Here is a 71,610-nt window from a genome sequence, read left to right as displayed (position 1 = left end):
AAATTAAGAAAAATGAAAAAAGTTAATTAAGCTAGTGAGTGAGAAAAGGAATCCACAAGTTAGTGAGTGAAGAAAGAGACCCACAAATTATTATTAAAAATGGATTAGGACATCTTGTTATGAAAGAACCAAATTTTTCGTGGACGAAGGAAATATATTTTTCACGTGTGTGGTGTAGAGGCTCCGCCTGTGTACGACGTAATGGCTTATTTCATGAATATAATTAAATAAAAAAAAACATACCTACTCATTTTAAAAATGCAAAAACTTACTACAAGCGGGTGTACCGTACAACCGGATTGACCCGCACTCAGACCCTGACCCACATCCTGATCTGAACCTGCATCTAGACCTAAATCGTGTAAATGATACTATTCGGTTATACAAATGACATTGTCTATAATTAATATTATTCGCTTATATAAATGACACTGTAACATTTTAAAATATTGTAGTGTCATTTGCAATCATTTAAAATATTAAAGTGTCATTTACAATCTTATAGTGTCAACTACAGGAAGTGTCATTTGTATTTCTGAATAGTGTCAATCATACACAGTGTCAATTACAATGTTATAGTGTCATTTATACGCAGTATCATTTATATAACAGAATAGTGTCAATTACAGTCAGTGTCTTTTGTATAATTGAATAGTGTCATTTACACAATTTAGATTAAGATATGAATTCGAATTAAGATGTGGATCAATCCGATTATACCCAAGACCACTTTTTTTAAAATTATTTGTTTACATACTCTATATGCATATACATTTTGGGGCACACAAACTGCAATTTAATATGCAAAAAATGTGGGATGTTTTATTGTTTCGTGATATGTGCCCTAGATTTCGGTCAAAAGGACACTGCCGATTGTTCTTATATTGCGGAAGTGTACACTCCGCATAACGTGACAAAAGAATAAATTATAAGGTTATTACTATTATATATGTGTTGATTAGTATAAAATCAAAATAGAATATGGTTTAGGATCCTTTCAGTGAAAACAACCACTGTAATTTGGGAGCTTTGAGTGGTAAAACGCGAATTAGTCGGTGGTTTGTTAGTCGGTGGTTTGTGACCATAACCGTTGACTAAACATGTATTTATACATGTGTTAGATAGATTAAGTGATCAACTCAATTTACTATGTAATCTAATCACGCCAGATAAGCCATATGGGTGCGTTCACTTTAAGTATAAGAGAGGAATAAGCTACGTTTACCACCTTATACCTCGTTTGCTTTGATGTATGAAAAATTTGGACAAGTGATATCATTTTTTGAACATAATGAATAATTTTATACCTAAGAAATGATAGTATAATTTTATACCACATATAAAGAGATGGATAAATGTATTATCATTTAAACCAAACAAGATATAAAATATGTGGTCCCTACTTGAAGGGATAAAAATAAACACACCCTATATATATAGTCATCAAACAATCATGTAAGAATCACAATTTTATGTGAAAACATAGAAAAAACGGAGAACCACAGGCAAACGTATAAAATATACTATAAAGAAGAGATAATTATATTATAACAGTTAAATATAACAACTTTATAAAATTTGATCATCTCTTATCCATATATTTTGTGTATTGTAATTATTTACAATTTAATTATATATTATTTATTTATTTATTTGTTCATAATTATCAGTTTTCACGAATACTGACGAAGCTATGTAAGGGTTAGGGTGGGCTAGCTCATCCCCAACTTTAAAAAAAATATTTTTTTATTATTAATTTCAGCGCACCTCCAATTTAAAATATTATATTTTTATTAATTTCATTGCATTATTCTTGTGGACTATTCTATATTCTAATAATATTTTGTGATGCAAATTATGTCTATAATTAAAGGGTGGTTAAATAGAAGCTATGATAGTTAAGTTTGTATCAATTTTTCTATTTGTTGGTATTCTGTACATTTTATATAATTTTATAAATATAGATAATTGATTAATGAGTGGATAAATGACAGTTTGGTCGTGTATATTGAGAAAACATTGTAACATTTTCAATCAATGAATACACATTGAAGTTAATTATCATCACTTTGTCTAATGAAAACAACTAGTTGACCAAGTATTTAGTCTTAAGCTATTTATAATATATTGAAATGATATAATTTGTGAAAATGTTGTCTATTATTATTGTACTAATTTTTAAGAGCTGTAATTTATTCTTCGTAAATATCGAATTACTTAAACGTATATATCTTAATCATTAGAAGAAAAAAAATATTTTAATCAATAAATTTATTTGATCGACTAAACACTACTACTTACAATCAGATCCCCATTTTAACCCTAAATTGGGATCGACACCACACCTGATCGAATTCATCCTAAAAATATCCACTCTCGCCGCAAAACAGGACCGTCGGTGTCAAATTTCAAATGAAAATCTATATATATATGAAACACCAGTTTTTAACGTTAACTTTTTGCCGCCAAATTTTCTCTCTCCTTCTATCACTCATTTTATCACATTGCCAAATTTTCTCTCTCCTTCTATCACTCATTTTATCACATTTTCTCTCTCCTAACTCTCTCATCTCACACGTTCTCTCACCATCTTCATTATATGATTTTTACCAAATTTTATCTCACTTCTCTTTTTTCTTTTGATTATTTTCTAGAAATCATCAAATTTGATTCGTGAAAAATATTCAATATGGATGTTAAATTAAAGATCATGACAATATCTTTAATTTGATGTAAAAATTATATTTAAAAAAATTGACACAAAAAAGTTATAATAGTTTGAAATCATGAAATTAATTTATTCCTCTCTCCTCTCTCCTCCTTCCTCTTTCCTCTCTCCACTCTCCACTTTTTTTTTAACATTGAAGTCACGTTAGTAGTATTTTTTTAAAATCATATTAGCTCATTTCAAAGCTCTTCAATTTAAAAGTATTGTTTTTAAAGCAGAATTTAAATTAATTTAATATAAATTTATAGCTGAATAATAAATTATATCATCTTAAAAATTATATTTCAGATATGGTTTAAATTTATTAAATCTTTAATTATGTTTGTATTGTTTTTTATATTTATTTGTATTAACATATCTACTATTACTATTTTTAATTAAATATTATATTAGATTTACATTTACTATATATTAAGCATCAAAATGGCTCACTGAAAAATTATTAATTGGAGAATCAATATTGATACTATTTAAAAATTAAAAAAAAATTGAACTGCTTAATTTTATAGTAGCACGTCTATTTAAATTTAAAAAGATCATGTATATTATTTAAAAATGAATGACAATTATATCATGTTCAACCCCTGTTTTTCCACTAATCGATTGATAAAAAAAAAATGTCATATTTATTCAAATTACTTGGCACATATAAACTTACAACTCATCAATAACACCATTATTGAAATAATCTATATATAATACTCTCTCCGTCCCAACGAAAGCGGTGCTCTTCTTTTCGCCACGGGATTTAAGGAGAATAAGATTGTAGTGTAAAAATGTGTAAAGGTGTGTGGGGCCACATTGTTTATAGTGTAAAATTATTACCAAAAAAGAAAATGCACCACTTTCGTTGGGACGACTTAAAAAGGAATACGCACCGCTTTCATTGGGACAGAGGGAGTATAAAAGAGGAGTTTGTTTACCTCCAATTTTTCTCTCGCCTCATAAACTTTCCCTCCAAATTTTATATCTTTTTTTATTTCTTTTTAAAAAATCATTAATTTCTATTATAAAAATAATACAAATGGATGTTAAATTAAAGATTGTGAAAAGATCTTTAATTTGATATAAAAATTATAAAAAATAAATTTGAGATTATTAAGTTATGATCGATTAAAATATTAAAATTGATTTTTGTTCGCTCTCATTTATCTATAATGTTGAATATCGTACTCTATTTTCATTGTATTTTCGTTTATTGGTGACAAACATAAGCATATGTCATTTTTTTCCTTTTAAAAAAGTTTACATGATTTTTAAATATAATTATTTAAACTACAATAATTTTTAATGCAATTAAGGAGGAGGAAATTTGTATTAATTTTAATATGAATTTGTAAATAAAATATTAGTTATATATATCTTAAAATTAGAATTTAAAATATTATATATATTAATTTAATTATGTGTACAAATTATTTATTTATTTATATAACAATTTAAGAATATACGATTTGGACTTTTACGAGACAAAATTATTATATTAAATGACGACTATTAATTTAGTTATATTGATGCTTTAGTGTAATCGTAACCGAGAGTGTACTAGTTAATTAAAATACGGCAATATGTATATGTTTACAATGCTGCATATACACTTGTTTTTGTTGTCACGAGACCATAAGTGATGATTGTATTTTATTGGTAGACTAGTATTTTACCTTGTCTCCATGATTAATTAAGTTAGTTATACTTTGAATGTCCACTGTTAGAGAAAACGTTTATAATGATTGATTTTTTTTATTATTAGCAATAAATGATCGCTTTCACAATCAATTTATATATATATATATATATATATATATATATATATATTTTAATTTTTAGCAATCAAAATTTAACGATCGAAAATTCGATCTTTAACGGTAATTTTTTTTAAGATCAAATTTTGAACATTAATAGTATGAGTATATTTTTCGTAAAAAATATTTATTTTTTTATTTTTTTTAACGACTAAAAATTCAATCGTTTGTTTTCACGATCAAAAATTTAGTCGTTAATATTAAATTTATAATATTTTTTAAAATCAGTCAATAATATTAATTTTTTAAATAATTTTTTAATATCCATCTTTAATTTGATTGTTAATACTATTTTTTATAATTTATTCTTATTTTAAAATCGTTGAGATTTTCTTAAAATCAATCGTTATTTTTTAACAATAATGTTAATTTTTTAAAAAAAATAGCGATAATATTCATTTTTTATTATTTTAAAATTGATCATTGTTTTTATCATCACTCTTTCGTTGTCACTATGATGAAATTGAGGTTTAATATAAAAGAAAAAAGAAAAAATATCCCTTAAAAGCACAAGAACGCAGAATAAGGGCACGAAACTCGAAAAGAAATCGTTAAACAAAAATGCCTAAACAAAAGATACTAGCAATCCCAAATATCAGGATAATCATCCATTTCATCCGACCAACGTCTATGGACTATATTATTCATTGCACGCATACTAGTGTTACTGCTAAGATCAACCACAAACTCCTTCGGCTTGTAGCCCATTTCCCTCACATTCCTGAGGTGACCTTTTATGCTACCTTCCGGAGCTGCTTGCACAGGCTCCCTTCCCATGCCCTTTCCCGTGCCCATTGGGCGGCCACGTACTCGTTTGGTAGGCACTTCCGAGAGCAATGGCATCCCCTGACTGACCTGCTATTATAACCGACTAATACGACTAGCAATATCCTCCTCCAGGGCAGGAGTGGACGAATCCCCGTCGACACTCCCGCTATTGTCCATGTTCTGCGGAGTAACACCCACAGTTACAATGCCTGACCGAGTTGAAGAATCAATAGCCAACAGGTCTGCCACCGAGCCAGCGTATTGAGATTCCATCTTGATCACCTGATCATCAACGTCGTCGTCCTCATCAGCCTGCTGAATTTCCTTCTTCTCGTTGATCATATTTTTAGAATCCTTCCTGACCGGAACCAACACATCCTCAAGGCGATCTGGCCCGGATATTCCACCAGCAGCCGTAACAGCCTGAGCATCACGATCCAACCCATCGCCCTCGCCCTCACCCTCAGCATGAATGGCAAATTTAATAGTCTCCATGTGTTCAGCGCCATTTCCCACATTAGTGTTCTCATAAATTCTTCCTCCACCACGACTAACCACCTGCCACTGCTTATCATCGACTCCCCGTGCTGCCTCCTTAACCGGAGCTGTCGTCTGTCCACCCTTGCTAGCTTTCCCAGCTAAGTTTCCAATCACAGGCTCAACCAAATTTGTGGTGTTAATAGGCAGCTGTTGATCTTATCTTACGACATTGGTCTTGAGCATGTCCCGTAATCCGGCAACAGTTACAAAATAAAGGTAAATGTTCAAAAACAAACTCAACATAAAAGGAATAGTCTTCGTCATCAATTAACAAAGTTTCAAGAAAAGGATGAGACATATCTATTTCAACAAGAATCCGGGCGTAATGATCGAAGTCACGGTTAACAGAGGCTCTATCGATTTTCAACGGGTGTCCCAAAAAACATCCAATTTCGGATAAAATCTCCAAATGCCAGTAATCGATCGGAAGGTAGTGAATTTGAACCCATATGTTGGCAAGAGATGAGATTTCTTTGAATGGATCAAAACAACGAGTCCATTCCCTAAGCTGGAGGTGCCCTTTCGCAAGTTCCCAGATCAGTTTACTTTTCGCCGTCGCTTTGTCTGCCTCCGTGGTGAATCGCAACGTAAAATAACCTTTCCCAAGCGGAATCAACTGCCACTCCGACGAGATACTTCACAAATTCTGAAGTTCCAATTTAAACTCCATCGTTGAGCGCAGTTTCTCTCCCTTCTTCAACAGCAACCGCCCAATAAGAGCGTGATGGAACTCGTTAACTTCATGAAGGTATATATCCTTTGGAACTTTCAATGAAAATTGATCTCCTACCTTGGTTGGACGTATAGCATGAAATCGGTGAGCAGGCAGATCGAGACGTCTAACTAGCTTATTACTAGTGATATATGCATAAGTAGTGTGCGCTGGAGGCTTTGCAGACAACATTTGTGCCTCAGCCGCCTTGCCCGTGGAAGGGTTAAGACTTCCTAAAAGTTGTCGTGTAGGGTGACGACCAAAAGCAGCAAACCCATCCAAGTTAGGGTTCAAACCCATCGAACCAGAGGCAGCAATCCCAGCCGATGAACCAGAAATAGCAATCCATATACACACCGTTGATTACATGCAAGGCTACCGTCTTCAAATCGCACTTCTAACATGAAACTGCTAAAAACTCCTAGGATTAACTGCCCTCACAAATAACAATTCCCTTTAGAATTAAAATAGATGTGTTCTATGTTCTTAGTTCAGGTAATAATTATCATCTCTCGATATCAAATTAAAACCTATGATTATGCTAAATTGGTGATCAAGCAATAAAGCAAATAATAAAAACAAGAACATAAAAAGGAATAACAAACTCGATTGATTGAATCAAACAGTTAGAAATTCAAATCATGTTTACTCCCTAAACCCTGGGAAAAGGAATTCTAGCCACACATAGACATATGAACTAGAATCAAAGTCTCAATAAAACAGGGAAACATTCAACAATAAAACCGTAGTAAAATCGAGAATTGTCAGTTCTTGCTCTGGCTCCGTTCTCCGTCTCTCATAGCTCCAAAAGATAGAAAATATGACTAAAGGTCCAGAGAATAAGTTCTTGGAAAGTATTTATATGCCCTAGGTCTTGTAGAGCTCAAAATACCCCAAAATTGCGTATACTGATAAAATCCGGACTTTTGGGCGGAAACTCGGCGTCTCGCGCGGCCGCGTCGCTCGGCCGCATGCCTACACCGCGCGACGTCGCACAGCTGCACCTCCTGCCCGCATGAGGTACCAAAAATCATTGTATTGTCGCGCGGCTGGGCCATGCGGCCGCATGCTCGGACCGGGCGACGTCCGATGCACGCGTTCCGCAAGTTGTCGCGTGTCCTCCGACGCGTGAACTTCCCGATGCTTGTTCTCCCTCGTCCGGTGTCCGATTTGAGCTCCGTTTGCGCCTACAGACTCCTCTCTTTGAGAACCTTTCTCAAATATCATCAAAATCAGCCCAATTCGAGTCCAAAACCTATAAAAATAGCACGAACACAGACGAGTAGTCTATTCTACAAAAATATGCAATTTAAACAATAGACAACTCAACAACTCAATAAGAAACCCCCAAAACACTAAAGAATAACGCGACATATGAGTGGAAAATGCATGTAAATCACCAACCAAAATTGAAGATACTGCAAAGATGAGAGGGGACTCTCCCGTGGCAATTCCTTACTGCTCTGGATCCTTCGATACCCCTTACCTCAATGGCACCAACGATTCTCGTCCCTCTGTCTTCCGCTGCAAGGAAATGGATTTTGACTAACTCACAGAGCAATCCTGTGAGTAAGAGAATTCATTCCTCCAGCTCTGGCAGCCCTCTTCTTACTGCCCCCACCACTAGTCAGACCTCTGCTACCGATAAGGGGAAAAGTACCCTTATCGAGATTCCTGACAACTCATCCCCTGTTGAGTTGAAGTGGCTGAAAAGCCTATCAAAGATGACAGGGCACAAGTGTGGCGAGTTCCTCTCCCAGATTAGGACAGAAGAGGACAAGGATAAAATAGATGACAAGTCAGATCGAGTCATCATGGTGGAAACCTCCTAACACCTTGTTTTGGTAAGGTTATTTTTCCTCATGTTGCTAATTTTGTTTAAAAGAGATTTCAATAATTTTGCCTTCCCAAATTTGTAGACGGTATTCGAGTATGCGAATGTAATGAGTTGTCTCAAAACTCTGGGAGCACGACTCTTCAATAGCTCTGCTCTGCCCTCCTTCCAAAGGATAAGGAGGTGGTCAGCCTTACCAAGCATCTTAGCTCCACTGAGGAAGAGACTCGCAAGTGGGAAACGAATATGGCCCCTGTTGAGGCCTAAATTCTCTCCCTTCAGCAAGAGCTTGACAAAATAAGGGTGGAGCTAACTGCCCAGAAGTCCGTAGAGGTGGTCAAACTGACGAAGATCCGCAAGGCCGGATTCACCTCTGGAGGGTTGCACTACCACCGTCAATACTTCTTGTCCTCACTGGGACATAAATATTTGAAGATGATGAAGGACGAGCTTCTGGCGGCCTACGTTAGCTCTCCCGCTTACCCCAACAATTTGGCATGGGCATATGGGTTTTTGGCGGAGGACATCGAGAAGAACACGGTCTGGGCATTTGGAATCACCGAGGAGCAAATAAATCAGTTCAATTTTGATGATATGATTTCATAAATTAATGTCTAAGGGCTAAAAGAGGCTATAAGGCATCGATGCCTCACTTCTTGAGGACCACGCATGGTGGATGCCAGCCTTCAAGAAGGTTGTGACTCACTTCGTGCAGCCCCCGAGGATAAATTCTTGCTCGCATCTCTGCTTTCCCCTAGGAGGTTCTGCTACCACTTCAGGAGGAGAACATGCATAAAAGAGTCAGCTCCTCTGGCACCTCCAGCATTGGCAGTTTACCTTCTGAGCCTGAGTCATACACCACTCCCTCTCTTCATGATATACTTGAAGAAGTAGAGATGGAAGATATCACCAATGACCCGAGAGCTGAGAGTGTGGGTGAGGCAACCTCATCAATGAAACTTTCAAATTCTAGAAATAGACTAGATTTATCAAGCCTTCGTTCCAAATGTACAGTAATCTGTTGGCTAAGCCCTTGACGAGGAGTGGGATCTGAGGAGGAAAAATGGGTGCCGTGCACCAAGCTCAACTGATTGGTCTTAGCCGCGCTCCCTATTTTGTAATAGACTAGGTTTTCTTTTAACTTTACTTATTCTCATATAGGTTCAAATCCTGATTTCTCTTATTTACATTCATTTTGAAGTGCATATGATATCTTTTTTCTTTACCCAAAAATTCTAAGTGTTTTGTTCTGCCTTTCGCATATTTTGTGACAAGCCTATTTTTCATTCGAAGAATTCTAAGGGTAAAATAATTAATTCCATTCTTGAATTTCAGTAAGAAAAAGTGTTAACTCGGATCCGCGCGATGCTTGTTTATTTCTTTATGATGACTTTTTGTAGTGTGATATTTAGAGAACTTCTTGATGTAAATTCTATTTTATTTCATATCTCGAAGTATGAAAGTGGGCATTTATGCTCTGTTCATGAGCGTCCTCCTCTAGGGACGTATTTATCTGGTGTTGTAACACCCAAATATATTTAGATCTGTACTCACCATGTCATGCTTTACCCCTTGGTGCTCTGTTAAGAATGTCCTCTCTGCGAGGGATGGCTTTTCGGAGTTGAAGGTGGTCCAACCCCTTTCAAGTATTAGCCATAGCATAGTCCCTTTGAGGTTATTAGCTTGAGCGTATCTTCTGCAAGGAATAGCTTTTCAGAATAGAAGTTGGTCCAATCCCTCTCAAGTATTGGCTGTAGCATAGCCCCTTTGAGGTACTAGCTTGAGTGTATTCTCCTCTGTGAAGGATAGCTTTTCAGAGTATCAGGTGGTCCAACGCATTTTAGATGTTGTCCGTAGCATAGCCCCTTTGAGGCACTATCTTGAGCGTATTCTCCTCTATGAGGTATAGCTTTTCAAAGTAGAATATATAGAACAAAAACTGTTTAATTTAGAAAGATTGGGCCACACTTATTAATTTTTCCAAAAAAAAGTTGGTGTAAATTTATCCTTTTTTATTCCATAACATAAGGTACGGTGGGGTATACACCCCTACTCCCCCTGGTATATGTGATTGCTTGTTCACGAACAAATGTTATGTAGTTATTTAAATAAGCACCTATATCGCATCAGATAAGAGTTGATGTTCCTATAAACCCAAATATTCATTTTATTGAAGATAACCAGGCCCTCAGACCTCAATAAAACCTAGTGGGAAAAAGAGTGTCCGGTCTACAAGGAGGATTTTAGAATTGAACTATGCAAATAATGTAAAGCAACATAGCAGCGAAACAAGCATTTAAACATCCTCTAAAAAAAATATTTAAACATAGACCTTTCTAAGAGTGTTCACATTCCAGGGTCTGGTCAGAGGTCTTCCTTCCAGATCTACGAGGTGATAAGCACCACCTTTGAGTACTTATGTCACAATAAATGGACTTTCCCAATTAGCTTCTAACTTGTCCGTAGGTCTGACCGCATCGACTCTTTTCAGCACTAGGTCATCCTTCTCAAACCACCTAATGTTCACTTTTTTGTCGTAGCTTGCTTTTATCGGACTCTTATAGTTTGTCGCTCTGACGTTAGCCGTTACACTTTCCATATCGATAAGATCCAGATCCATCCTTCGTAATTCATTGTTCTTGATTTCATCATAATTTTCTACTATGTGCGATGATAGCCATACCTCTAATGGGACCACAATGTTGGCTCCATAAACTAGAGTAAATGGAGCTTCTCCCGTTGATGTCTTTGGGCTAGTTCTCAACGCCCAAAACACTATATCCAACCCTTCAACCCACTTTCGCATACACAGTTGTGTTCACCAACTCTACTTGATCGTTAGCTTGAGGATAGGTTACAGATACAAATCTTTGCGCCATCTCAAGCCTCTCGCAAAAGTCTTGAACCCTTGCACTTGTGAACTGAGTGTCATTATTAAAGACGAGTATCCTTAGAGCACCGTAGCGACAACATATATTTCACCAGATAAACTTCTCGACAACTACATCATCGATTTTAGGAACTGCCTCTGCTTCCACCCACCTCAAAATATAATATCAACAACTACAATTAGGTAGCACTTTCCTCCTAGGACCGTCGGTAATTTTTCAACGATATCGATTCTTATTCCTTCTCCGGGACATGTATTTTTGGTGCATTTCTCTGACTACTGGCACATTTTTTGCACGTATTCTTTTGCATTCTTCATCATCTCTGCCCAGTAGAAACCTGCTTTGATAACTTTCTTGGTTAAATCTTTATATCCTGAATGGTTACCGCGGTTTCCCTCATGGATTTTCTTCAAAGCATAAGTAGCCTCCTCTACTGACAGACACTTGATAAATGGATGGGTAAAAGATCTTTTATATAACTGGTCGTTCATGAGGCAAAACTTGGCATACATAGCTCTCTAAGACACGTTGCCATCCATGTGGGTTCCAGTTATGAGGAAATGGATGATAGTAGTTCTCCAATCGTCTTTCAGATCTAAGACCAGAACTGTTGGCTCTTGTCATGATCCTCTAGCGATCCTTAGTGATCATATGCACCTTCCATCGTGGGTCTTCAAGCAAAGAAGGCCCAGGCAGTGGCTGAGGTTCTCTAGCTCTGGGTTGTGGAGCTCCTTGATTTTGAACGAAATCCCTCAGGTGGCCAGATCGTACTAACCCTTCTAATTGGTTTCGAAGATGCTCGCATGCATTGATATGGTGCCCGTAAGTATTATAGAAATCACAATATTGTTTGGAGGGAGTTCCCTTTGGGGGACCTTGCTGATACGACATAAAGGCCTTAAACGAATGCTTTTTCTTAACAATGTGGAAGATGGATGCTTTTATCCGGTTCTAAGAAGTATACTCATTGTACCTGGTGAAAATGTTGGTTTCCGGTGTCGGGGGTCGATTTTGTGGAGAATGAGCATTTTCGACTCAGCGTGAAGGACCTCTGGGTGAAGGGACTCTGTTCATTACGCGATCTGTTTGTTGCGGGGAAGGATGACTGCCACTTTTTTAGGTTTATTTCGATCAACCTCAAGCTTTTGAGTTGCCTTCGCCTCTTCCAATTGCATGTATCTTGGCAACCTGCTCATCAAGTCCTCGAGAGATCGAGGTGTCTTGATTTATAATGAGTTGAAGAAAGTGTCGTGTTTCAATACCCGGATAAAAGCATAACTTCCAGTTGTCATGTTAAATTGCGTAGCATAATCTCGCAAGAACTCAACCTGCTATTGTTTTATATATATCAGAGACATAGCATTCTGCTCTACCTTGCGAGAGCTGGCAAACTAAGTCATGAAAAAATGGTATAAGTCTTCAAAGGAATGAACGAAATTCTGACCTAGTTTTTGGAACCATCTTTGCGCCAGACTTATCAGAGTGGTAGAAAAAATGTGGCATTTTACCCCATCTGTATATTGGTGTAACATCAAAATTCATTCAAAGCGAGCCATATGCATGTATGGGTCCTCATTTCCATCATAAACGAGGTTAATGGGCTTATAGTTGTGAGGTAAGACATCTGCCATGATATAAATAAGACATGCAAATAAAAGAAAGGGATAATTGCGTAAAAATACACAAACTTTGCCAAAAATCCATATTTGACGCGAAGTTAGGATTTTACATTTTAATACACCAACTTTCGTTGTTGTCCAAATTCGACACGACTTAATTCTTAAAAATTCAAAAAACAACCCCTTTTTGTAAATAATTATACAAATACCCACTTATGTTATTATTTGGGACATTTAAACCAAAACAAGACATTTCCTTATGATGTTTTCTTTTAATCTTTGATCCGCGCCTAAAATGGTTTAAAAGAAAACATCATAAGGAAATATCTTGTTTTGGTTTAAATGTCCCAAATTATAACATAAGTGGGTCTTTGTATAATTATTTACAAACATGAGTTGTTTTTTGAATTTTTAAAAATTAAGTCGTGTCAAATTTGGACAACAACGAAAGTTGGTGTATTAAAATGTAAAATCCTAACTTCGCGTCAAATATGGATTTTTGGCAAAGTTTGTGTATTTAGGTGCAATTTTCCCTAAAAGAAACTAAACTTACTATTAAGCGAAAAATGGGCTGAATGATTCACTGCCAAATTGGAACATAAAAAGATCCTCCTTCCCTAAATGGGACTTAGAACAACAAATGCAAAAAATAAAATGGATTATTAATTTTTGGTACACACCCCGACCCTTTTAGAATTCATGCACACTTGAAAATGAAATAAAACAAGCAATTTATAGGGCATTTTAGGGCGTGGGTCGCAGGCCAACACGCAGTTGAGCTTGAGAGTTCTCCTCTTTCTGGAGTGTCCAGGTTCATGCCTTGGACTAAGTCTTCGCGCTACAGGACTCTCTCTTGATCAGCTTGCCCGAGATCTATGCATATCATGAAGGGTTTGAATATGTGCGTGCAGTACTAAGGGGAAAAGAAATATTTCCCTTATGCCCTTCAATCTCGCACCGGATCTCCATGTCAGCATCATGCCCCCTGATGTCGATCAATCCCCACTAATTTCATATTCGCCTTCCGTTCATGCATCTTGCCCCAGTCTTGCCCTTGATACCCCTCGTGATGAAAGCTTGAATATGAGCGGTAGTCAGGCCGACATCTTAGTTGACGGCAATAGCCTTTGCTTCAATACGCTTTCCCAAAAATAAGCTTCATCTTGCCCTGGCAGCAATAGAACTCCTTCTCTGAGCGATATTATCCTCTTGATCAACATCGCGCGCAACAGATGGCAAAAGTAAATCTCGTAGTTTGAAGTTCATTCAATCCGTGAGCTTCGGTTTGACTTGATCATCAGGACTCATTCCCAGATCCCAGAGAATTCATTCCATTGTGCCCAATTTGGCCTCTTCACGAGCCTCTGCCTTGACAATTGTCATCCCAAACATAAAAACATTAAAAATAACTATATCTAGACCTAGACACGACACACAGAAGAGCACAAAAGTTGGGCTCGTCAATCTCTTAGCCTCCTTATTAGACTCTGACAATAGATTCATGTTTTGGTCGTTGTCCATTTCTTCTGTAGATAAAGGATCTGTATCAGGCGACAACCTATAATAGATCTGTAGATTTCTGACTTATGACCCCATACTCAATCAGTACGGAGATGATGATTAAGCATATCTCAGAAAATAATCCTCAATCCAAAATTTCCATAATAAGCCTAGATTAGGAGTCCTCTTCTTCGAATACTAAGCAGAATTGATTGGAATATATTATTTGTGAGCCATGATAAGGGAGAACCATTCTGTTCGAGCAAACAATGATCATAGGAAAAACATAACAAGCATATCATGATAGGGAGACCAACCAAAAATAAAATAATTCCATAGACATGATAACAACAAGAACATGATCCAACAAAAGTATACCACATAGACGAAAAGTGACAACTTAGAAATTTAAGAACAAAAATGCATCAACGCCTTAGACATCATATTTTCCCACATACAATGCCAGTTGGTGAAGGTGGTTCTGACCAACATAGATATTTATATGAAGAAAGAAATGTCTAACTTGTAGATGGAACACCGGTCATTCTTTAGCAGCTACTGACCGGAACCGAACGTAATATTTTGGAACGGATCCTCGATGTGTCTGACGATGAACTTTGAGATCATGTGTTTACGATATCAGATAAAAAGAACTTGGGTGTTTTTCATGATGGGGAGGGGAGATTTTATATATATGATGATAGAGTATTCAAGATGCGCAAACTAAGAGGTTTAGAGATTTCTAGAACTTGTATTAAAATGAGAGCTATTTGATTTCTAACATTAAACGTCTGTCCCTTACAAATAAGATTCTATCTCTATTTATAGACTATTACAATCAGTGGCATTTTGGTAAATTTAGATCTAGGTACATGGAGGGTAAATCTATCTTCTCAACTCTATTCCTCCTATGGGCAATGGACATTCTCGTCTCTTCGCCTTTATCTTATTCCACGTGGGCCGCCAAATAAATATTCCTCCATCTCCAAATTCGTAGAAAGCCTATAGGACTACCTTCAAAATGGTTACAGTACCATTTCTAGGTGTGCCCTTTTTCAGCTATAAAGGTCTTTTTGTCTTCTTCTTCATATATGTCGTCTCCAGGTGTCCTGTTCGAGAAGATCTATTCTTTCCAGGCTACGAAATCTTCCTCACCGTGCCAGCTCTGTAAGGTATTCCTCAGATTCATCGGCTCTGATATGCAGTTGTTTGGATATCCACGATATTGATTCATGTATTTTTCCCTATGTGGACCAGCTATGGGGGGATATTTTCTCCAGTTAGATCTGGCGCCTCTCTTCTCCGTCTCCTGCAGGTTAGTTTATAAATACTCCCTCCGTCCCGCCCAAGATGCTACATATTCTTTTTCGGGCCGTCCCAACGAAGATGCTACATTTCTATATTTGGCAAAAATAAGGAATTTTAAACATTTAATTAACACTAATTAAGTATTTCTTTATTACCTTCTCTCTCCTACTTTATAACTTTATTACCTTCTCTTTCTTACTTTATCACTTTATTATTTTCTCTCTCCTACTTTATCACTACACAATTAAAACATTAATCTACAACTCCTTAAATCCCATGCCGAAAAGCAAATGTAGCGTCTTGGCCGGGACGGAGGGAGTATTACTCTAGGGGCCCTTGGATCATGGGTTCCAGGTATTTGTGTTTAGTTTCCATCGCATTAAAAGGAGCCCAAATAACATCCTCGTCAATATGTTTTTGTGTGTTGTTACATTAAATTTAAGTTGATTTAAAATACTCCTTTCGTCCCAACTTTTAGATCCAATTGAGAGTGGCGCAATTTTTAAAAAAGTGGTTCGATGTATTGTGAGTAGAATAAGAGTCTCACCTTTTATGTGAGTATTAAAATAATTAAAGTGAAATAAGGATTTCACCTTCTTTTACTAAAAATATGAATGGATACAAATGTGAAACATCCAAAATGGAAATATGGATACTAAAAGTTAAGACAAGTGGAGTATTTGTTTAAAATTGTTTGTGACAATAATTTAATTTTTTTGTGTTGTAACCACATTCTTTAACTGTTGTTTGCTTAATACTCCCTTCATCCACGAAAAGATTACCTAATTTGTCATTTTGATTCGTCTACAAAAAAATGTCATAACCTATTTTTAGTAAGTTTTTTTTATTAATTATTACCCTTATAATTTTCACCTATTTATACATATTGCTATTAAAGGACCCACCACCTTTAATGTTAAACAAATTCATTAATCACCTAACCTATTGATTCTACAATAATTACGCTAATTATAATGACCATCTACCACCCTCTAAAATCCTCACTCTCACTATATCAAAAATAAATAAAAATAAAAATGACTCCAAAAATCTCTCGTGTTCTTCATTCCATCATTAGAAACCCTAGCCACTGCACCTCCTTTCTCTCGCGATTTGAGATTCAATGTCTCAATGGGATGATATCCCTTCGACGCCCCCTGTGTACCCCTTTTCATTTGATACATTGTCAGATTTCTTGCCAACCGAAAGTTCATCTTCTTTGAGTGAGTTTATACCTCAAACACTTATGCTGAACTCAGATACAATAGAACTCACCTCCGGAGGCACCTCTGTTGATGCTTTGACTTATGTGTTGGAGTTTGTGGCCGAATCTGAGCTCGACTCGAACATGGCAGATCTCATTGTCGGCGAAGCAGAAACACCAGTGAAAGTGGGGCGTCGGGCTTGGTCCTATGGGATGTTCCCAACCATCATAAAAATGTTTGAGATCTACTTCCTTAGCGTGCTTACGCTCCCCTAATCAGGTGTTGACTATCTATTTTTCATATTTGTGCCTCATCTTCTCTATGACAAAATTATCCCTGTGTGGATATGTGTGACTTTTGTGCTTAGATCCATATGCTGAAAGTTTTCTTGAGGGATCTTAGCGAAGCTACCACTAGGCTTTAGATCCCTAGTTCTTGGTGTGACACGCGAGGCAGAAATAAGGAGTGATCGTCGGTGCACAAGGCACGGACAAAGAGCGGCTCATATAAGTGCTTAGAAGCGGAGGGGTACATGAAGGAATCGAAACAAACCAGAAAAGGATGGATTCCGAGAATATGCAAGTATGTGATTGCATATTCGAGGAGAGCTTAAATGATTTGATTGGTGTTACTCATACTAACAAGATGCATCTTCGTTTCTGGGAAGATTCTTGGGGAGCGTGCGAGTGAGGACAAAACACGCTAGACAAGACTCGTGTTAGGCTATGGGGACAATCGTCAAGTCTGGATCCGGGTCATAACAGGAGGTATTAGAGCTGGACCTCTCGCAATATGGTGTGGTTTGAGGATGAACTAAGCGGAAGCTGGTGGGCACTCATACTAACAAGATGCATCTTCTTTTCTGGTGACCACATTGAATAAACTCCAAGGTTAAGCGTGTTTGGCTTGGAGCAATTTCAGGATAGGTGACCCCTGGGAAGTTTCTTGAGGAGTGTGCAGGTGAGGACAAAACACGTTAGAAAATATTTGTGTTGATCTGTGGGGACAACCATCAAGTCTGGAGCCGGGTTGTTACACTTAGAGGTTTTTGTGCTTTGTTGATTAACTTTCATGCTTGGATCCTGCTCTACTCAATTGTTTAACTTTTGTGCTTGGATCATCCTATGATCTATTGCTTGAGTTTTGTGATTCGATACTTATGATGAATTTTTTTTAGGGATCTTAGCAAAGACACCACTAGGCATTAAATCTCTAGTTCTTAGAGGCTTTTGTGCTCTGTTGCATGAGTTTCGTGGTTGGATCCTGCTGTGCTCTGTTGCTTGACTTTTGTGATTAGATCCCTATGTACTTTGTTGCTTGAGTTTTGTGCTTGGATCCTGCTGTGCTTTGTTGCTTGACTTTTGTAATTAGATCCTTATGATGAAATTATTGTTGAGGGATTTTAGTAAGCCACCACTAGAAATTAAATTTTTAGTTTCTAGAGGCTTTACCTCGAATGGAAATATGTCCTAATTAGCACAGAATGATACATGTGTTGTGTTGCTTGATTTTTGTGCTTATATCCCTATGATTAATAAAGCCACCAGTAGGAATAAAAATCTATAGTATTTGGAGGTTTGATACACAGTCGATGATGCAAATATTTTTGAAATAAAGGCTGAGACTTCATACAATATTTACATGACAATAACTTAAAAACGGTAAGTTATTTCTAGTGTAAACACAACAGAAAGAAGTAGCCACATGCCCTTTCATATGTTCCTAATAACGAAACTTATTCATAAGAACACCAATGTCATATCTTGATCCTGCATCCACTTCAAACTTCATCACATAATCCAAGCAACCCTTCACAAGCACTTCCTCAACTTCAATGCATTCTGGCAATGTCTCCAATCTGATTAGTCTTGACTTATTGAGGTGTGGAATTTTGTAATCACTGCTTCCTTTGACAGGCATAATCTGAGTAAACACCCTTGCAAAGTAAAAAATCCATTATTTAGTGTAACTAGTGAAAGTTCTTCAAATGATTCCATGAAATTCTTTAGTAGATCTTCAACATGCTTTGCGATCTTATTATCCTATAGTGATTGTATAGCCCTAAAAAATTAAGTCATTCACATATAAATCAGATGAATTGACTGGTTGGGAAATTAGTTCAATCTTGAACCCATATGAGTTTGCAACAATTATGAAATTTGTATCCTCTTTGTTGAAATGTGGTTTTGCATTGTCCTGTTAAATGATAATGTGCTTTCTCTGGTTTGAACTTGGCCACTTGGCTTTGATTGCTGGTATGACCTGTAAAATTGTCCTCAAAACTAAATGATGAACTAAAAATTGTCTGATAGTTCATAAGGCATAAATTAAAATGGGCAGCAGATTATAAAACCTGATTGATAATGCAATCTTTGATGACTTCTTTAGTGATTGATTGTATTGGATTCACTTATAAGACACCTTTTTCTCTATTTTTGGTGTTTCCTTTTGTTGGCTCTACAGTAGTGAATGGAAAGATGCCAATCTTTCCATCAAATAGAACATCTCCTTGTGCTTAAATGTGTGGCCTATTAACAGCACACATAAACATCACTTTTGTAATAAATCTCTTGGACTTACATGCTTTGTATCGGCCTGTTTCATCGGGAAGTAGGTAGTATCTGTCTGATGTCTTTGTCATATAGAACCATTTCTCATCAATTGTACGATGTTACGCATCCTTTGATACTTGAATTTTAAGATTGACACATCATACACAACCTGACTTAAACCGAACTTCAACTTTGCTAGTTTAAGTGCATCTTACAACAGAGGTTTGATAGCACTAGTATATGGTCTGATCTCCTTTTTTTTTTTAATCTAGACGCTTAGTAAACTTTTGCGAATTTCTAGTTTTGCAGCCATTTTTCTTATTGTATATTTTTTAAGTTTTGATAATGATTTAACCTGCTCCACATCTAGTTTTTTCTTATCCTTATGTATCGAACCTTTCTTATTTGATGTCAAAATCACAGGTTTACCAAAACTTATAAATTGTTTTTGTCTTGCTCCAGAATTTGAGTTGAAATACCAAAAGTGAAAGCTACCTCCTTTTGTGCTCCTTCATAATTGCTCCCTTGTTGCTGGTTGCAAGAAGTCAATGTGTCGTTGTATTTTGCTCATCTAGACTAAGAATTTTTTTTGAAGACATTTTGTTGATGTTGTAGTTCTCTGCAGAAATTCAGTTGCTATGAAGTTGTAATTGAACAACATTAATAGTTGTGTAGTGTATTTAAACAATTTTTGAATGTAATGAATGGATCTAATCAAAGCTAATGATGAGTTTTGTTTACAATTTCTATAATTAAATTTATTCCTAATTATTTTACCCAAAATCAACAGTTTTTGTGTTGTGCTCTATTAATGACTTAATTAGCTTAGTTATTTTTTTAAAAAAACTTTTCTTAACTGTGGACCTTTTTTTCACTCAATAAATAAACAACACATTTTTTTTCTTCTTAAAACTCATGCCACACGCCCTTGAGTCATCTTTTCGTGGCCGGAGAGAGTAGCTTGTTCACATGAATTTTTTTTACTTACGGTGTATCTTTGGTTGTAAATTTATAATGAAAAAATGAGGGATAAAAAAAATTCACCTTTTAAATCCCTTCTTTCCTTTTCATCATTTCCTACAAAATAGAATTTTACCCTTTTTTGTTCTTCCTTTTCACTTCAAAGAAGAGATAATATTACCCCTCCATTTATGGTATGATAATATTATCTCTTGTTGGAGCGAAAATAAAAAATTAACAAACTTAAAATTCTATTTTGTAGGAAATGAAAAAAAAAACTTAAAAAATATTTTTTTTTGTATCCCTTCTTTTTTCACGATGAATATTTACAATTAAAACGTTACACACCCTTATGTGCTATATTATCTTCGAATTATTTCCCTCATTTTCTTGCTTGATTCGTTTAATTATTTAATCTTCAAGTTAAGTATTATATATAATTTTTATATATTTTGCATGCATTAAAAAATTAGAGAATTTTTTTATTTTTATTTAAACCTTTATTTAAGACTTATTTTTATAGTTCCAAAAATATGACATAATAGAGGTGTTATGTAAATTACAATCCGTATGAAACCAAAACATTTTGTATCAAATTACGTTTTGTACGGTTTACGGAAATCATGGGATGGTTCTGGGTAACTTTAGTGTCGGTAGTGAATATGATGAAGTTTACAGTGGAAGTGGTGGCGACAATATTTTTTTTTTTTAGGTAAAGTGGTAACGACATGTTAATAATAATGTAATGCGTAGTTATAAAATATTTTTAATAGTTATAAAATAATAGAGCATAAAATGGTGCAAGTAAGGAAGTGACGTCATGGACGGAGAAGGAGACCAGCAGAGTCTTAGCTGGCTTCATTCATGCATAAAACATTAGTCCCTTCCTAATTATTTACCCCTAATTTAATCCCCGCCTTTTTCACCCTTTCTTCTTTACTGTGTGTATCCCTTCCCACCTCTCACACTCTCACTGACTCACCTTGTTCATGTAGCTCTCTCTCTCTCTCTTCTCTCTACTCTCTCTTCTCTATTCTCTGTCTGTCTCTCTCTCTCACACACACAGATAAGCAGAGCAACACGGTGTGTGTGCAATGTGACTGGATATTCTCACATTCCTCCACCCCCAAATCTGGCATTAACTCTCTATCTCTTTCTTAGAGAAACACACACAAAGACAACATCAATGCCCTCCTCCAGCATCCTCCTCCTCTTCTTGTTATCCTGGATGAGCAGCACCGCCGCCCTCCACCGCCGCCGTATTCTCCACCAGCCATTCTTCCCGCAGGATTCCTCCCCCCCTTCACAGCCCCCTACCCCGCCCCCACCGCCACCACCCATCCCCAAATACCCCTTTTCCACTTCTACCCCCAACAACACCCCATTCTTCCCATCCGATCCCTCTTCCCCACCGCCCCCCTCCCCGGCCTCCCTCGCCTCCTTCCCCGCTAACATCACCTCCCTCAACCTCCCCCACTCCAAATCCAAATCTGCCTCCGCCAAGCTCATCGCCGCCGCTGTTGCCGCCGTCATCGCCGCCGTCGTCATCCTCACCCTCGCCTTTTTCATCCACTTCCGCAACCGCAGGAGAACCGAGAGATCGTCCGCTCACGACCACGCTAAATCGCAGAGATCCGACAGCACCACCACCACTACCGCCACCACATTCCGCGGCCCTCCTGATAACCGCCACATTCCCAAGCTTCAGAGACCTTCGCAGACCAGCTCAGAGTTCCTGTACCTCGGCACTTTGGTCAATTCACATGCCGCCGCCGCCACTACGGGCGGCGGCATTATCTACAATGGAAGCAGTAGCGCCCCTGGCGACAACCGCACTTCAAATCCGAGGAAAATGGACTCCCCGGAGCTCCGGCCGTTGCCGCCGTTGAACGCACAGCAGAGTTCCAGGCGGAGTTATCGGAACAATGCTGACGTGGCGTCGAGCAGAGACGATGAAGACGAAGAGTTCTACTCTCCCAAGGGCTCGTTGAACGGCAGGGAGAGTTCGATTGGCGCCGGATCAGCTTCTAGAAGGGCGTTTGCCGCCATTGATGTGGAAAATTTTAATGGCTCAACTTCGAATTCTTCCTCAACCTACTCTTCTTCTGCTTCCGGATCGGCTACGGGCTCTCCGGCGAGGTCCATTTCGCTGAGTCTTTCTCCAGCAAACAGTTTGAGCCCTAGGAATTCGATTCCTAAATCGCCCGACCTAATTGAGATCCAGAATATCGCGCCGTTGCATCGGCAATTGACGTTGTCCCCTCGGCCGCCAGATTTCTTGCGTAAGGAATCCGCATCTCCATCGCCGCCAAGTTCATCATCACCGGAGAGATACTCCAGGAGAAGCGAAGAGTCATCGCCGCGGATTTCGAGTTTCTCTGATCAGAACACGGAATCCCCGGTGAGAATCAGCATTCCAAAACCGCATCCACCTCCACCGCCGCCTCTTGTTGTTCCCTCACGCTCACCAGCTTCTGTCCCCCCGCCACCACCTCCTCCGCCGGTAGCAGGTAAAGTGTGGGATAGTCCGAGAACTCCAGCTCCGCCGGCCAAAAAGCTCGTCACCGGACCACCCTCCCTGGCTACGCCGTTAAGACCGATGGCTGGCCCGACATTGATTTCTCCGATTGAATTGCCTAAAAATGGCTCAGAAAGCGTTGAGCAGAATGGTGAAACTGTACAGCGGAATGAGGAGACTACTCCCAAAACAAAGTTGAAGCCGTTGCATTGGGATAAAGTGAGGGCGAGCTCCGATCGTGAAATGGTGTGGGATCAGCTCAAATGTAGCTCTTTCAAGTACGATCATTCTTACTTCCTTTTAACAAGGATATGTGGTCTTCTTTGTGATTTTAACTTTCAGTTAAATTGATGGACTAATGTGTTGATTGAATGCAGATTGAACGAGGAGATGATCGAGACGTTGTTCGTTGCAAATGCTTCGAAACCAACTCCAAGCGAAGCAACTGGGTGGAATGTTCTTCCCACACCTCGCCAAGACAATAGTAACAGGGTTCTTGATCCCAAGAAGGCGCAAAACATTGCAATCTTGTTCAGGGCGCTCAATGTCACGGTAGAGGAGGTTTGCGAGGGCCTTATGGAAGGTATTCTATATTAACCCCGTGCTTTCTGTGATTTTAACATTAAGTAGAGCCTTTTTCTCACACCATCTAATCGCAGAGGAAATTTTATGCCATGATAGCGTGTGCGGGTTATGCATTTTTTGGTTTTAGCAAGGGGGTGGTAGTCATGCAATATTCGAAACACACACACACACTCACAAAAATATACAGTATATATTTATATATCGGTCTGCTCTTATTTGCCGAAAGCTTGAAATTGTTGGAAGTTGCTTTATCCATAATTGCAATTCCACATAACAATATTTTTGTTCCTGATGATGCTTCTCATGCTCTGCAATTTGAAGTTGTCTTTAAATTACCTCAGGTTCTAGTAAATTTACCTATCCTTTTGGTTTTCTGGATAATGACCAGCTTAAGGTTGAGGCATTTTATTATATAGTATATAACAAGTTGCCTAAAAGAAATTGCTATATCTTACATCCTGGCTGGCTAATACTGTAAATCTTGAGCCATAAACCCTTCTCATATTCACATTAATGCTATTTAAAGAAATTGGCTCATCGAAGCCAGGGGGAATAGAGCGATACCCCATAAAGAAATATGATTATTCAACTCTCCTCTATGCTTGTCTTTGAAGATCAACCTTCTTCTTCCTAACTCATCTTGCTCTTGATCCAGGCAATACTGATATTCTTGGTACTGAGCTTCTTGAGAGTTTAATGAAGATGGCACCGACTAAAGAAGAGGAGAGAAAGCTAAAAGAATATAAAGATGTTTCACCTACCAAGCTTGGGGCTGCTGAAAGATTTTTGAAGGCAGTTCTTGACATACCCCATGCTTTCAGAAGAGTTGATGCAATGCTATACATATCAAATTTTGAATATGAGGTGGAATACCTAAAAAATTCATTTGCAACATTGGAGGTACTATTTAATCCAATCCTCAACTTTTTAGACGCATTCTATAAATATTATAGATTTGTTGCAAGAAACTTAAATAGTAACAAGATTTAGCTTGACATATGTATTGAATGAATCTTATTGCCACCACAGCTACAGTTTGGACAGAGATTGTCTGCAGAAGCTCTGTGCTAAACGTATATATATCTTTATGTTTTTGTGCTAGAGTCCTGCTGGTATAATGATATTATTCTCCATTTACTTCATTTAGTCACCAGAAATAATAGGTTCTCTCCACCTAAAAACTTTCGTCAGTAGGGTGTGATTCTGCTAGATAGAGTCTAATCTATCCTTGTAATATCAGATAATTCTAATGCCCTAGCTATGCCAGTTTGATTTTTCAACTTTCTCTGCGTCTGTGACCAGGAAAGGAATAAAATTTTATAACATTAGGTTAATTATATTTACAGAAAATCCTTCTTTAGCTCATGTAGTTGTGATGTCAACTTAGAAATTTTTGATATTACAGGCAGCTTGTGAAGAATTGAGGACCAGCAGGATGTTCCTCAAGCTTCTAGAAGCAGTACTAAAGACTGGAAATCGCATGAATGTGGGAACAAATCGGGGTGATGCACATGCTTTCAAACTAGACACACTCCTCAAGCTTGTTGATATCAAAGGAGCAGATGGGAAGACAACGCTCTTGCATTTTGTTGTTCAGGAGATAATAAGAAGCGAGGGTGCCCGTCTTTCTGGTGGTGGCCCAACTGAGAACACTGCCATAAGTGATGATGCCAAATGCAGAAAGCTTGGCCTCCAAGTTGTTTCTGGTCTTAGTGGTGAGTTATCAAATGTAAAGAAAGCTGCTACTATGGATGCAGAGGTGCTGAGCAGCGATGTCTCCAAACTTTCAAAAGGAATCGGAAACATATCTGAGGTTGTAAGATTAGTGAAAGCAATGTCCTTGGAGGACAGCAGCAGCAGCAACAAGTTTTCCGACTCGATGAGCAGCTTCATGAAAAAGGCAGAGGAGGAAATTATTAGGATTCAAGCCCAAGAAAGCGTTGCTCTGTCTCTTGTGAAGGAGATTACCGAGTATTTCCATGGAAACTCAGCGAAGGAAGAGGCCCATCCTTTCAGAATTTTCTTGGTGGTGAGGGACTTCCTAACGATTTTAGACCGGGTCTGCAAGGAAGTTGGGATGATAAACGAACGAACCATGGTGAGTTCCGCCTACAAGTTCCCAGTTCCTATTAACCCAATGTTACAGCAGGTTGTGGGGGGGTTTCCAAGTAGACAGCGGCACTCTTCCTCGGATGAGGAGAGTTGTTAGTTTAGCTCTCACATGAGGTGGTGGCGGCATCTTCTTAGGTTTATGGCGATGAAAATGTAAGGATGGTGCCTCCCAACCTTATTAGGTACTAGCATATTCATTTTAACCATTTGTATTTATAATATAGGTGAATGTAAAAGATTTTGAAACTTCCATGTGTTACAGATATACACCAAGATAATCTTCCAAGCGATAAGGCCTCAGTCAGTCAAAGGTTGATGTTTGTATTTCTACTCTGTAAAAAGTACTGATTTCCAGAATTCTTGCTGTACATAAGCATGGTTTCTTGAGTTCACTATTATTTGTTTCTCGAGATCAATGTTTTTTAACTGCCTGACTTTTTGATGTATATCATATAGACATTTCTTGTCAATTTGGATAGCAAATCATAAGACAAGATAATAGTATTAGTTAAGATGTTACATATAAATTTATTTGAGATTATACTCATGTGGTTTCTTTCAATGGTTAAACTGAAACATGATATTAGTATTACTTTATTCTGTGTTGCAATGGAAATGCAGCAAGAATTAGTACGGTGAAGCGAGAGAATCAGCATCGATGCGGTCAACGATTGTGCGTGCTTCCTCCTCTGTTGCTGGAACCACTTTCCTGATCCTAACTCCATTATTCTTAGGCTTTGCTTCAGGTCGAACGGTGAAGGTGAAGTAAAACCTATTGGATACCTGAATGAGAAACAATGGATTGAAGTTGAAGTTGCAAAATTCCAATTTAAGCATAGGATCATATCATACCATACCTCACTAGACCTCAACTCTGGCCTGGTAACATGTGCCTCCACTTCCACATGGATTAAGGGCTGATCCGAACTCTCACTTTCTGTATACAATACACAAGACTTGAGCCGTAAAAAGTCTCCAACATCCACCTACATTACCATGTCCATGTGTTAATCATATCATAATAGATGAAGATGATGCCAGCAATGTCGAACATAACTTACCGGTCTAAGAAAATCAACATGATCAACCTCCAGAAAGGATGGCATCATTCCTGCAAAAGCATAAGCCGTTGAAAAGGCTAATTCAAATGCTCTGTGCATAAGAAACCCTCCAAATATCCGACCATGAATGTTCCTTTGCTGTGGCTGACACATTAACGAGTTCTCGAGTCTAGTTTCTCTAAGAAGAATGCTATCTCTATCTGCCAAGGCGGGCATGTCACACAAGATCCGCCCCTCCGCTAGTAATGCTGCAACTCTATTAATCCCTCCATTCTCAATCGTCTTCTGCTCCCCTTTAATCTTGCTTTTTCTCACCTTATTTCTTGCTTCTGCTGCTTCATAAAGTGACTTCTCGCGTTCTGTTTCTGGACTCAGTCTATTCACAGGAGCAGCCTTCAGTGTCTTGTAGTCACGAGCAACAAAAATGAATGTGGCCGTTAGAACAACTGAATCAGTTGCTTCAGCTGACTCTGTCAAAGGAAAGCTTTCTTTTAGTTCAAACTGCATTCTTACAATAATTAATCAAAACACCTGATGAAGATAGAATTGTATAATATATTATATCTTTAATTATTGATTTGTCTTGTTGGTCAAGTTAGTTTGTTTCCTTTTAGATGTTTAGGGTTTTATTATAAATAGGAGTTTTATTTATGTTTTAGGGGAGTCGAATTGAGAGTTAAAATGTAGAGGGTGGAATTGTTCCCTTTTCGCGGTGTTCTTCCGGTATTCATGAGTGAATCAACGGATTAACCCTTATTGTACGTATTTCGGTATACAATGGTTATCAACGGAGTTCGTATATTTATCAATATCAAATATATTTCACGCTTCTACCTGCATCAGTTGGTTGATAACCATTGTATACCGGAATACGTACAATAAGGGTTAATCCGTTGATTCACTCATGAATACCGGAAGAACACCGCGAGAAGGGAACAATCCCACCCTCTACATTTTAACTCTCAATTCGACTCCCCTAAAACATAAATAAAACTCCTATTTATAATAAAACCCTAAACATCTAAAAGGAAACAAACTAACTTGACCAACAAGACAAATCAATAATTAAAGATATAATATATGATATGATTCTATCTGATCGTCGTCACGATGGAGATAATCTTGAACATTCTGAACGGTTGATTGACGGGGAGACATCGCGTAGGAGCGTAGCAAGGCTCTGGATACCAACTGATGCAGGTAGAAGCGTGAAATATATTTGATATTAATAAATATACGAACTCCGTTGATAACCATTGTATGCCGGAATACGTACAATAAGGGTTAATCCGTTGATTCACTCATGAATACCGGAAGAACACCGCGAAAAGGGAACAATTCCACCCTCTACATTTTAACTCTCAATTCGACTCCCCTAAAACATAAATAAAACTCCTATTTATAATAAAACCCTAAACATCTAAAAGGAAACAAACTGGGAGTCGAATTGAGAGTTAAAATGTAGAGGGTGGAATTGTTCCCTTTTCGCGGTGTTCTTCCGGTATTCATGAGTGAATCAACGGATTAACCCTTATTGTACGTATTTCGGTATACAATGGTTATCAACGGAGTTCGTATATTTATCAATATCAAATATATTTCACGCTTCTACCTGCATCAACACCTCACTCAGTAGAAGACATAGATAGACTTTTAATATGAAGGTAGAATCGCATAAGTTGCATGAATATCAACAAGTGAACCTAACAAAAGAACAAAGGAACTATAAAGATTGATACAACTACGTAAGTTGGGGGAATAGAGTGAATGCATTAAAAACGAGTAAACTATAACTATGCAAACAATCTATATAATAAGACAATCAGTATAATTTTTACCAGTTGGAGGCTGTGTTACATCTAGCTGAATCTCGATAGAAGACCGGCCGACCCACGTAACTGCACCAGATATACGCAAATCGATATCCACACTTATCGGCTTCTTCAGCACCATCTTGTCAACGGAAGCAGTAACCAGATAGAGCGGTCTGGTAGTGCTGTCATCGTCTGCACAGTGCTAATACAAAACGTATCAGTCGTTAGCAAATCGTGCAACTGTTGATGAATTCCCTTTAAACCCAAACAACATATAACAAATGTTCCCTATAATTAAACCACAAGCAATTCAAGTTCAACTGTAAAATTGTAGTAACAATTAGTACTAAGTTTCATTTCAGCCATATCTAAGTGTTTTCTGATACATATCAATCAAGCCAGGACTAACAAGCTCCCCCTGCAACAGGGCATTTCTATGAAGGAAACTTTATTGCTTAGTACCCAAACTATTGACCTTTAACGAAAATGTCCCGATCTATACATAATTACAATTAAATACCCACACTATTCTCATTTCACTATCACAAAAAAAACAAAAGTGTTCGAAAATTTAAATTGCAATCATGAAAAGATTATGTAGCTTGTGAGACGATGATGTGAATTTTAACACAAATTTATTAGAAATGAGCTAACATCATTCAAAGCAATGGAGTTTATGTAATCATTATGTGAGTTTTCATTAAATTTTGTGACATTTTTGTTAGTTTTTCTATATTCCACATTAAGTATGAGAATATGGAGTAACCAAAATAAAAATAAAAATAAAAATAGGAATGTTAAAAATGAATTAGCACCTTGACTGAAATGGTGCCGGCCAAAGCATCGAGATCTTCAAGCAGCTTCCCGATTCTGACCTCATTCCAAGGATCCCTATACTGCTCCCTCAAAATGAAATCAGTGGAGAAGTTGTAGAGAATAGTCATTCTGCTCCGCGATGGGGTTTTGGTGAGCAATTCAGTCTGCGGGGGAGCATCCAGTGGGGGATCCAGAAGTCTCTCGAAGGTTTTCGACCTCGTCTCCCAAAGAGCAATCGTCACGGGTGAATGGTACATTCCTGGCCACAAGCTCAGGGGCTTTCTCCTCGAATTCGAATTCGATTCACTTCCGTTGAGACTCAGAGGGGAAATTAACGTCGAGAAGATGGGGATCGGAGTCGTGATGGAATCTTCCATTGGATTCGGATTTTCTTTCAACTCAACCAGAAGCTGTCAAAATATTATTCACTCGTCATTCCATCTTCTTGAGCAACTACTACTCCCTCCCTCTCAAATTCTCAATAGCCAAGACACAGAGATTAGAGAGAAAAAGAAAAGTGTATTGGTCCGCAAATTTAATGCACTTAATTAAATTTATTTTATTTTTACTTAATTAAGTCAAATTTATTTTATTTTTACTTAATTAAATATGGTCAAATTTTATGTTTTTTCAATGTGTAGCCATAAATTATGTTTTATGCTTCATTTTGACTACTTAAAAATTTTACGCAATTTTTCTGGATGCTTCTTCTAACCACTCTAATCTACTAATAATATTTGGGTAAGTTGAAAGTAATTGTGAACATTTCTTCGGTTTAAAAAGTGAATTCAAACACATTTGGGATGTACTTAGAGCGGATGATGAGATTCATCTGTCCACAACTTGTTGTATCTCACTCTAAATTTTGATATTTTATAATTATTTATTGGGTTAAGTATCAAATAAGCCCATATCATAGTGGCCCTTATCACGTTTAGCTCCCTATAGTCGAAGTTGGGCCAACTAAACCCCTAAAGTCCTTAATTTCGAACAATTAGGCCCTCCGACTTAACGGTCGTTTAACACCGTTAACTATATTTTTTTTTTCAACATCGTTAATTTTCGCTAGAAACTGGCCGGAAACACACTCTTCACCCTCCCCGCAGTGCTCGAGGAATAGAGAATCGCCGCCATATCATCCTGAAACACCTCCGGCGGATTGAATTCGGTGCCACAGGGAAATATGAGGGATTCAAACTTAGGAGAGTCGAGCACCACCGTCCCCTGGGGCAACGGCAGCAGCCTGGAGACGGTTGCGGATGTGACGAAGGCGATTGCTGGTCTGGTGAGGTGGATCTAGTGGGAGATGTCGGAGTTGGAAGAGAGGGGATTGGAAGGGGAGATGATGACGCCGAGGAAGAGCATGGAGAGGTAGATAAGGGGAATGTGAATTTGCGGCGGAGGCTGGAGGCTAGGGATTGGACGAGGTGGGGAAGGGGAGAGAGGGGGATGCGGTGGCGGGTTGCGGCGTCGATGAGAGAGGCAGAGGTGGAGGGAGGAGGGAGAAGACGTAGTGCAGGAGAGAGAAAGAGGGAAAGGAAATGGAGGGGCGGAGGCTTTGGAAGGTGCGCCATTGTTCCGCCGTCGTGGGTGGTGGTGGTGGTGGTGGTGAAGGGCTTTCCCAAAACAATGTTTCCAGCGAGTTTCCGCAGTTTTCGACAAAAATTAACGTGTTAAAATTATATATATATATATATATATAGGGAGAGGTTCAAGAAAGAACCATAAATAAAAGAAGACCGGAGAACCATTTTCAGCCATTCGATTATCAAGATCTACGGTGGATGCATCATCTTGTTGGATGAATGCAGATCCTGGGTTCGAATCCTGAAGGGAGCATTTTTTTTTAATTTTTTTAGTGCATTAATTTTAACAGCGAATGCATTAATTTTTACAGTGGATGCATTAGATTTGATGGTTCTCCCGTTCTCACAAATAATATAGTTCTCTCTAGAACCACACCCTATATATATATATATATATATATATATATATATATATATAAGGTTGGGTTCCGGTGGATCCCTATGCTTATAATAGATCCGTAAATCCAAATCTAGACCACACATTTATGACATGTGGCGCATCAAGATGGTGACACGTGGCAAGGCATTTCAAGGCAAAATCTGGAGAGGGGTAAAATTGGAATGTAATTTTCGAAATAAAAAAAAAAATAATAAATAAATTTTCTCAAAATAGGTATATTTTAGATGCATAAAGTTTCATACGAGAATGCATGAACTTTCATATAAAAATGCATAAAGTTTCATATAAAAATGCATAAGATTTCACCCTACCCCAACCCCACCCCCCACACCCTTGAACCCCACCCCACCCCACCCCAGAACCCCACCCCACCCACCCCCTACCCCCACGCACCCCCCTACCCCCCACCCCCCCAAAAAAAAAATTATTTTTTTAAAAACTGATTTTCTGACCACTGACCCACCCCTACCCCCCACCCCCCCACCCACCCACCCCCCCACCTACCCCCCCCCCACAAATTTTTATTTATTTTTATTTTCTCAAAAACTGATTTTCTGACCACTGACCCCCCCCACCCACCCACCCCCCCACCCCACCCCCCAAAATTTTTTTTTTTTTTGAAAATCAGTTTTGAAAAAAATAAAAAAATAAAAATTTTTTTTGGGGGGGGTGGGTGGGGGTGGGGGTCGGCCAGCAATCAAAAAATCAGTTTTTGAAAAAAAAAAAATTTGGGGGGGGGTGGGGGTGGGGGGGGCAGGGGCAGGGGTGGGGTGGCGAAACTACCAGATTTATTAAAATGAAATGCATTTTTTGTATAATTTAATGCATTTTTATGTGAAAACTTTATGCATTTTTGTTTGATTTTATATGCATGTGAAACATGCCTATTTTTGGGGGGTGGTAATGGGGAGGGTTGGGGGGTGGTGTTGGCTGGATTGGGGGGTGGTATGGGGTGGGGTGGTGAAAATACCAAAATTGGAAAAATTAAATGCATTGTTTTGTTCAAAGTTATGCATTTCATGTGAAAACTTTATGCATCTTTGTGTGAAACTATATTTTTTTAATTATTAAATCCGAAAATTACATTCCAATTTTACCCCTCCAGATTTTGCCTTGGAATCCTTGCCACGTGTCACCATCTTGATGCGCCACATGTCATAAATGTGTGGACAAGATTTGGATCTAGGGATCTATTATAAGCATTGGGATCTATATGATCCCATTCCTATATATATATATATATTAAAATAGTTAACGGTGTTAAATCGCCGTTAGGGCAGAGGGCCTGATTGTTTGAAATTAAGGACTTCGGGGGTTTAGTTGGCCCAACTTCGACTATAGGGAGCTGAACGTGATAAAGGCCACTATGATAGGGGCTTATTTGATATTTAACCCTTATTTATTATAAAAAAAAAAAAAGGTTAAGTATCAATTTCACCCCTAACGTGGAGGCCCCTAGAACGTTTAGCACCCTATGGGCAGGGGTGTGTCAACTAAGCCCCCGAAGTATCTAATTTCCTCCAATTAAGCCCTCCGACATAACGGAGAGTTAACACTGTTAACTTTTTAATTTTTTTTATTTTGTTGGTGGTGGGACCCACACCTTCTACTTCACCAAATTCGTCGGAAACACGTCGGATACACGCTGGAAACCTAATCCTATCCTTGTTAGCCCACTTCTCCTTCTGCCTTTGCCTCTACCAGTCCATCTCTCAACTACTCCTCTCTCTAAATTTCCATGAAATTGATGCTCGTCGCTGAAACAATTCACTATCCAAATCCACTGAGCTCGCCGTCATGGCCAACGATTCGGCAGAATCAAACGCCATCAACTCGCACACCATCGGAATCTGGAAAGTCGACAAGGACCGATAACCTCTCCATTTGTCTCCTTCTCAGGCACCACGGGGCTCAACTGCTTTAACTTCTCCTGCTTAATTTTTTCAAATTTCTCCAGCCTTATTTGTTCAATTTTATCTTGCCTCGTTTTTTCAAATCCCTCCGAATTCAGAGGCATCAGAGCCTGCCTCCGCTTCTCCACCCGCGTGCCGTACTCCAATTCCTGCGCCATTTTCCACCGTTCCTTCTTCGTGATGTTCAATTCCTTTCTGGACATCCAGCCACTCATCCGGAATTAGGTTTTTCGACGAGACATCGGCGTCTTTATTGGTGGTGATGTGAGCGCTGGAGCGCCTGGAATTTATGGTGTTTTCAATAAATGGGTCGTTGAAAATGCCATCTTCATAGATGAGGCAGTCACCGATGGCGGGCTCTTCATCGTCTTCATCCTCATCTTGTGGCGGAGTTGGTGAAACGGAGCCATAGAGAGGTTGGGAAGAGGAGTTGAGGGGCTTAACGGTGAGATTGTGGTTGAGTCTATGAAATTGGACGGCTACTTCGTGATCGAATTGTTCGGGAAATCATATCCTTGTTGGTGGTCTGGTACATCTCGCTGCGCTCGAAGCCGTATTTGGCGTCGTCATCTGTGATAAATTTTAAGTTTTCGGTGAGTTTGGTGAATAAGAAGGTGTGGGTCCCACCACCAACAAATTAAAAAAATTAAAAAATTAACGGTGCTAACTCTCCGTTAAGTCGGAGGGCTTAATTGGAGGAAATTAGATACTTCAAGGGCTTAGTTGACACACCCCTGTCCATAGGGTGCTAAACGTTCTAGGGGCCTCCACGTTAGGGGTGAAATTGATACTTAACCCAATAAAAAAATATTGTTAATTAATGAACTCTAATTAATATGTATCACTAAAAATTAATTTTTTTGAAAAAAATTATATACCATAACTTTAGATTAAATTTATTAGAGTCAATGTTGACTCCGAAAATGTTGCATTGAATGTTGATTGTCAACATTATTTGGAACCAACCAATATTCCGGAGTCTGCCTTGAAGCTGTACTTTGATTCTCCATTAGTAACTGTATAGATTTAATCTTTACTTTCTTTTCATGTTTTATTATTCTTTAGTTATGAAATAAAGTTTTTGTGGTAGTTGACTGACTCAACCTAAACACTATGCTAGATTGACTCGCAATCGTACGAGATCTATTGTAGTGTGTAAGCTAACCCAAGTCGTCTCTCAAGGAAGATTCAACAGGGCACCTAATTGTATCACAACGAAAGCAGTAAAGTTTAAGTTTGATTATTATAATTAAACTAACGCTTGGGATTGAAAACTCAACTTAAAACTAAACTCAGAAAATAAACTATTAAACCCTAGGCAGAATTAAAAGCGCAATATAATGCATGCAGATTCAAAGAGATTAAAGTAAATAAGAAATACCAATAACGTCGTGAGAATGGAATCACTGTCACTGATTACAACTTCGAAACGGAAAATTGAAAGCTAACTAGAACAGAATCTCGGAAAACTCAAAGAACTCTGAAAGCTAGAACAACCCTAAAATGTTGTTGGTGCCGGAGGCGGAGGATGATCATGATAAAGAGTAGTTAAGCCCTTTTTATAGACTGCCTTTCATCAAACCTAATGAAAACAAGAGGGCCCAGCAAATCTGGGCCTAAAAGAGAGTCGGCAAGACATGCGTGCGCGCACAGGAGATTGCGGCGAGGGATAAGGTGCTCGGCAAGTCTCGGCAGCGCTGGCGAGTGATTGCCAGCTCTGAAGCAGTGCTGGCGACCTTGCGAGTGATTGCCAACTCTGGCGACGTAGGTGAGTGATTGCCAGCTCTAGCAATGGAAATCTACTCTGGCGAATGAAATTCAGCTCTGTTGAGTTTGGTCAGCTCTGGCTGCCTTGTCCGCTCTGGGGAGTGTTGTTAGTGCTGGCGAGGGATTGTCAGCGCTGGCGAGTGATTATCAGCGCTGGGCACCACTTTGAGCCCAAATAAGCAATTTCTGATCCAATATCTCCAACATAGCATTCTTCCTCCAATTTTATCAGAATCTCCTACAAAACATCAATCAGACTAAAAAACGCACCAATTTTCAGAACAATTAACTCAGCCTGGCACAATCAAACCCCCAGAATAAGAACCATTAGGCATAAATCATTGACCACGTTTTTAACAAGTGGAATGGTGGTTAATCATGGTCCAAAGTAGTGTTTGTTTCTATTTTTCAGAACCCATGATCTTTTCAACCAACATTCGTGGTTGGTCGACTGGCAGTTTTTGAAGAGAGATTGCAGCGGTTATAGGAAGCTTCTAGAAGTGGGGAGTGGGGCAAACTAACCACGACTTGGAGGTTTATAAAAGCAGAAAGAAATTCTTACGGTTTGGAAGTGCAATTTCAGCGACCTAACATTCACTCACAATGAACTCGTAATTTTCCTACTGCAAACGTGACACTAGTTCTTCAAGGATTGCTTTGACGAAGGAGGCTTAGGCAGCTAATCTGTAAAGTCTCATTTTGTATTAACGGGAGGTCAAGGGCAAGAATTGAAATACAAGGACATTGGGGCGTAGCAAGTAGTTTTTTATCCGAGTAACTTTTGTTATTTCAGCTGTTTTGGTTTTTGTGTTGATTCAACATTTTAGTACATAGAGTAGATAGGTAGATTTATCTTAGGCAGCTAATCTGTAACGATAGATTACCAAAGAGATCTTAATCTGTACTGTATATTGTTGATGATCATAGTGAATTTAGCCTTGAGGCACTCACAGGTTATATTTATATAATCCGTGAAAAAATATTCTTGTGTGTTATTAATTTCTGCTGCATGTTACCTTTGATGTTATTAACATTCTGTTGATAACATTCGTACTAACATTACTCTGTCAAATTACACATTTATACTTTTGGTAATTTGGGGCATTAAACTCTTTCAAAATTAATCCTAATAATATCTTAAAATCATAATAAAATATTGGTACATAAAAATTAAATAAAAATAATAATTAAACTAGGATACGATGGGACATAATAAATTGTGAAATAGAGGATCCTCATGTATTTTGGAGCATAGTTGCACAATATGGGTTGGAGATGCTCTTGGCGCCAATTGTTGTTATTATCTTCTTCTTTCATTGAAGTAATCTTTTAATGAAGTTTCTATCTTTTTATTTTCTCTTTTCTTCTACATTTTTTCAATTTTCTGAGCAATTTTAATATGGTATCAAAAACAAATCTTTTACATGCCCTTAGCAATCTAAAGATCAATTTTTTTAGTTGTCTTTGTGTCATCTCCAACTCACAAACTCAATTTTCAGTATCTATCACGTCAAATAATAATCTTACTAAAACCTGCGAACTGAAACTCAAATTCAAAAGAATATTTTTTGCATATTCCTTTACAAACTATCTTTTATTCTTTTATAATCAATCATCTTTATATTTCTCAATTTTGTATATTAGAGACCATTAAAATTTTACAATAAAATCGTGTAATAGTCGTGATTTAAAATAGGAACAAAATTGTACTCCCTCCGTCCCATTACAAATGTCTCATAGCTTTTGGGCACGGAGATTAAGAAATGTATAGAAAGTCGATAAAGTGAGTTGGTGAAAATTATTTAAATATTAGGTATAGAGAGATAATATTTTGCCAAAATGAAATGGGACATCCCATTATAAAAAGTGGTACATTTATAATGGGACGGATGGAGTATATTAGACCATTGTTACACACTTTTTTCGATTCACACGATTTTACAAAATCATGTAATAGTCACAATTTTTTCGCATAAGTGCATAATAGTGTCTTTTACACACTTTTTACATTGTTACACTATTTTCGCGAAATCTTCAAAATTGTGTAACAATATTTTTACATTGTTATATAGTTTTTCGAAACAGTGTGCAATAATCATGATTTTGGAGACAACATTTACAAGCAGGAAGCAACGTGGAGTTCGAGGCAGCGGTGGCTTTAGGGAATCAAGACGGCAAGGTAGGAGGTGACGACGAGGCAAGAGATAGCCTTGGAGAATCGCGAGAAAAATGAGAGAGAGAGAGAGAGAGAGAGGGCAGATGAGGCGATAATAGACGAGGGAGACAAAGGCAATGAATCGTGAAAAGATCGAGTAAATGAGAGAGAGCGGCGGCGACGACAGCCAAAGACGATATAAGAGAGAAAGAGAGAGAAGGTGGTGACGATGGACATATGTGAGAGAAAGAGAGAGACAGAGATAAAGAAAGATCTGGATCGACAAACCTTGCAACGGCAAGGTAGCGCAGCGGCAACAATGGACAGTGGTAGAAGGCGGAGGGGGATGGCGGTGACAGATTGGGATTTAGGGTGAGGAGAGGGGAACATGTTGAGGGAATAAGTTTAAGTTATTTTTTTTAATCACTAAAGGTATATTGGTATATTTATTTTAAAAAAATGTTAGTTTTTCCAGTTTTTATCTTTATGAGTACTACTCCCTCCGTCCCAGCTTTTAGTATCCAACTTTCCTTTTTTGGCCGTCTCATATTTTAGTATCCATTTCTATTTTTGGTAAAAGTAAGTGGGACTCTTACTCCACTTTAATTATTTTAACTCTCACATAAAATGTGGGACCCTTATTCCACTCACAACACACCAATCACTTTATTATAACCCGTGTCGTTCTCAACTGGATACCAAAAGCCGGGACGGAGGGAGTATTTCTTTTTACTAAGACTGCGTTTACTTTGATGAATAAATTTATCCATGGAAAAAGATGGATAACATAAATTTATGCCTTTAAAAGTCTCCTTCATTTTTCAATATTTGACACAAAAGAGATGCTCACCATTTTTTTCGTCCTTATTTTCACTTCAAGGATGAATAATATTATCACACCAAAAATGAAGGGAGAGCCGGAGAGGGAGAGAAGAGAGAGAAAATGAGTGTACGATAGAAAGAGAAGAGAGAGGGAGAGAAAAATGGCTACTTTTAGACTAATTTTTATTGTTAGGAGTAATTTTCTATTTTACACAAAAATTGGCCAATTTTTAATGTTTTTATTTCATAGGCCAAATTTTAATTTTACAATATGAAAGTGTCCATATCTATATATTAACTCCTCAATTTATCTATATCATTTATCTTAGGTTTATTAGTCATAATCTAGACCAACGTGTATACCAAACACCAACTATAACTACACACACATATATATATATATCAATCGGCATTATTCTATGAATAATTGAAGTACCTACCACCGTGTTTTGTACATTTAAAGCTCTGAAAGCATCATCATAAATCGCAAATGAAGAAGTAGCAAAATGGATGATATTAAATGACGAAAACAGCCTTCACCAACTCCAACCCCCATTGAGAGACTGCAGTGCAGCTACTTCACCAACTCCTCCCAACCGCTATAAGTAAACTTCCCTTGAACGACTTCCATCCACACCCCTAACCCCTTCCCATGGCCGCTCTCCTCCTCCTCCTCCTCCTCCTCCTCCCCCTCCCCGCCATCCTCCTCCTCCACCACCTCTACTACCGCCTCCGCTTCCGCCTCCCTCCGGGCCCACGCCCCCTGCCCATCGTCGGCAACCTATACGACGTCAAGCCCGTCCGCTTCCGCTGCTTCGCCGAGTGGGCCCAGACCTACGGCCCCATCATATCCGTGTGGTTTGGTTCCACCCTAAACGTCGTCGTTTGCAACACCGAGCTCGCCAAGGAAGTCCTCAAGGAGAAGGATCAGCAGCTGGCCGACCGCCACCGCAGCCGCTCCGCCGCCAAATTCAGCCGCGATGGGCAGGATCTCATTTGGGCGGATTACGGGCCGCACTATGTCAAGGTTAGAAAAGTGTGTACGCTGGAGCTGTTTTCCCCCAAGCGCCTCGAAGCTTTGAGGCCCATTCGGGAGGATGAAGTCACCGCCATGGTTCACTCCATTTACAACGACTGCACTGCTCCCGGTATGCCTTTCTCAACTCTTTTTCGTTTATTTTTTTACAATTGATGGTTGATTTTATCAATTAGCTTGTTCATCGTAACCTATGAATTATAGAATTACATGGATTGTGTGTCCTGGCTCTTGAAAATGTGATGCTTGAAATTAGGGCAAATCACGCGTTCTTCACTTTAATGATGCTAGTTTGTGTATCAATTTATTGATCGTTCATGTTCAAGTGCTGTGTAGAGATTGAGCTGTGGTTTTCAGAAGTCATTATGATTTAGATTGATCTGTGTGGTGTATGTATATATATATAATATTCTCATTTAAATGGGAAAACGGTTTTTTTTTTTTTTTCCTTCTGAAAATTGTTGATTTTTTTTTAGAGAGATGGTTCTTGCGTTATTAGTCGTTCATTAATATGCAGTTTAAGATGTGAGTTACCCCTATTTCCAACCAACCAATAGGTTGTGGATTGAGTCATCGAATGTGCGCTGAGTGTGGATGTGAGTTGAAATAGTCCTGTAGGTTTGGTGGAGAAAGAAATGACTGCAAGATGATAACATCTTTCCTTTTCTTGTATGAGTCAAAAACTTGAATTTTATGTCAATGAGGCATAGGAAAATTGCAAATCCACCTATTGTGTTAGATTGAAAGTCCTCATTTTGTTTCCAGGTGACCTAATTGCATTTGTGAATTACTACTATATAATTTAGTCATCGGTTATTGCCATTTGTTGTGTAATCAAGAGGTGAACTTCAAGAGGGAAATTAGACATATTTCTCTAATTCTTTCATATTAAGGGTGCGCTTTCTTTAGTTGTAAATTTATCATGACAAGAGTAGGGATAATCAAAATTTCACCCTTTAAATCCTTCATTTCTTTTCCCTCATTTCTACTTGACTCATTCTTCATTTTCACTACAAAGGATAATATGATCACACCATTTTTGGAGGGATAATATTATCCCTGCTTTGTAGTGAAAAGAAGGAATGAGTAAGGGTCAAGTAGGAAATGAGGGAAAAGAAAGGAAGGATTTAAAGGGTGAAATTTTATTTATCCCTTCTTTTCCTATGATAAATTTACAATCAAAGAGAACGCACCCTAAGACTAATGGCTATGCATAATCTGTTTCACATCCTATAATACGAGGAGTTTGGCATTCTAAATTATGTGAATGTCAGCTTTCTGAAATAGTAAGTTGTGGTTTCATAAGAATTCTTTATAATTGTGCAGATAACTCGGGGAAGAGCTTGTTGGTTAAGAAGTATCTTGGAGCTGTGGCATTCAACAACATTACGAGGCTTGCATTTGGGAAACGATTTGTGAATTCCGAAGGGGTAATAGACAAACAAGGTCAGGAATTCAAGGCCATTGTTTCGAATGGATTAAAGCTTGGTGCATCCCTAGCAATGGCCGAGCATATCCAGTGGCTCCGTTGGATGTTCCCACTGGATGAAGATGCATTTGCCAAACATGGAGCACGTAGGGACAAACTTACTCGTGAGATTATGGAAGAGCACACACTTGCTCGCGAAAAAGGTGGAGGAGCCAAACAGCACTTTTTCGATGCTTTGCTGACACTGAAAGATAAATATGATCTGAGTGAGGATACGATTATCGGCCTTCTCTGGGTGAGTCAGCGTTGAATACACACAAATATTGGCAGTTTTGCATAATTATTTTTTCTTTTCGAACATGCATACTCAATTTACTCGGTTAAATGATGCAAAGCTTTATGTCAATAATCTGAGTATGATGTCTTTTTTCACCCCTCTAGATTGAAATGATGACATGACTTCTGAAACTCGTCTTGTACTTGTATGTTATGTTTATGAAGTATCAAACAAGAGGAAAGCTTTTTGCTAAATCTGATAGGAAATTTGCAGGACATGATCACTGCAGGAATGGACACAACTGCAATATCAGTCGAATGGGCCATGGCCGAGCTGATCAAGAATCCAAGGGTCCAACAAAAGGCTCAGGAGGAACTAGACCGTGTAATTGGCTATGAACGAGTGATCACTGAACTGGACTTCTCAAACCTTCCCTATCTGCAATGTGTAGCCAAGGAAGCTTTGAGGTTGCATCCTCCAACCCCTCTCATGCTACCTCACCGTGCCAACACCAACGTGAAGGTTGGTGGGTACGACATCCCCAAGGGATCAAATGTGCATGTCAATGTGTGGGCAGTTGCACGTGATCCTGCTGTGTGGAAGAACCCCTCGGAATTTAGGCCAGAGAGGTTCCTCGAGGAGGATGTCGATATGAAGGGACATGATTTTCGCCTTCTTCCCTTTGGTGCCGGAAGGAGAGTATGTCCGGGCGCCCAACTAGGTATCAATTTGGTCACTTCCATGATAGGCCACCTCTTGCATCACTTCAACTGGGCTCCCCCCAATGGAATCCGCCCGGAGGATATTGACATGGGAGAGAATCCTGGTCTTGTAACCTATATGCGGACTCCGCTGGAGGCCATACCTACTCCTAGATTACCCGCCACACTGTACAAGCATATTGCCGTGGACATGTAAAATTTATGATTTTGCCTAAATAGTTTCACTTTAGATCTGGGATTGAATCACAAGTTCTGCCTTTTTCTCAGACGCAGGGCATGAACCACGATTGCCCGAGCCATTTTTTTTTTATTATGATAAATAGATAAATAGATTCTATTTTGTATTTTCTTTGATTTATATATAATCCCTACAAACCTCGTATTTATGCATATTTTTCCTTTTTGATATGTTTCTCAAATTTATGCTCATTCTATTTTTGGACACTATTCATATATAATTTTCACAATTTTATCTTTATAACTTATATTTACAGACAATCTATTTAACAATATGCAAAAAGTGAGTCTCTTTTTCCACTATCAATATTCTAAAGGCTAATTGCCTCTAAATTTATAAACTTTTGTCAATTTTCGTCTTTTTTCAATAAACTTTGAATTTCCTAATAGAAACCATCAACTATCAATATTTCCCAATTTTACCATCAAGTGCATTTTCAACAAAAATTGATACCGGAAAAATCCGACGTGGCGAAAGTAACTTAAAACGTGGCATCCAAGTGTGCAGTCTCTACCACATAAGACGAGACGACGTCGTTTCGTCTGTCTCAGCCCCCAAAACACGGTCTCCGCCGCCTGCGGCCATCCCTTCTGCACCGATTGCAGGAAAACCTATGTCGCAGGCTTGTAGATCTGATCGAATCGTTGGCCTCCGCCGACGGCAAGGAGATTTACCATAGATAATTTCGTTGTTGATTTAGATAGAGGTGGAGACGGTGGAGGCTACAACGTGACGTGCAGCTACTCTCACAAATTATGTTGTTACTGCAGGGAGGAGCACCACCGCCCCCGTCGGCTGCGAAACAATGGATCCTCGCCTACACCAAACCCTAACCCAAGTGCCGCCGCCCCATCGAGATAAACCAACGCTGCAATTGGATGACGTGTCGCGTCCCTGCCAATTCCACTATTGCTAGCTGCAGCCAGCCCTTGGGGTTCCACAACCTCTGCAACGTGTGTTCGATTTTTGCCAGAACTGCGCTTGATGGGAAAATTAGGAAAAATTGATAGTTGATGGTTTTAATAGGAAGTTCAAAGTTTGTGGAAAAAAATAGAAATTGACCAAAGTTTATGAATTTAGAGGTAATTAACCCATATTCTAAATAATTTTTTATTAAAATTCATGTCATGGTCAACTATGCATATTTATTGGGTAGGGAGAGAGTATATAAATGTGAATTTTGTTTACTAAACTTGTTTCCATATACTTCCACAAAAAAAAGACCATGTTTCCACATACAAAAGTAGATTGTAATTCCACCTATCTACTTTTAAAATTCTTACTTTGTCTCTGCTTGAACGGACTTCAGATACATTTGTACGTACAATTTGATGTTATTAATTTTTTTTTTGAAAAGTCAAGAGCAATTTTTATTAAAGCCAAAAGAGTACAAGAAGTACTCAAGTCCGATCACAATACACAGAGCGGCGCACAAGAATGGAGACAACACAGCACATAAAAAAGACTAAGGAAAACAAGAGCTGGGATCAAGGACCCACTCATGAAAGGAGAAGCAAAAGTCGCGATCATATCTAGCCTTAATCCATTTCCAAGTGAACAAGAAAATGTCCTCCACAACTTTACCAACATCCGGAGTTCCATCCTCGAAAATTCTCATGTTTCTAACTTTCCAGACCTTCCAGCACACGCATTGTCAAATACTATTGAAAATTAACTTTGCGGTTTTGTTCTTGCCCGAGCCGATGAATTCAGAGAAGTGGTCAAGAATGGTAGATGAAGTAAGTAAGGAATCTGTAGCCAATCACACACCTTTTTCAAGACTGTAGCAGCAAAGGGGCAAGAAAGGAGGATGTGGTTAGACGTCTCCTCATGCACAGAGTAGAGCGGACAACCTTGATCAACATCTTCGACTTCAATCGCTTTCTTCAAAAGGTTAGACCTTGTGGGGATTCTATCTTGGAATGCTTTCCAAGTGAAAGCCGACACTTTACCGGGAACGATCTTCGTCCATATCAAATGGAAAGTTTTTGAGTGCTCTCCTCGGATGATGACTCTTTTTATAAAAGTACATATATCTTTTTAGTTGAGAACCTATCGAAATTCGACCTTTTTCATAAAAAGGAATCGGCTTTTAATTGAAAAACGGATACCCTACACAACAAATGCCAAAATTCAAGGAATTCAACAAATTCACAATGATTAAACAGCCTCACCCATGAAAACTCCTAATTCTAGTAACCCTCTCTAACAAATCTCATCTCTCCAACCTTACATTCTTTTTGGTCAGATAAAGAAAATAAGTTCCTAAACCTAAGCTTCAAAGGAGCCCACCTCCCAACCCATGGATCTTCCCAAAAAAATGCAGACATCCCATTACCAAGAAAAAATTGTAGATTATGAAAAATACTTTACCCTCAAGACCACTCAATAAACCTCTCAAATCCCTCCACCAAATAGACTCAGCATTAGCTATAGCACTTCTCCTAAACCCATCCAGATTGTACCCATATCTAGACTTAAGTACCCTCCCCCACAACCACAAGTCATTGGGATTATAAATCCATTTCCACACCCACTTACAGATGAGGGCATGATTGAAATTTTTTAAGTTCCTGACCCCGAGACCTCCATCCAACTTACTTCTACAAACTCTATCCCAACTCACCCAACAAATCTTTCTTCTATCATTCTTTCCACCCCAAAGAAAATCCCGCTACAATTTGGTTAAAGAATTGATAACACTCAAAGGGGCTTTGAAAAAGGACAGGTAGTAAAGAGGAAGAGCAACCAAAACCAAGTTCAAGAGGATGATCCGTCCACCAAAGGAGAGGAATCTGTTCTCCCATCATCTTAACCTCATCCGCAGCCTCTCTTCAACTTTCTTCCAACCAGCTTTCCTTCTGTGATTTGAACCAATAGGGAAGGCCAGGTATTGAAAGGGCAAACTTCCGATTTTGCAACCAATAATGTCTGCCAAGGCGGAAGTTAAATTAAGCTCTGTGTTAATTCCATGGATGGAGCTCTTGGAGAAGTTAATACGAAGACCATATGAGATTTCAAAGAGCCGAAAAATCCCTTTGATAAGCATAACATTACTAAGTGTCGCTTTACCAATAATAATGGTGTCATCTCGCATATTACAAGTGGCTCACCAACACCTTGTCCTTCCCAATATAGACTCCTTCATACAGATTCAAGGATATAGCCCTTTCCATATGACAGTTAAATCCTTCAGCGACAATAAAGAAAATAAAGGGAGAGAAAGGGTCCCCTTGTCTAATTCCTCATTGCAAAGCGACTACTATTCACAAGTATTGACATTGGTAGCCGAAGACAGGTAGGCTTTAATCCACAATCTCCATTTCCAGAAGAAATTCATACCTTCCACCATTTTGTCAATGAATTTCGATAAAATTGAGTCATAAGCTTTTTCAAAATCGACTTTGAAAATCAAACTACCGACAACTTCCCTCTTGAGAAAGTTCACTGATTCATTAAGCTAATATGCTATCAAGGATGTTCTTGTCGCCCACGAAATCACTTTGATTCTCCGAGATAACTTTACTAATCACTTTACCTAATCTCTTGGCCAGAATATTAGCAAAGAATTTTGTAGGCACAACCGATCAAAGAAATAGGTCTAAAGTCCTTGAGGTGAGTGAGGCTTGCCTTTTTGGGTATGTGGGTGACGAAGCTTGGATTTCCCTCTTTAACGATTTTCCTGTGATGATGAAATTCATGTAAGAAAGCCATGAAATCCTCCTTCAAGACACTCCACATCTCTTTGATGAAGTAGAAGCTAAATTCGTCTAGTCCCGACTTTTATTACTACCACAATCCTAGACAGCCTCTTTGACTTCTTGTTCAGAAAATGGGGCGATGAGCAGCTCATTGTCAACTTGATCGATATGTTTGAGGACAAGGGCTTTAAAAGAAAATCTGCTACCGGCTGGTCTAAAGAAGTGATTCTTGAAGTAGCTCTGAACTTCGAACTTGATAATCTGAACATCTTCGGCCCATTTGTCATTAATAATGAGGCCCTCAATGTTGTTGATCTTTGCTCTTGAGTTGATGCATCTGTGGAAGAAAGCTGTGTTTGCATCATCTTCTCTAATCCATTGGATTCTAGATTTCTGGTAGTTATAACTCTCTTTAGTTTTCTTCCAGTTCCATAATTCAGATTTGGAGTTTCTGAGGTGCTTCACTTCATTTTCCTCGAGGTCCCTAATCTCTTGCAAATCATCCAATATGTGTCATGTTCTTTGGCAATCGTCAATCTTTTTTGTCCACGTCGCTAAAATTTACCTTACTCCAATATTTGATGTCAAATTTTAGAAGTTTCATTTTCTCTTTCAGTTTGAATCCCTCCCGGTAGTGAACCTCATAATTACTCCATGCGTTGAAGAACTTGAAAGGTTTTGGCCCCAAATTCTAAAGATAAGAGTGCATGAATATCGGGCAATGGTCGGAGCTAAGTTTTGGGAGGCCCAAAAGTTTGCAGTCCCTCGATTCGTTGAACCAAGAGTCAGATATCAGAGCTCTGTGAATTGTGTTGCAGCATTTTTCGTCCATTCTTGACCAAGTGAATTTTCGCCTGGCAAGCGGGACATCATAGAGGTCGGCTTCACTGATAAAGTTCTTGAAATGTCTTGAGGTCGGAGTAGGATCATAACAGGATCTACCTTTTTTTTCTTTCATTAGAGTTTCACACTTCATTAAAGTCTCCAATAAGGCACTAACACTCAATTCCGTTGTTTTGGATTTTTTTTTCATTAGCTTACTCCGTAGCTCTTTATTCCTATTGAAATTCCCGGGGCTGTAAATGTTCACAATCGTGCACTCTTTTCCTGATTCGACCCATTAGCCTTCGATCCCCACTGCTCAATCCATGTTCCACCAATCAGAAACTCTAATCTTATTGTTCATCCAAGCTAACAAGATTTCTCCTGAAAGTCCATCCGCGTATCTAGCACTCCACCCAACATCAATGTTCCCCCATTAACCTTGGAAATGAAAGTGTCTATGACCTTGAAATTTAGTTTCTTGAATGAAAATAACATCTGGATATCATATCACGAATTTCCAGTTTCTTTAACCTCCCTCCCAAACCCCTATTATTGTATGAGTCAGATTGAGTCGAGTTTGTGTGGCCACAGTTCCTTATCTTTTCCCAGATGTGAATCATAACAAATTTTTCTCTAATTAAGAGTGTAAACATCTTCTTCCCGCAGCAGAACAGACGGAGAACAGTTGGAACGGGCTGCCGTGCGGAGGGAGGCCGTGGCGGCGCTGGGAGTGCACCGGCCTGCTGCGCGCGCGTCTCGCGCACTGCTGCTGCCAAGCCTGCCGAGCCGCGTGCTGCTGCTGCCGTGGTTGATGCGGCGGCGCCGCCTAGGGGTTCCCAAACCTTAGGCGGCGTTTTTCTCAAAGAAACCCTAGGGGACCAAACCCTAGGCCCAATGGAGCAGTTTTGGGCCGAGCTTTCAGTTTTATTATTTTCTGTTAAATGTAATAGTTTAGAATGGGATTCCACGAATGGGCCACGAAGAATTATTTATTTTATTTTATTTTTTCTTCGCATGTCGTGGATGTTTAAATTATGCAAGAGTATGTTGTGTATGTTTAAGTGCTTTGAATATTGCTTTTATTGCATATCCTGGTTTGTTAATATTTGTTTATTAACTGCGCTTAGACGAGCATGCTAGGTTTTATCGCATTTATTAAGCATGTTTTAGAATTTCTGCGAGCATGTTTTACATGTTGAGTTCTAGAAAAGCATGTTTAGGATTATGTGATATCTTGCATGATCAAACCTTTTGAAAGAAAAAGACTAAGTAGTTTTATAATTTTATAGTTGATTAAAAAATATTTGGTTGTTACCTAATAATTTGTATTCTTAAAATTATTTAGACCCCCACAAACGGTCTCAAGACAAAGTGATTAACAATGTGAGTAACCGTTCACACTAACGTGGCTTACTTCACATTTGTCTTTTCACAATTTTGTCAAGTTGAGATTTCTAAATAAAATATTTAAATCCATTTAAGTAGTGAAAATTATGCGGTAAACGTCCACACAAACGTGGCTCACTCGTATAATTTCTACAAGTACTTTAGAGAATGGAATTAAATAAGATAACCAAGAAATTAAATTGAAAGCGGCATGGTCCTTGTGAGTATGTCAATTTCGAAAATTTAATTGTCAAGGTTAAATTGTGGTCATTGCTTAGATATCGTATCAAGTACAATGTACAACTCCCCAACGGAGTCCCTTCTTGAATATGATATGGTCTAGTTAAGGTCCAACTATTAATTTCTTTTGTCAAAAGGTTAAGTTGACATGGATTGAAATTAAACGACTAGGTGTATAGTCTGGTTGAGGGGTTCATGTGTAAACGTCCACACTAACGTGGCTTACTCGTGAGATTCCTTGGGCAGTTGGAGGTTTCATCAATATTGTTTTAACAAAAGGTTTCAATATTGTTGTTACGAATTATGTGCTTTTATGTTTGTTTTTTCAGATATGTCTATGTCTCCAATTGATTATTATTATTCTTGCACAAGTCTTTAAACCGGTCCTTTTTAAATAGAAACGCAAAATTTGGAGTTTATCTTCATCATGAACTAGCACAAATTTTTGTGCTTTTTACTACTCCACGTTCTATCTGTCCGAACGATGAGTTAACTGATAGGAAAAAGGAATTGCATCAAAGGTGACATAAGAAGAATAATGTGGTTATATGCTATATTATGAGAATAATGTCACAAATCTTGTAGCAAGAAAGAACTTCCATCTCAACGGTGAGGCAAAAGTCGATATTATCCTGAACTCTCTTCCCGAGTCTTTTAATTAAGAACTTCCATCTCAACGTTGTTATGAGCAAGAAAGATAATACTCTTTTCGAGTTATTGAATGCTCTAGTTACGGCTAAGGAAGTTGTGGGAAAGAGATGTGCTAGCACTTGTTATTGCCAAAGGATGGCCATTTTCTTCGTCAAAAGACGGGAAGAAGAAGGGTCCAAGGGGCAACAAAGACAAGGGAAATAATGGGAGTAGTGGTGTGATAAGATTGAGTATTGGAGAATTTTTCTTTCAATACTCAAGGCAAAGGGTTAAGATACTTCACTTGCTGTAGTAACTGAGACATGTCAGCTCGTTTTCTACTCAGTTGTGAGTAGTGGATACCGAGAGAAACTGATAATGATTGTTGCACATTGCATGGCTTTTTAAGCTGACAAGGAAGCTGAGAAGTGATGAGATGATTGTCTTCATAGGCAACGTGACTAGAGTCGCAGTTGTTGCAATTGGAGACTTGTCTTTAAGTTCTAAAGACATAGTTTAGTTTTTGAGAGTTCCTTATCATGTTCCAAAATTTTAAATAGATGGATCTTATGTCATTTTTGATAGTAGTGTTTCTATCATAAGAAATGACAAAGTTGTCTATTCTGGTATTTTGAACATCTCTCTTTATACTATAACTTGTCTACATAATACCTTTTTTATTGCATGTACATCATCGAACAAAAGAAAGAGAAATATTAAGGCTAATCTCTCATGAGGATCTTACACATATTGTTACCCTAGATTAGGTCACATCTATCTTAACAGGATCCAAAGGCTCGTGTCTAAATAGTAAGTTGGATTCAATCCAGGTTGTACGATTTGGAACCTGCGAATCCTGTATAGAGGAAAAGATGGATACATGGCCGTTCATGGCAAAGGGAATAAAGGGCCAATAATGTGTTAGGAATGATCTTGTCTGATTCATTGTCAGTGTTCGGGATTTCAATCCAGCTTACTACACAATGTAATCCCTATATAAGATGGTCTGGTGGAGAGAAGAAATAGGTCATTGGAAAAATATGTTCGATGATGAGTTATGCATTTTTGCAATTTGTCCTAAAGAATCAGAAGGTGGTTATTAGCAATGACAAACGATTCTTAAAAGTGGACTATATGAATAATAATTCATCCAAGTCAGATATTGTGTTTCAAGAAATTGAAGGCAATAGACAGGCGATTCCATAACCCAAGCCAAGTGTGCAAGAGTTTGTACCACAAGATACTGCACACACTGTTGACATATACATGCCACCACAACTCCATTGTAGTGGGAGGGTTGTGGGACAACCCGATCGATTTATATTATTGGGAGAATCTTTAGATTCAGTCCCTGATAGTGAATATAAGAAAATCGACCCGGATATCTACTTGGAATTAGTGGGAGACGAGAATGATTATTCCTGGCACTCCTCAATGGATTCAGTAATGCAATCCATTAAGAAAATGAGTATATACTAGAAAATCTTGCTACCAGAAGGCAGTAAAGCCATAGGTTGCGAGTGAGTATGTACGAGAATGATAAGTCCGAATGAGCAAGATCATAGATTTTAAAGCTAGACTGATGGCGAAAGGTTATACCCAGTGTGAGGGTATAGATTATGATGATGTTCTTTCGCCAGTTTCTATGCTCAGGAATTCGGACCATATTACCCATAGCAGCTCACTTAAGGTTACGTGAGGGGGGGAAGAGAAGCATCTCGTGTCATTGGTGATGTGGTTTACCTTGCATTTTATGTAGATAATATCCTTCTAATTGGTGACAATCTGGAGTTATTATCAGACATAAAGTAATGGTTATCAGAATAGTTTCATATGAAAGACTAAAGAGATATAGTATACATCTTTGTGATCAAAGTTATAAGGGATCACTAGAAAAAGATATTGGCCTTATCTCAAGTGTCCTACATTGATACTGTGAATACTCGTTTTAGTATGTTTACCGCCAAGAAAGGATGGCAACCTTTTAGCTATGGCGTTCCTTTATCTAAAGACATATGTCTTAAGATGCCTATTGAGGTTGAAGAAACGAAGGCAGTATTCTACGTTTTCGTAGTAGATAGCCTCATGTATGGATTGCTATGTACGAGATCTGATATTTGCTATGCAGTTAGCATGATTGTAAGATATCAGTATAGTCCTAGTTAAGGACACTGAACTGTGATAAATTATATTCTCAAGTCACTGACTAGAGAATAAGGATAGTTTACGAGTTAGACAGTTTAGTTCCTTTTGGATCATACGGTTTTGGATTTACAGGCTGACCGGAACAAAGAAAAATTACCTCGAGCTATGTGTTTTCCTTGGAAGGTAAAAACCTTTTGGTTTGACCACTACCTCCAGGATCTAAGGGTGATTCCTAGTTTGCGTGAGAGAATCACCTTCGTGATACCTCAAGTGCAGTTGCAAACTCTAAGGAATCCAAGAACCACAAGGGGTCAAACACATGGAGAGTAAGTACCAAGTTATACGATTATTCGTAAATCGAGGTTATGTGCTCATAGAATAAATTCTCACATATTGGAGAAACCTACTAATCTTTTCACAAAAGGCTTATTGCAAAAGGTCATTGAACGATGGGAATGCGATTGATGCCACCCACTTAGGAAACTTTAAGTATAAGTGGGAGAAGTGCTAGGTGATTGGTAAATGGACACATTGTATACTAATAGTTTGCTTTAGTATACGTGGGAGATTGTTGGATTTGTATACTAAAAGCAAGAACTTTTATGCTTGTAAACAATGATTCCTAAGTTCACTATCTAATCTCCTATCTGAATTGTTCATAATTGCATATGTATGTCCAATTATCTCTATATAAGTAGATTATATGGTGTGTTGTAGATCACAGAAGACCATATGATTGGAATAACCTTATGAGATATAAAATTGATCACAGCCGAGATGACTCTAGGACGAGTTGTTGGTTTAGGCTGCAGTATAGATGGAAGTAGTTTATCTTGGCTACTTGTCTATACTGGTACGTCGTAACGTATTGATAGGATCACAATAAGATGTATTCTTCTATCTGACATATGTGATAGGATCACAATGAGATGTATTCTTCTATATGATATTTGGTTATTTGTATTAGTACCCGTATTCGGTATGAGATAATGACATCCCCTTAAGGATCTCAAAAGGTTTATTGCGTTAAACCCTGCTGACTCAACCTAAAACACCTCTAGATTGACTTGCAATAGAACAAGGACATCCTATCATGATAAGTTGACCCAAAGTCATCTCTCAAGGAAGATTCAACAGGGCTTCTAATTGTATCACAACGAAAGCAGCAAAAATTAAGTTTTATTATTCTAATTAAACTAAAGCTTGTAATTAAAACTTAACTTGAAATTAAACTTATAAATAACTAGGCAGAAAAGAACAAAGCATAAATACTTAAGCAGAAATAAACTACTAAACCCTAGGCAAAATTAAAAGCATAAAGTAAAGACTACTAGAATTGAAAGTTACTGCGCTAAGAATTTAAATAACTATAAATAAAAGCTTTTAATCTAATTTAACAGAACTGAAATTGCAAATTGAAAGCGTAAACATAATGCATGCATAATAAAAGAATTAACGTAAATAAGCAATACCGAAAACGTCGCGAGAATTGAATCACTGTCACTTGATTACAGCTTCGAAATGGAAAACTAAATCAAACGTAAATATAAAGCTAACTTGAACAAAAACTATGAAGTAAAAGAACTAAGAAAACTAGAAAAACAGTAAAGTGTTTTGGTGCCTAAGGCGGAAGATTATCCTAAAGCAAAAGAGTGATTTTCATGATGAACCGTTAAGCTCTTTATATAGACTTCCTTTCATCAACCCTAAAGACCATCTAGACGGCCCAGCCAAACTGGGCCTAAGAGATAGAGTCGTGTACGCCCAGGAGAGTTCAGGTTTGGAAGAGTGCTCGGCAAGTAACAGCAGCGCTGGCGAGTGATTGCCAGCTCTGGAGCACTGCTGGCGGCCTTGCGAGTGATTGCCAGCGCTGGCGACTGTCAGCTCTGGAATATTCAGCTCTGTAGAGTTGTAGTCTGCTTTGGAGATATACTCTGCTCTGTAGAGCTAGTCTGCTCTGGAGATGTAGTCTACTCTGGAGATGTAGTTTGCTCTGGAGCGTTTGGTTAGCTCTGGCGTTGGAAATCTACTCTGGCTGAATGGTCAGCTCTAGCTATAATCAGCTCTAGATGTGGTGAGCTCTGGCTATGATCAGCTCTGGATGCGGTGAGCTCTGGATATGGATTGTCAGCTCTGGCACCTTGGTCAACTCTGGCTGCCTTGGTCAGCTCTGGCGATGTTGAGCTCTGACTCTTAAAATCTACTCTGCTATGGATTTCAGCTCTGACTATGGAACGACAGCGCTGAAGGTCTTGTCAGCGCTGGCAAGGCACCAGAGTATGGCACCACTTTGAGCCCAAATACGCACTTTCTGAACAAAATCTCCAAAATATCATTCTTTCTCATATTTTATCAAAATCTCCTGCAACACATCAAACAGACTCATAAACGCACCAACTTCCAGAATATTTAACTCAAATTTAGCACAATCAAACCCCCAAATTAAGAATAATTAGGCATAAATCACCTACAGGTTGATTAAGTTCAGACGCAATAATAATGGTTGAGTGGTACTACTTAAGGATTACAAAGAGATTAATTAATATAAGCTGTCAGAGCTTTAATTAATTAATGGATGTCAGATATTTTAAATACGGAGGTCTAATAAGTCTAAATACAAGCCTGACTCATCATCGGTAATAAAGGAGTAGGTCAATATTGATTATCTAGTGGAATGAATTAATATTTACGAATTAATTATGATCTGGGATGATCATAAGAATTAATTCATTTGAGGCCCATCTTTATTCATTGTATCTGATCCCTGGATTGGCCCAAAGTATCCTGAGCCCAGTAGGAGTCGCCTACTACAGTTATTAAGGCCCTAGGTCTGGGTTTTGTCTTTAAATGCAGACTAGTACTTCCTTTCGTGCGATGCACGACGAATATCAAAATTAATTAATATATTTAAATAAATAAATATAAATATTAAATACAATCAAAATATGAGTAAATGCAAAATATATTTTAATAAATAAATATTTCATATACAAACATAGAAAAAGAAAGTTGTAAAAAGTAATGGAGAGAGAAACTAACATATTAAAATAAAAGCTTCATAATTATTTATTTTGATGATTTTTATATCATATTAAAGATCTTTTTACGAACTTAAATTTAAGATGCATATTGAATATTTTTTTTATTAATCACATATGATGATATTTAGAAGAAGAAAAATGAGAAGTGAAAAAATTGATAGGAAGAGAGAAAAAATAATTGAAAAATTGGTGGAAGAAGAGAGAGAAAAAAAGAGGGAAAAACTCATCTTTTATATATTATATAGATATATGCTCTCAGAATAAGTCATACAAAAAATTAAGGTTTTAGAGAGCAGAGCAATAAGGAGGCGCCAACTGTAGGGGTCGAATTATCTGGGGAGTTCTCATAGTTCATTGTCCATCCAACGTTGGGAACTGAGCGGGATACAGTTCAGAAGATCTGAACTTGAGTCAGATTTTCGCAGGAAACCAAGTCTGGGCAGTCTCCGAAAAACAGCCATAACTTTCTCTACAGAACTCCGATTGAGGTGAAACAGGCGGCCACAGAAAGCTCTTTCAATGACGAAGAAGTTGTATTTCTGCGAAACAATATGATTGGAGGTTGTTTGAGGGGTCAAACGGAGCGTTGAAGTTGGCTGACATGTTCAGTGACAAATTGGGTTGGAGTCTTTGATTCAATCGTCAACAGCCTCTGCGTTCAATTCACAAGTAAATGATTCTAACTCCAAGGTGCAGCACTTAAATTAATAGAAACATTTTTGTGTTAAATGACTAAACTTTCCCAACATTAAAATTAAAAAATTAGCCACTTCAACTCTCTATCCCTCTCTCTTCTCGGTCTCTCTCTCTACGATATCTCTCTCTGCTCAACTTGTTTCTTCACATCACATATTGGGGAGAATCTCTTCTTTTCTATTTTGATGATCAAAGCTTTGGTATCAATTTGTCTAATAAAGCTAATCATGATTTGATCATGATTGCCTTTGCAAAATATCATGCGAAGCCTCAAAACAATCATACCAATTTTAGCATGGCATAATAAAATTGGAAAACTTAATTTTGAGCTGCGCGTATAAGGTGTTTGATGAATGGTTGGCTATGATAGAGGAAAGATGTAAATATTTGGGGTTCAAGATTTTAAATACTAATTTTTAAAAGTGATATATTTTTTAGCCCCTCTTTAAAACTAACTCTTTTGTATATTAAAATAAATTAAAAGACTAAAATACCTTTTATGGTCCCCACCACTTTAATTTTCGCGCAACATGACACGTTCCCACGATCGTGAGCACGATGGGCACGATCGTGTCCACCATCATGTCCACGATCGTGAGCACGATGGACACGAGATCGTGTTCACGATCATATCCACCATCGTGTACACATGTAATGTTGCGCGAAAATTAAAGTGGTGGAGACCGTAAAAGGGTATGTTAGTCTTTTAATTCATTTTGGTATACAAAAGAGTTAATTTTAAAGAGGGGCTAAAAAACATAACACTTTTAAAATTGGTATTCTTTTATAAGTTTCCTCTAAATATTTTAGGGGAAAGAGCGAAGGGGAGATCAATGTTGTCCCTGCAAAAAATACAACTGGCAATCGAATCTAGTCTTGAATTCGATGAAACTTAGGAGTGACTATGTCGAAGATTTGATCGATTGAAAATTTTAATCGATTGAATTAGAGCTTAAGGATATGCATTATCAGAGCTTTGAGATGAGGTGATTAAATCAGCCCTCTTTTGCATCTCATTTTGAATTCTTCGAATCAAAAAATTGAAACGGATGTGCTGCTCTGGGAGATTTTGATTTTAATTGTGAAATTGGAACATTTTGGTTAATGTTCTTGAATTCACGACCAGATCTATGAATTCACAACATAATGTTCTTGAATTCACGACCAGATCTATGAATTCACAACTTAATATTTTTGAATTCACGACCACATCTATGAATTTACTAATATTCTTGAATTCACAACCAGATCTATGAATTCACAACTAAAACCAGAATTCACAACCAGCTCGATGAATTCACAAGTGAATCGTAAGTGTTGGTTATGAATTCGAGTTTTAAAATTATAATTCACAATCAATTTGATGAATTCGCGACTGAATTGCTAGTGTTAGTTGTGAATTCTAGTTTTAAATCTCGAATTCACAACTAACTCTATTGCTAGTTGTGAATTTAAGTAGTCGTGAATTTCAGTTTTAAAGTTTGAATTCACGACTAACAATATTCGTAGTTGTGAATTCAAGCTTTAAAACTTGAATTCACGACTAACAATGAATTCGCTTGAATTCACGACTAACAATATTGTTAGTCGTGAATTCAAGCGAATTCACGACTAACACTATTTTTAGTTGTGAATTCAAACTTTAAAACTCAAATTCACAGCTACTTGAATTCACAATCATAATAAATTCTGGTTGTGAATTCGACTGGGTATGAAATGCGCGGATTTTTCAAAAGGTAATTTTTAAATTTTTATATGCAAGGGTAAAATGGTAAATGTGGCTAATTTTTTAAGTTTTTATCTTAGTGAACAATTTTTAAATTTACTATTCCAAAATGACTATTTTAAAAATTCTCTCTATAAAAAATGGGAAGGAGTATTTGCTTATGCCCCTTAATATATCTTCGTCACCGTTAACATGATCTTTTAAAATATTTATTTTCTAAAAAAAATAAAATGGACAATTTTTTAAGTGTTTATCTTAGTGGACAATTTTTAAATTTATTGTTCCAAAGTGGCTATTTAAAAAATTCACTCTATAAAAAATGGGAAGGAATATATGATTAGGCCCCTTAATATATCTTCGTCACTCTTCACATGATCTTTTAAAATATTTATTTTCTAAAAGAAATAAAGAAATAAAAAATATAATTGCTTCGTGATTGATCATATAATTACAGATGTCAAAAAAGTTCGAAATCGACGGGTTGACCCGAATAAACCGATAAAAAAGGTGGGTTAGGGCTGAAAATTTATAGCTCGAAAAACATTTAGCCCGAATGGCCCGAACCGAAAATAGCTCGAACCCGATAGGGTTAGCCCGAAAACCGAGTGGGTTGGCCCGATTAACCGAACACATTCTTAATAATTGATTTTTAAACTTTAATACTTTACTTTTTAATTCGGTAATAACATTTTGATGCTTGTAAAATATGTTTTGATTTTTTCCAACAGTTAATAACAAACATCTATAATATAAAAGTAAAAAAAGATAGTCATTTATGTTAAAGCTATATACAATTTTTATCAGAAATGAAATTAAAGTTAGATATTATGTAAACTTATGTTAAAATAACACTAATTTTTGTATCTAAAATAAAGCAAAATGTCTTGATTTAAAAAATACGACAAATTTTTATTACAAGAATATGATTATATATATATAAAAATAAACATATAAAAAAATTGTAAAATTTGCGGCCCCCGAACGGGCTAGCCCGAAACCGAGTGGGTTAGGGTTAGGGTCAAAAAAATTTAGCCCGAAAAATAAAAAAAAATCGATTTGTCCAAATCGAAAATAACCCGAAATCGAATGGACTGGCCCGATTGACATCCCTACATATAATCTTTTAAAATATTTGTTTTTCATACTACAGAAACCAAGAAATGAAAAATATAATTCAAACAATCCATCTCACACAGCTTCGACATTTCCTCCCTATTGCTCATACCAGTCTCATGACCGTTGACTCCATTTAAAAATTAAGATTTTTCTTATACTATTAATTAATCTGTAGTCAATGAATAAGTATACATTGATTTTTCAAAAAGTATACATCCATTAACGAGATGTGACATGCTACATAGTATAAAATTAATATCTGAACCCAAGACATTCCAAATTCACCCTGACAATGTGTAAAGGAATCAAACACAAAATCTGTGTATGCATATTATATTAAGTGAATTTCATTACACGTAACATTTACAATGTAACTATATTTCATTTTTATAGAAGACCAACTGGAACATGTATTATGTCAAATATTTGCAGGAATGGTATATAAAAAATGTAATTACATCTAAATACACAAAATTTTACCTAATTTAGTTTTATATACGAATTAAAGTTATGCTTTTAACTACATAGACTTCTAATTATTTAACTTTTTTTTACATAATGATTAATTATTTCTAATTAATGCGATCATGGCAAGCTGAAATTGTAAATTAATGTTATTGTAATTAGTTGAAATAACACAAATATTTAATTATCTCGCTTATGATATCAGTCGTTTAAACCATATACTCTCTCCGTCTCACTAATCATGACTCCTTATTATTTATTAAAAGAAGAAAAGTGATACACCCTCTGTCCCACGAATCTTGACACGTATTCATTTTTGGGCCGTCTCACGAATCTTGACACATTTCTAAATAAGGTACTCCCTCCGTCCCGGTAATCTTGTCCCCTTTCTTTTGGGCACGGAGATTAAGGAGTGTTGAGTTAGTGTTGTAAATTGTAAGGTCCCACATGCTTAAGAAAATGAAAGTATAGCTAATCAACACATGGCTCTCTCTCTCGGCACTCTCTCCCCCTTCCCCCTCTGTAAACCGGCCTCCCCCTTCCCCCTCTGTTCCGCCGGCGCCGGCGCCACCTCCCCCCTTTCCCCTCTGTTCCGCCGGCGCCGCCTCTCCCCTTCCGCCTGGCGTCGCCTCCCCCCCCTTCCCAAACATGGCTCTCTCTCTCGGCACTCTCTCCCCAAACATGAAACATGAATTCAACAAAAATAAATTCAAGGAGAAGAACTAATCAACACTCTGCAAATTCAATAAACAAGAAAAAGAAAACCAATTCAAGCAACGCAGCAAATTCAAGAACAGAAGAACAAAATCCCTAATTTCTATGGTGGAGGAGAGAAGAGCAAGTTCTCTGTGTCTTTCAACAGATTCAGAGCGGCGCGCCCCTCTGTAAACCCCAACCCCCAAATTGCTAACCCTCATTTCTTCTGTAAGCCCTAATTTCTACAGGCGGCGGCGGTGGCGGCTCCGGCCGTTCGACCAAAGAAAATGAAGTAGGAGGGGCGAAATCGAAGGGGTGGTTTTTGGATTTGGGGATTTAGGGCTCGGAGGAGGAGAGAGAGGTGGAGACGGCAGCCGTCGCTGCTGCTTCGCCGAAGGGAAGCCGATGGCGGCTATGTGCCCGGCGACTGTGTGTGTGTCTGTGTTTTGTGAGAACAGAGGGAGAGACGAGAATGGAAGGCAGACGAGAGAGAAAGAGGAAGCGGTGGCGAAGAGGTAATCGACGGATTTACAGAGGGGGGAGGGGGGAGGCGACGCCAGGCGGAAGGGGAGAGGCGGCGCCGGCGGAACAGAGGGGAAAGGGGGGAGGTGGCGCCGGCGCCGGCGGAACAGAGGGGGAAGGGGGAGGCCGGTTTACAGAGGGGGAAGGGGGAGGTGGTAGAGAGAGAGAGCAGTAGGCGTGATTCATTCTAATAAAGGGGATTTGTTTAGTTGAGTTAATTAAAATCATGTTTAATTAGAAATTAATGAACCCTTAAAATTTACCTAAAAAGGAAAGGGGACAAGATTATTGGGACAGACCAAAAAGGAAAGTGGGACAAGATTATTGGGACGGAGGGAGTAATAATTAGTCCAAAAATAAGGAGTCTTAATTACATTATCTCTCCTACTTTATCACTTTTAGAGCACCCGCATCGCGGGTACTCGAGGAGGTCCTCGAGGAGACCATCTGCGTCGAGGAGGGCGATGCGGCGAGGAGCTCCTCGAGGACTCCTCGAGTTATCGAGTATCCTCGAATGGCCGGTGGAGATGGCGCGCGCAATGCACGCGCCCAATTTTAAAAAAAAATTATGAAAAATTCGAAAATTCGAATTTATATATATTCTTTTGACTGCAGCTCCTCGGTCTCCGCACCTTTGACCGACCGTTTGAATTTTTTTTTTATTTTTTTTTTCTCCTTCTTCTCTTCTTTAAAACAACCCATCTTCTTCCTTCTTCTCCACACCTATTCTCCTTCTTTCTTCTTCCTTCTTCTCTTCACACCTCTTCTTCTCCTACAATTTTCTCCGTCATGGATCCACACAACCCTTTCTACGATCCAAATTGGTGCCCTGATCTCTCCTCCGATTATCATCCCGATATGGGAGGAATCAACTTGGAGGAGAGCCCGCCCGAGGAGGAACCGGTGAGTGCTCAGCAGAGAGGGAGCTCGATATGCAGCTCCTGAACACAGATACGACGAACATGACGGACGCACAACGTGCATTGCACGCGTCCATGGTCGCCGACGTGCTCAGGCATCGTGGTCTATCCTAGGCTTTTAATTATGTGATTTTAATGATGTTTTAGGTTTTTTAAATTTTTATGTATTTTTTTTATGTTTTAAATAGGTTTTTTAAATTTTTATGTATTTTTTTTTAGGGGTTATTGCCCCTAAATACATGAACTATGACCAAATTCTAGTTTATAACAACACCTTTAGATTTTGCCCCATAATACATCACCTTTCAATTTTTTCTGGAATCTCCCATGGCCAAAGTTTGGAATATTAAAAAATAACCCCATTATAAAATTCTTTGTACTTTGACCCCTAAAATTTTTGGTTTTGGACTAAAAGACAATTTATACCTAAAACATGTATAAGATTGGGCTTAAATGGTATATCGGCTGGAAACTTTCCTCTGGCTTCATTTTCTTGAGATCCTGCTTAATATCTTCAGCTGGAACCAACTGGATTTCCACCTGATTACTTGTGATCTCAATGGGAAGCGCCATTTCTTGGCTTGTGACGCCAAAATAAACATGATGCTTCCTTTGGTTGGAATCAAGCTATGAAAAACTCGATTCAGTCTTCCATTAGAAAACCCTTGGTATGTTTGTACCTCTTCGGTTTCCTTCTTGAGTTTTTTCACGAGCTTCTTCACCACTTCTTCCTGTGGAATCAGAAAATGGCTAGTAAATCCATTCTGATCCTCTTTCTGGGTGTGATGAACCTCGTGTTCTTCTTTAGTCTGACTCGTCTCCGGTTGATCCATCGGTCATTTCCGAATCTTCAGAACTAAAGACTTCTTCCTGCTCATATATACTCTCATCAGAGGATATATCTTCGAACTGATACACGGGTATCAATTCTTGATGATAGATGGCGTCTTCGATATCCGGTGTGGATTCGAATCTCCTTATCATCTTATTCTCGTTGTCTGGGCAATTGGTAGATATATGCCCTTTTGCACCGCACGACCAGCAGTTGCAATCCTTGAAACTTTCATTTGCTTTGGCCTGAGTACGCCTGAAAGTTTTTCTCGCCGGGATTCTCTTTTGATTTGAGAATCAGGTTTTTTTTTTTTTTTTTGAATCAAAAGGAACAACAACAAATTTCATCAAACACCACCAAATCAAATCCGCAAATGGAGTGTTTTAAAGCATCAATTCCTCTTCCCTTCAGAGAACACATCCCTCTAAGTAACAATGAAGGTAGTATAAACCAAAACAAGCAAAAAAGTGCTAGTGAATAACAAAATTATCGCCGGACAAGGCTTGGAAGCAGGTTGGCCTCAAATCTTGTTGAAGGCAACAATGTCGCAACTTTGGATGTATTCGTTGCAAGGCTCCACGGTGAGCTGCTCCTCTATCATAGTGTCAACAGAGACTAGATCATCAACAATGGTAAACATGATCTGGAGCTTCTTAATCCCATAACCAACTGGGACCAATTTGGATGCTCCCCAGAAGAGTCCTGGCATCTCAATGCTTCGAATACATTCTTCAAGCTTCTTCATGTCTGTCTCGTCATCCCAGGGCTTAATATCCATGAGAACAGATGACTTCCCACTTTCTTTCTTCTTAGCAGGGCGGATTACCTGTAGCAGGGGATTCAAGTACCCCTAGCACAAGTCCTGAGACAATGGTTTCACAGCCAGACTCTCGAGGAAAAGATGTTGTTAAGGGGTCACACCCTGAATCAACATGTCAACCCTCCACCTCTGGGGTAAAAGAGGGAGAGATCAATCTTAGGCCCATGACAGGCCAAGTTAAGGTTGATACTGACTTTATTGAAATTTCTCCTTCTTGGCAGATGTACCAGGACAGATGGGAGAAACTTCTCACAAGGAAGGGCATTAATCCGGGAAATTACCGGGTTGATGTTGCCGGAAAATATCCAAGGGTTTGGACGACTCCAGGAGCTAATCCAAACGATGTCAAGGAATGGTATGAGTTTGGGGCTCTGGCCTCAGTTTATACCACTGCCCCAGCCTTCACCGAAATAAAGGGTCTACCAAAATGGATCCAGAAAATGGTGTTCGACACATGGGAGAACAACGAGTCCCTCAAAAGGGGAGATGTTCTGGAATTGTACTGTTTCAGTGCAGCGCCAGAGCCGGTAGGAAAAGGAATCCGAGAAGCTTTCCATTTCATTAAGCTTCGGAGACCTGATACGGGAGCCCTAAACAGGATCAAAGTTCCCGACTTCCAGGCCGCAATCGTCTCAACATTCACGGAGGAACAAATCTCCACTAGACGAGCATGGGGTCTATGGGTCTGTCTCACAGAGATGGAGAAGGATCCGCAGAGGAGAAGCGCAAGAAATATCAACAGGCACTTTACAATCTGAGGTTGATGGTGCTAGAGCCAAAAGCTCTCGATGAATTTCTGCGTCTATACACCCTATATGTCCATATGGGGGAGGTGGAAGATCAGAAGGCCATGGACCTCTTCTTTCCAAAGTTTCCAAGTCCATGGAGGGAAATGCTCATCAATGAGTATGTTTCACCAGGAGGATATCCACTTGACAGTGCTTCGAGGAGGATGTCTTATGTTCACAAGAAGCTGTCCGAATGGTGTCAGAAGGCGGCGGACCAGAGGAATCTCAAGAGATTGAGAAGACTCAACAAGAAATCTCCATTGATGTGCGACAACATTGATCTTCCAACAGAGATTGGTGCTGAGCTGCTATATCAACGAAGGAGCAGAAAGAAACATAGGTACCAACCCTATGAAAGAAAGTCCAGGAAAAGTTCTTGGAAGCCTGTTGGTAATCAAATCCTCCCTTTTTCCGGGGACAGACCAACCGATTGATGTTGCGCTTTGCGACAAAAGAGTTAGAGATGCCAGAAATTCAATTCTTGGAGCTTTTTCAGGCAATCTCTATGCCAAGAAGATTATAACCGAGTTCTATCCACAAATCGCTTATAATCTGCAAGATTCATCCTTCAGCCGAGCCCTGACTCTTTATCAGGACTACAAGAAGAAGGAGTATATGACGGATGGAAATAGGCCATACTCATTGACTTATCAAGTCTCGTATGCCTTATCAAATTCTCATCACACGGAACTATTTCTGGGAAAAGAATATATCGAAATTCCAGAAATATTCAAGGCGGTTGCCAAGGCAGTCAGTCAAGACCGAGTGGAGATTCCTCGGATCAGAGAAATCGACATCGATATTGGAGACAAGCCAGTGCTTAGCCATACTCAGAGTCTCAGACTAGGAGCACCAAGGCTATCATTCCAAGGAAATAGGCTAACTTCAGGGCCTATAACAAGGAGTTTCTCTCAATCATATGAGAGAAAGACGATCCAGGAAACACCAGCTCAGGACATGAGAATTAAGCTCAAATGTCCCGAAGGATGGAGACAAGTTTCCACAAGATTTGATACAACAAGCAGGGAAAACCAGTTTCCTTGTAGTTCGTTGTATTATTTGTCCATCTCTGTGAGATCTATATAAACTCAAGTGCTGGAGAGAAGAAGATCATCCGAAAATCACAACATATTTTCACAAAGCATTTTCTCTCTCTAGAAAAATTATCTTTGTATTTTTAAATTATTGTTTTAAAAGTTTTTATTTTAGTTTTAGTTTCCTTTTTTTTTTTTATGTACACAAGTATTGGCTACTATGAGTAGCTAAACAAGTTAGTCTCCTCCTTTGAGGAAGATTTATGAAATAAATTAATTATTATATAATTCCTCTATAAACGCTTAGTTTTGTCCAACTATTCCGATTGAGTAAAAATTTATCTTTTATTTTTCCAACAAAATATTTAGTCAACACTTAGTGAAGGAGAAGGGTTGCAACCATCTCTTGCGAGTGCGTGGTTGGTGCGTGCCAGGTGGGCAGACGAGCCGTAAAACGCAACAAAACTGACTCCTGAAGAAGACCAGTTGACAAAGGTATAATGTTGGTTTAAATTTGAGATTTATTTCGAAGTGTTACGGAAGCATGTTGGGCCTGATTATTTGTTAAACTGTTTTAAAAATCATAATATGGGTATTTTGTCTTGATATTGTAATATGTTGGGGTTATTCTGCAATTTTGATTATTTTGGGGTAGTTTTAGAATTTTCAGAAAATAGTCATGGGAGAAACTAGAAGAATCATAAAGGTGGTTATGGAGCAAAAACTAAAGGTGATGTTATATTCTAGAAAATTGGGAAAGTTGATGTATTTATTGGCCAATACCCCTTTTTTTATGTTTTAAATAGGTTTTTTAAATTTTATGTTTAATCCAGTATTTAAATATGCAATTTAAATTATGCAATAAAATTTAAATGAAAAACATAAAATCAAAACTAATATTATCAAGGAGGCTATCAAGGAACCCCAATGCAGCACTACCTACTCAATAACACAAACACTATCAAGTAGGCTATCAAGGAGGCTATCAAGGAGGTCCCAATGCGGATGCTCTTATACTTTATTACCTACACACTTAAAATACTAATCTACAACTCTTTAATTCCCGTGCCGAAATCAAACGTGTCAAGATTTGTGGGACAGAAGGAGTAGAAAGTAATGAAGTCCACCATTTTTTGTGAAATAAAAAAAATTCTTTTTTTTAAAGAGTCATTTATAATGGGACAATCCAAAATGGCAAGAGAGTCATATTAAATGGGACGAATGTGGTATACATTTTCAAGGATCTAACTCGATATTAGTTTGTGGGAAAATTGATGATTATATATAAAAAAACAAACAAAATTGAAAAATTTATTTATTTAAAATTTTAAAAAAATAGCTCATACGCAAAATTAAAATTATGTAGGTATAAAATGGGAAAAAAAAATGCTAGTATATCATTTTAATTTGGGTGAAAAGTAATAGGTAAAGTGAAATTGACCATTCCTAAATTGGGTATTTGGAGGGGAAAGTACGACTCCCGGAAAAGAAGATTGCGAGCTGTACTCTGCTACCATTTTCGGATAATTCGGCAAGTATTTTTTTCTCACACTAGCACACATACTATGTGTACGCATATATACATACACCTATACATACACTTCTATATATAGCTCGAGCTTCCGCATACCATTTCCACTTTTTCCTCCATTTCCATTTCCCTTTGCACTTCTCTCAATCCCAATTTTCCCCCTTTTCTTTCCTTTCTCAGCTCTACTTCTTCAATTTCATTCAATCCTCCCGCAATCAAGTAATGTTTTTGCTCAATTTTATACCTTGATCTGCGCAATTTAATTTTATCATTCACTAGAATTAGGAATCTGAAGCTGAAAATTAGTGGGAAATGTGAAATTGCAGATGTTTGGAATTATTTGGTCAACCCTACATTTATTGCGGAATGCGGAGTATATTTTTTGTATGCAAATTTTGCATGCATTTATTAGCTTCAATAAATGAACTGCGAATCATCGTTGTTGTTTCCATATTTGGTAAATACTGTTGCGTTGGTAGTAATTGTTGATGAAATACAGCTATAAGTTATGAGTTTCTTTTCTTTTCTTTTTGGAATTTTGTGATTATTTGTGATTAGCAGTTTTGTATGTTCATTAATTGAGTGTTGATCTCGCATTTTTTTTTTGGTTAGGTGTCTTATTTTAGGTAATATAGTTCTGTGGATTATAGCAGTTAAGTTCCAGATTTGCTAACGTAGTTGATTCATTTGGTTTTTGTGTTAGGCGTTTTGAGTTTTTGGGCGGCGATAAGAATCTGTCATACAGCTATTTATGTTGTGTTATCACTTTTCCTTTCCATGTGTACAAATGTGACTTACACATGCTTCAGTAGCCATGGGAGTATAACTGAACCATTTCTGCATAATGTATCAATAATTGGATTTGGTCTTTTTTCTTCGATTTTGCAGCTGTTTTTGTGGATTATAAGGTTTGTTAGATGTGATTGAGCAAATGGGCCGCAGCAGTACTGCAGAGAGTGAAGATGGCGTACTCTCTGCTGATTCACCTCTGAGTAACGATGGCGATAATTTTGGCGGAAGTTCTAATGGCGGCGTTGTTCTTAAGAAAGGTCCTTGGACATCGGCCGAGGATGCGATTTTAGTTGAGTACGTGAAGAAGCATGGAGAAGGCAATTGGAATGCAGTTCAGAAACATACCGGGCTTGCACGGTGTGGGAAAAGCTGCCGGTTGCGGTGGGCTAATCACTTGAGGCCAAACCTGAAAAAAGGAGCATTTACATCAGAAGAAGAACGGCTCATAATCGAACTTCATGCCAAGATGGGAAACAAATGGGCACGAATGGCAGCACATGTAAGCTTCGAGATTCACTTTAACTAGTTTATGGATATTTCTGCCATTAAATAGAACTTAACGTATTTGATTGGATAGCAAAACCTATTGAAAAGACTTTCATGGTGTTCTTATGAAAATTGGACAAACTGTAGTTGGTTGTTCTTATTTGATGGTTGCATAAAGCAGATGATATATACTCTGTTTTGAAACTCCTAGCATGTAAATGTAAGCGTCAGGATTCACTTTAACTAGGTTATGGATATTTTTCCCATTATGTGGAACTTAGCATGTTTGATTGGATAGCAAAACCTATTGGAAAAATTCACGCGGTGTTTGTTTATGAAGATTGGACAATAGTAGTTGGTTGTTCTTAATTTGATGGTTGCATTGAACAGATAATATGTACTCTTTTTTGAAACTCCTATCATGTAAACGCATACAAATATCGTGGGATCAAATTTTATGTAAGCCTTTTAAAGCGTAAGAACTAAAACATCAGGATCTATTCTATGCGACTCTGGTAGGGTAGTTCCCATTCGAATGTATTTTTGGTGTTTATTGCCCGTCTTCTAAAAGAAGTGTATGAGTACTTCTCATGTCACCATCTCATACACACTTTTCCAGTTGACATCTCTCCTGTGGAAAGATAAGAACAATCTAAACATAATAAAGGTGAAGCCACCATATATTTATTTGCATACTTTCATTGTTATTGCCTGATGAACTTTTCCAAGTATCATGGAATAAATAATTGCCCTCAATTGAAGAAGATATCAAGATGGTAACGCTAGGGCATTCTGATAATGGATTTAAGTAATTAACAAGCGATGCATCGCGGCCATAGAAGTGCTGCTTGCAGATAGTTTTATGGTTGAAAGAAGTAAGAAAAAACGCGAAGAGAAAGAAACTCAGTATTTGGTAGCTCAAGAAAATCTTCTTCAGGAATTGCCATCTGGTTTTTATTTTTATATAATGGGCCTTCGGACTTTTAGATACAATGTAATTTGAGGTTCCAATGATTTTCAATTCTACTATTTTTTATTCTTACATAGGATCTTTACTTTTTTCTTTTTTTTTCTTTTTTTCTTTTCTAATTTCAGTTGCCAGGGAGGACAGACAATGAGATAAAAAACTATTGGAATACTCGGATAAAAAGGCGTCAACGTGCTGGTTTACCCCTTTATCCTTCTGATTTATGCCTACAATCTCTTCCGGAGAATCAACAACTGAGTTCTCCCAGGATATATGGTGGAGATAAAGCATGTAATGATATCTTGCAAAATAATGGTTACCGGGCACCTGATATCATGTTTGATAGCTATAACATTTTAACATTTGCACCAGAAGTTCCAGGTATTCCTGGCAGCGTATCGATGGGCAACAGTTTTGCTTCTCCTCACTCTTATGGTTTTGTGCCTCAAACTATAGGAGTGCCTGATCGGGCTCGAGAACCAGATGAGCCCATGTCAGACTATGGAAGTGGTGGTGTTAATGAGGCACCCACATTTAACAGGACTCGAACTGATAGTTGTGTTAACAAATCATTTCAGTCCTTTGGTCTATGTTTTCCTTATGACCCTGACCACACCAAGAAACTGTTGTCTTCTGGTGTCAATCAGGACACACCTTTTATGTCAGATGTCACTTTCTCTGCTTCGGAGCACTTTGCAGATGCTCAGAAGTCGGAGCTCCCTTCACTCCAATATCAAGAGACTGGTCTAGGTGTCTGGGACCCTCCACCTGAATCATTCGATTCTTTGGTCCAGTCTCCTCTATCAGGCCCACTCCCATCACATTGTCCTTCTCCAGGGAGCAGTGGCCTTTTAGAAGATTTAATTTATGAAGCTAAGGCTCTGGGAAAGTTGGAGAATCAGTCTTCTGCTTGGGCCACTTCATCTAACGTCAGCCATGGAGAAGTAACAGATGGCTCTGCCTTTAGAACATGCTCCACAGAGTTCAAAGGCTATATTGATCCCAACTCTCCATCAGGTAACTCAATGGGGTCCCTTTTCAACAGGTACACTCCTACCACTGGAAGATCATTGGAAGACGACGTGACTAGTAAGTAGCCATTGTTTCTCTATTGAAGTAACTAACTATTGATGATTCATGGAAAACTCGGATGCGTTAGCAGCTTAAATTTGTTAGTCAAATTAGGAGATATTAACCGTAGAATAAACAAATTTATGCTCTTATGCTTTTAAAGTTTTGATTACTTAAATTGACTCTTGAAGGTTGTTGAATATGATTCCTATGGGTACTTGATTATCTCTTTGAAATGGGAAGGTATCATGACATTGTTTAAGTACTTTTGGTGCAGTGCATCATGTGAAATCGGAAGTGTTCGATCCAAGTTGGATCGTGGATGGTGAAAGTAAAGTGGACTATTCGAGACCGGATGCTATACTAGGATCATGCTGGGTCGAGCAGAGTGGTCCAGCTTCAAAGCAAAAGGGCTCGACGACTGATTCTATCGCAGCTCTTCTGGGCGACACTTCTGCTTCTGCTTCAACCTGGGGATTTACCTCTTGCTCCTGGAACAACATGCCGCCGGTCTGCCAAATCTCCGACATCCCATGAACTACCAAAACCTTCTCAATTTATAAACCATTGTCTGTTGCCATTTGTATGAACCAACACTATTATCACAATAACTTTCTTGTATGTAAAATTCCATTGCTCAAACTATCCTATACATTTTGCCATAGCGATAACAAAATTCTTATGCTTCCTCCCTCTGACCCCATATTTATTCATATTTTTTCCTTTTTGGTCTCTCAAATCTATACGTAACTTATTTTTAGACATTACCTAACATATAATGTAGATAATTTTACTTTTATAATTTACACTTATTTACCCACAATTTATTTAACAATATTTTTAATGTGATTTTTTTTTTTTTATAATTGATACTCTAAATAATTTATTGTTAAAAACTGCGCCGAGAGAAAGTATGCATGAATATGGAAGATGGAAGGAGTATATAATTGCACTGCATGATTTTCAATTTCTTGGATTGTATTTCACCAAGTGCCTTGTGAGTTTAGTGCTGAACATAGGAAGTTGGATTGTATTTCACCAACTGCCTTGTGAGTCTAGTGTTGAACATAGGAAGAGTTGTAGAGTCGATATATAAAATTATCCAATTTTATATAATAAAAATAAAAACTTTCCACTTGTATAAAAAAACTTGAAAATTAACTAAATTTTGTATAAGATAATTTTGCCCCAATCATTAACTTTTCAATACAACTCTCTTTTTCTCTCTCTACTGGTCTCTCTGCGATCTATCTTCTCTCTCTACGATCTCTCTCTTGAGTTATTTAGTTTCAGGACTAGCTCAAACTATTTTTGATAATGAAAGAGAGATGCTTCCACAAAAAAGTGTTCCACCTTGGACATTTTTGTCGCCTCCCATCTATTGTGGACAAGAAATTTGATAATTTACAAGAATTTAGTGTCGATTTGATGATTTCGATCTGAATGATCAAATTTATGGTTAGGAATTGCGATTTAGAGCATCTCCAATGGTAGAGCCCCTTTGAGGGCTCTAACGGAGTGGTCCCTAATTAAGAGCTCCATTCCACAACAAGGGGATTGATGAAACTAAAATCTACACCACCTCTAAAGCAATAAACGACACAAGAATTTACGTGGTTCGATCATGAAGATCTACATCCACGATGGGTCTCCGGAGTTTTTCACTATATCTCAAGAGTTTACATATTACCACTTGGTGAATGAATAATCCTCCTCTAACTAGTTACAATAACTTCTATTTATAGGCATAAAGCAACACTAATGCCTTTGAGCCCATAAACTCTAATAATTGGGCCTAAGCACCTATTGCACTAATTCTGGTCTTTGGCTTGAGTCATCAGCGCTGAGAGCCGAGGTTGGGATGTTCATCTTAGGCTTCTTGTTGTTTGCGCAGGTAAATATAATAGGAGTTGCACGGGTACTTTGACTCCTTCAGCTGGTTCAGATAATTCAAGTAGGATTCTCCCTTCATCTGTGCTGAATAATCCTCTTAAACTGCGCAGGGAAGTCACTTTAAGCAGCGCAGGTAAATTCCTTATCAAAAGATTGGGGATCTTCGGTCCAAGCTAATATTCATGCATTATAAATAACCATAATGAATAAGTATAAATAAAATGATGTACAACGCTCATGAGTATTTTGCTCCTCATTAGGTGATATGACCCTCGCCGGTAAGGACTGAATCTTGTCGGTCCGATCAACAAATACGCTATGCGGAAGACTTGATAAACAAATTAAAGTAAAGATAAAAGATGGAATATCCTAAAACCTCTGAATCTAATCTACGAAATGATCTAGGAGAACGGATCCCTAAACCCCAACGTATGATTGACGCAGCAACTCGGGGACGCTGAATGACACGCGATGAGGGATGGTTGAACTCGCCGTTATGTCGATAAATGAATTCGTTCTTGGCACAATCAAGAAGAATTCGATGATCTCAAGAGAGAATAAACTCACAAATATCATATATAAAAAATTAGCCAATTCGTCCAACAAGTAGCAGCCCTATATATATAGGCAAAACTAAACCTAATCAAAAGAAGGAAACAACGTGAAAAACAAGGAAACTTTAAAAAACAAGGAAACAAAAGAAAACTTGTTCAGCGTATTTTACAACTTTGGCGAGAACGCCAGCTCTGAAAAATGCCAGCCCTAAAAACGTCAGCTTTGAAAAACTCCAGCTCTGGAAAAACTCGAGCGCTGAAAAACTCCAGCTCTGGAAAACTCCAGCGCTGAAAAAAACTCCAGCTCTGGAAAACACCAGCGCTGAAAACTTCAGCTCTGGAACGCCAGCTCTGGAACGCCATCTCTGGAACGCTAGCTCTGGAACACCAGCTCTGCCTGGACTTCCGTCAGCTCTGGAACTTAGCTTTGCTCAAAACTTCAGTCAGCTCTGCTTTGGAAGTCTGCTCTGCTCTGCACGTAATAAGGTTCATCACGCGTGGACTTTGCTCTCCAACTCCACTCTCTCCGATCGGCTTCCTCAACTCTTGTTTCCAGATCTCTTCAACTAAGATCATTAAGTTTTCCTTGAACTTCTTGGTTCTAGCTCTTGTTACCGGACCAACGGAAACATGCACATGATCTCTGCTGTGGGCTGCATCATTCCCCTCCTCTTAAAGAGGATTTGTCCTCAAATCCAAAGCATCGCCTACATCATAAGGACTCAAATCAGTCACATTAAAAGTAGCACTCACATTATACTCACCTGGTAACTCCAACTTGTAGGCATTATCATTGATGCGCTCCAAAACTTGAAATGACCCGTCTCCCCTAGGAAGTAATTTGGAACGCCGCTGCTCTGGAAACCGTTCCTTGCGCATGTGCAGCCAGACCCAATCTCCGGGTTCGAACACCACCTTGCGATGGCCCTTGTTAGCTTGCTTCGCGTACTATTTTGTACGGCGCTCAATGTTAACTCTGGCCTTCTCATGGATCTGTCGTACGAACTCAGCTCTCTGCTGGCCATCAAGATTAGTATGCTCGCTCTCGGGTAAAGGAGATAAA

General features: G+C 38.3%; 5 protein-coding genes across 10 annotated transcripts; 3 read left to right on the top strand and 2 right to left on the bottom strand.

The window, feature by feature from the left end:
* The first annotated feature begins 21,321 nt into the window (after positions 1–21,321).
* LOC131006471 (formin-like protein 1) lies at positions 21,322–26,044 on the top strand. Of its 2 annotated transcripts, XR_009095536.1 has the most exons (5): positions 21,322–23,215; positions 23,315–23,520; positions 24,178–24,422; positions 24,928–25,816; positions 25,897–26,044. XR_009095536.1 is itself a non-coding variant. In XM_057933628.1 (4 exons), exons 1-4 carry the CDS (start codon positions 21,606–21,608, stop codon positions 25,729–25,731), a joined length of 2,865 nt encoding a protein of 954 aa, XP_057789611.1. In that variant the 5' UTR covers positions 21,322–21,605; the 3' UTR covers positions 25,732–26,044. The 2 variants fall into 2 exon arrangements, 1 of the variants encoding a protein (XP_057789611.1); XM_057933628.1 differs by having other exon boundaries at positions 24,928–26,044.
* On the bottom strand, positions 25,936–29,849 carry LOC131006472 (acyl-coenzyme A thioesterase 2, chloroplastic-like). 4 transcript variants are annotated; one of them, XM_057933632.1, is made up of 6 exons: positions 29,325–29,849; positions 28,534–28,711; positions 26,696–27,165; positions 26,492–26,620; positions 26,250–26,417; positions 26,094–26,217 (listed from the first exon to the last, which is right to left on the bottom strand). In XM_057933632.1, exons 1-5 carry the CDS (start codon positions 29,700–29,702, stop codon positions 26,262–26,264), a joined length of 1,311 nt encoding a protein of 436 aa, XP_057789615.1. In that variant the 5' UTR covers positions 29,703–29,849; the 3' UTR covers positions 26,094–26,217; positions 26,250–26,261. The 4 variants fall into 4 exon arrangements, with proteins under 4 accessions (XP_057789613.1, XP_057789615.1, XP_057789616.1 ...); XM_057933633.1 differs by having other exon boundaries at positions 26,094–26,406; positions 26,487–26,620; XM_057933631.1 differs by having other exon boundaries at positions 26,094–26,417.
* Positions 29,850–38,387: 8,538 nt separating this feature from the next.
* On the top strand, positions 38,388–41,822 carry LOC131006470 (cytochrome P450 98A2-like). The gene is made up of 3 exons (XM_057933627.1): positions 38,388–39,116; positions 40,331–40,728; positions 40,984–41,822. The coding sequence occupies exons 1-3, from the start codon at positions 38,621–38,623 to the stop codon at positions 41,626–41,628; spliced, it is 1,539 nt and encodes a 512-aa protein (XP_057789610.1). The 5' UTR covers positions 38,388–38,620; the 3' UTR covers positions 41,629–41,822.
* A 19,309-nt stretch (positions 41,823–61,131) lies between these two features.
* Positions 61,132–64,910, bottom strand: LOC131012320 (elongation factor 1-delta 2-like). Its single transcript, XM_057940283.1, has 2 exons — positions 64,884–64,910; positions 61,132–61,437 (listed from the first exon to the last, which is right to left on the bottom strand). Exons 1-2 carry the CDS (start codon positions 64,908–64,910, stop codon positions 61,132–61,134), a joined length of 333 nt encoding a protein of 110 aa, XP_057796266.1.
* LOC131006468 (transcription factor GAMYB-like) lies at positions 64,686–68,789 on the top strand. Of its 2 annotated transcripts, none has more exons than XM_057933626.1 (4): positions 64,686–64,784; positions 65,673–66,075; positions 67,158–68,118; positions 68,378–68,789. In XM_057933626.1, the coding sequence occupies exons 2-4, from the start codon at positions 65,716–65,718 to the stop codon at positions 68,635–68,637; spliced, it is 1,581 nt and encodes a 526-aa protein (XP_057789609.1). In that variant the 5' UTR covers positions 64,686–64,784; positions 65,673–65,715; the 3' UTR covers positions 68,638–68,789. The 2 variants fall into 2 exon arrangements, with proteins under 2 accessions (XP_057789609.1, XP_057789608.1); XM_057933625.1 differs by having other exon boundaries at positions 64,741–65,003.
* Positions 68,790–71,610: the final 2,821 nt, after the last annotated feature.

Source organism: Salvia miltiorrhiza, chromosome 1 (genome assembly GCF_028751815.1).
Source record: "Salvia miltiorrhiza cultivar Shanhuang (shh) chromosome 1, IMPLAD_Smil_shh, whole genome shotgun sequence".
Lineage (NCBI taxonomy): Eukaryota > Viridiplantae > Streptophyta > Magnoliopsida > Lamiales > Lamiaceae > Salvia > Salvia miltiorrhiza.
The sequence above is the reverse complement of the archived record's forward strand: the minus strand, read 5'-3'. Positions and strand labels throughout refer to the sequence as shown.

Bases quoted from the DNA above. Each gene is read 5' to 3' on its own strand.
- LOC131006471 (XM_057933628.1), top strand. From the start codon at position 21,606: ATGCCCTCCTCCAGCATCCTCCTCCTCTTCTTGTTATCCTGGATGAGC. The intron at 23,521-24,177 runs GTATTCTATATT...CTCTTGATCCAG, and splicing joins TTGCGAGGGCCTTATGGAAG to GCAATACTGATATTCTTGGT. The intron at 24,423-24,927 runs GTACTATTTAAT...TTGATATTACAG, and splicing joins ATTCATTTGCAACATTGGAG to GCAGCTTGTGAAGAATTGAG.
- LOC131006472 (XM_057933630.1), bottom strand. From the start codon at position 29,702: ATGGAAGATTCCATCACGACTCCGATCCCCATCTTCTCGACGTTAATT. The intron at 27,166-28,533 runs GTAAAAATTATA...TTCCTTTGACAG, and splicing joins TGTAACACAGCCTCCAACTG to AGTCAGCTGAAGCAACTGAT. The intron at 26,621-26,695 runs GTAAGTTATGTT...ATGGTAATGTAG, and splicing joins ATGTTGATTTTCTTAGACCG to GTGGATGTTGGAGACTTTTT.
- LOC131006470 (XM_057933627.1), top strand. From the start codon at position 38,621: ATGGCCGCTCTCCTCCTCCTCCTCCTCCTCCTCCTCCCCCTCCCCGCC. The intron at 39,117-40,330 runs GTATGCCTTTCT...ATAATTGTGCAG, and splicing joins CAACGACTGCACTGCTCCCG to ATAACTCGGGGAAGAGCTTG. The intron at 40,729-40,983 runs GTGAGTCAGCGT...GGAAATTTGCAG, and splicing joins CGATTATCGGCCTTCTCTGG to GACATGATCACTGCAGGAAT.
- LOC131012320 (XM_057940283.1), bottom strand. From the start codon at position 64,910: ATGGAAATGGAGGAAAAAGTGGAAATG. The intron at 61,438-64,883 runs GTATGCGGAAGC...CCCCTGCTACAG, and splicing joins TGGAGGAAAAAGTGGAAATG to GTAATCCGCCCTGCTAAGAA.
- LOC131006468 (XM_057933626.1), top strand. From the start codon at position 65,716: ATGGGCCGCAGCAGTACTGCAGAGAGTGAAGATGGCGTACTCTCTGCT. The intron at 66,076-67,157 runs GTAAGCTTCGAG...TTCTAATTTCAG, and splicing joins GGGCACGAATGGCAGCACAT to TTGCCAGGGAGGACAGACAA. The intron at 68,119-68,377 runs GTAAGTAGCCAT...CTTTTGGTGCAG, and splicing joins ATTGGAAGACGACGTGACTA to TGCATCATGTGAAATCGGAA.